Source organism: Azolla caroliniana, unplaced genomic scaffold (assembly GCF_043228905.1).
Source record: "Azolla caroliniana isolate FFs.n. ecotype wild unplaced genomic scaffold, voAzoCaro1.0.p SCAF_13, whole genome shotgun sequence".
NCBI classification, from domain to species: domain Eukaryota; kingdom Viridiplantae; phylum Streptophyta; class Polypodiopsida; order Salviniales; family Salviniaceae; genus Azolla; species Azolla caroliniana.
Window position 1 is genome coordinate 7,297,381 of NW_028230448.1, and position 72,089 is coordinate 7,369,469.

A 72,089-nucleotide genomic window follows, 5' to 3' on the forward strand; every position below is an offset into this window, starting at 1 on the left:
CACCGATTCTAGCTCATGTGGATACAAGCAAACCATTCATCATGGAGGCCGACGCATCAGATTTCTCCCTCGGTAGCATCCTTTCTCAACAAGGTGATAAAGAAGAGTTGCATCCGGTGGCTTTCCATTCGCGCAAATTCGATGTCGCAGAAATCAACTACGAAATACATGACAAGGAGTTATTAGCCATCGTGGATTCATTTGTACAATGGCGGCATTTCTTAGAGGGCTCTCCACATCAGGTCATTGTCTTCAGCGATCATAAAAATCTTGCTTATTTTCAGAACGCTCGCGTACTAAATCGACGGCAAGCTCGGTGGGCGCAATTCCTCACGCGTTTCGACTTCAAAATCACATATCGACCGGGGAAGCAGCAAGGAAAAGCAGATGCACTATCACGACGTTCATATCTTGCACCTCGTCCTGGTGAAGCAACATTTGATAATCAAAAGCAAGTAATCTTGGGACCAACACGATTGCACACGACGCGGATTTTTCACACCCCGATGGATTCACGGATTACCGATGACATACGTGCAACCTTGAAGACGGATAGTTTTGCTCAAGACATCCTGGCGCACATTGATACTTCTCGGGCATCCTGTTCTCAGTCTCAACAACCAGGTATTGACTACCGACAATTCGAATATCATGATGGTTTGTTATTCTTTAAAAAGCGTGTATATGTCCCCGATTGCTCCTGTCGCCTTCAAATTGTCCAACATTGTCACGACACCCATACGGCGGGACATTTCGGTAGTACTAAGACGTTGGAGCTAGTGCAGCGATCTTTTTGGTGGCCCCACATGCGCCGTTTTGTCGACGACTACGTTCGGACCTGTGATGCTTGCTGCCGAGCAAAGATGCCACGACACCATCCATATGGCTTGTTGGAACCTTTACCAATTCCAAGTAAGCCATGGCAGTCTATTTGTCTTGATTTTATCACAGATCTGCCGGTCTCGAAAGGGTTCGATGCTATCCTAACCGTCGTCGATCGATATACGAAGATGGCACATTTTGTGCCATGTACTAAAGCCATCACTAGCGAGGAAACCGCCGCTCTTGTTATGCGTGAGGTTTTTCGGCATCATGGCCTCCCAGACAGTATTATCAGTGACCGAGGCCCACAATTTGTCTCCAAATTTTGGCAGCATCTCTTCAAGATGCTCAAGGTCTCCTGCAACCTCTCCTCCGGCTACCATCCTCAGACCGACGGACAGGCGGAACGAACAAACCAAACGCTGGAGCAATATCTCCGGTGTTTCCTGAGTTATCAACAGGACGATTGGGCCGAGATTCTCCACTTTGCGGAGTTTGCGTATAATAATGCTATTCACTCCTCGACTCGGGTCTCCCCATTTTTCGCTTATACCGGTTTCCATCCTCGCTGGTCGGTGATCGACACTCCGGAGCTACCTACCAACCCTCGTGCCGAGGATCATTTGGAGAGGCTACGCAAGATCCAGATGGATCTCTCTACTCACCTTCGTCATGCTCAACACACACAGAAGACTTATGCGGATCGTCATCGGATTCCCTCCTCTTTTGCCATCGGAGATCGAGTATGGCTCTTACGTCGTCACATCAAGACTACTCGACCGTGCGACAAGTTGGATTATCGACGACTCGGTCCTTTCCGTATTACGGGGAAGATTAATGATGTCACCTTCCGCCTTGATCTCCCTCCGCAGCTTCAGATACATCCGGTTTTCCATTGTTCTCTTCTTGAACCTTATCAAGCAAACACCATTCCCGATCGTGTGACACCACCGCCGCCCCCACTGGAGTTGGACGTCGGCCCGGAGTATGAAGTTGCTGCCATCCTCGATTCCAAACTTGTTCGCAACAAACTCTATTACTTGGTCGATTGGCTCGGTTATAGTCCGAGCGAACGTACTTGGGAACCCGTCGAGAATGTTGCCAATGCACAAGATCTTCTTGCTGATTTCCACCGAAAGTATCCGGACAAACCCGGTCCGCAAGTAGTGCTGACTCGTTCCACTCGTCGTCTTTAAGGGGGAGATAGTGTCATGAGATGGCAAGACTCGAACCCATGACCTTATGGTATATGGGTCGAGCTCTTAACCATCTCACCATCTATTGTAATTCATAGAATATTATTTTCATTTATGTTTTATTATAAGAAAGTAATGTATATTCCAGATTTCTCTGGAACATTCTAGAAGCTTCAGGATTATTCCTGAGAACACTATAAAAGAAGGCACTAAGCATTATGTTGAACCAAATTGGTTCAACACCAGTCTTAAGCCTCTTAGTCGATTTGTACTTATCTTTCATATAATATAAGAGCTGCTGTCATCATCCTATTTCCCTCTCTCTCTCCTCTTCTCACTTCCTCTCTCTCGGGAATCTTACGCAGTCCCGTCCTCTTAGTACTAATAGTACTACTCTTCTTAGTACTAATTCCATCTCTGTTTTAGTACTATTCCTGACAAAACCGTTGCAAATTACGCGCCCAGTAATACGCTTTAGGAAGAGGCGTACGAGCCGGATCGAGAATCATTACTAGAGCTAAGCAGGGCACAAGCAGCATTTGACCGGGAAATGGAAATCTCACGGCGAGTCTCCGCCTCAGCATTAGAAGACGTCAACGTCGAAACGACAACGGATCCATGAATACTCTCGATTGCAAAGGATTTACCCCCAAGTCAGAAGGAAGCAATGATAGCGCTACTCAAGGAATATAAAGATGTGTTCGCTTGGTCCCACGAAGTTATGAAGGGGTTGGACCCAAAGTTTTACCAGCATAAGATCAACTTAGCTACCGATGCAAAACCCGTACAACAACGTCGGTATCGAATGAATCCGATTTACGCGGCTCGCATAAAAGAGGAAATTGACAAACTTCTCAAGGCAAGGTTTATTCGACCAGTTAAGCAAGCTACGTGGTTAAGCCCAATAGTCATAGTACCAAAGAAAAATGGCAAAATCCGTGTTTGCGTAGACTATCGGAAATTGAACGCTGTAACAATTACAGATGCATTCCCCTTACCTTTCACCAACAGCGTACTAGATGCAGTCATGGGGCATGACATGTACAGTTTTCTGGACGGCTTCATCGGATATAATCAAGTACGCATGCATCCTGACGACCAAGAGAAGACGGCGTTTGTCACCGACTGGGGGGTTTATGTCACGGTAGTCATGATGTTTGGGTTAAAGACGGCGCCTGCCACATTCCAGCGGACAATTATGGAATTTTTTGGGGAATACATACCCGCCTTTATGCAAGTCTTTCTGGACGATTTCGTGGTGTATGGGACAATAGCCGAACATCTGAGTCATTTATGGCTTTGTTTGGAGCGCTGCCATACTTCACGCTTAAGCCTGAATCCGACTAAATGTGCATTCGGCATCACCAGTGGAGCCCTCCTCTGCCACATCGTAAGCAAGGAGTGGATAGCAGTGGACCCGAATAAAATTTCCGTGATCATTCAAGCGAAAACGCCGATGACTGCCGTTTCCTGGGACAAATACGTTGGCATAGTCATATGTTACGGTATTTGGCAGATTTTGCTACGCCACTACACGCCGCCGTACACCGCACACCTTTCAAATGGACGGCAATCGAAGAAAAAGCGTACAACGCACTTAAGATAATGTTCACGCAAGCACTGGTCGTACAACCACGAGATTGGGTGAAACCGTTCCATGTCTTTTTGGATGCTTCAGATATAGCAATAGGCAGCGCGTTGATGCAGCTCACATAGCTGAATTGGTACAGACCAGTCTATTACGCCAGTCGAAAGCTATCAACGGCCGAACGTAACTACTCCACAACAGAACGAGAGGCGTTGGGAATGATATACGACATCAATAAATTCCGCCATTATCTGTTGGGTCGAAAATTTACGTTTCACATAGATCATGCGGCGTTGCTCTACCTTGTGGAGAAACATGCGCTGACATGAAAACTGGCTAGATGGATGGTATTGCTCCAAGAATTCGACTTCATAATTCAGCATCACCCAGGTACGCAACACGCCGTAGTAGATTTCTTGAGTAGGGTGGATAACGGGGAAACTACAAGGAAAGATGACGATGACTTTCCCGATGTGGACGTTCTGCGGGTCGTGATGATAGCGTCACGGGAAGAGAAAAATTTTCCGGATCGATGGCTAATGGAAATGACGTACTTTCTTACTACAAGAATGCCACCGCCACAAGTAAGGACAGGCGAAAAGAAGCGATTGGTTGTCCATAGCCGTAACTTTTGCCTGGTCGAAGGAATACTGTATCACAAGGGCAACGATGGAATCTGGCGACACGGGATACGTCAAGATGAGAAGGAAGTTGTTTTGCGCGAAGCTCACTGTGGTACAGAAGGGGGGCACTATGCGGGAGATGTTACGGCCAGAAGTCAGCCCACAAAGGGCACGAGAATGCCACATCAACCCGTTCTTATGCTAGATCCATTCCAGAAGTGGGGCCTTGATTTTGTGGGACCCTTTACACTGGCAGTAGCGCGAACAGGTAATAGATATATTCTGGTAGCCACAGACTATTGCTCTAAGTGGGTGGAAGCAAAGGCGTTACAGGACAACACAACGGCATCTACAGCAAAATTTCTGTATGAATACATCCGGTGCCGTTTTGGTTGCCCCATCGAGCTTATCAATGATCAGGGAGTCACTTTCTGAATTCAATCATCCACGAGCTCATGCACCGTTACGTCGTCGTCCATAAGAAAAGCACGTCATACTATCCATAGGCGAATGGACTAGCAAAGTCCATGAACAAAATCTTGCAGACAATACCGCAGAAGATGCACTTCTCATAAATCCCTACCCCCTGAAAGATTATATACGTATATATATATATATATATATATATATATATATATACCTTTTTTTTGTAACATCTAGTCTAGCCCGAAGCGGGGTAATCCGTCGGAGAGGGAAAACTAGCAAAACGAATGTCTAACTAAAAAAAAATGAAAATAGAATGGATTGGGTCACTAAATTGCACAGCGCTTTATGGGTGTATCGGACCAGCTATAAGACTAGCATACAGTCTACGCCATTCTGGCTGGCATTTAGGTTAGAAGCTGTAATGCCCGTCGAATTCCAGGTGCCAAGTCTGCGGATTCAAGTGCGAGACTGACTAGCGGAAGGCCAGTCCGAGCAGCTACGGTTACAACAACTCCTCAAATTAGGAGAGGCTCGGGTACGTAGTATGGCCATACTGGAGCAAGAACAGAGACGGCGTAAAGTATTCGTCGATCGACATCAAGTCACACGGGGTAAGGACTTCGCAGTCGGAAAGGCCATATTGGTCTTTCAAACACGCATGGGTCAAATGCCCGGAAAATTAAGTTTCCGCTGGACGGGGCCGTACTGGATAGTCTGAGTGGAAAACAACACTTTTTAATTAGGCACCTTGGCCGGAGAGGCACTTCGACAAAAAGTAAATGGGTTTCGATTGAAACCCTATCTGGGACCTACGCCTCCAAACCCGTTCCACGTCGTGACTGCCACAACAGAGGGGCCCGTACATTAATTAATAAGTTGGGGGCCACTTGTAAAATACTGTAAATAGTAATCATGTATTTAACCGTTAAAAAAAAAAAAAAAGAAGGTAGTGATGATTATTAAAAGGGACTTTGTGCATGCACAAACTTCTAGGGCAAGAACACACGGCACTACGATGTCACACAGACCGATGCACCCTAGGCCACAAAAAGAGGAAAGCATAAGGTTTTTTGCGCATTACAGACAACCAACTTCAGTCTCCAGCCCTCCTTGCTCTCTTCGCTCTTCTCGCTCACCTCGCTCTCCACCATACCACAGAGCTCGCGCTCACCATAATTTGCAATCTTCGACTAGCCGTCATGAGCCCCATCCACCCACGATGCCGATCACTATCTTTGCAGCTCTACGCATATGGCTCCTGGAAAAGGGGTTTGAGGGCTATATCAGGGTCGTCGAAGCTCTACCACACCTTGAGGCTCTTGACATAGCCAAGAAGTTGAATGTGTACACAGTGACGAACGCCACCATTCGGAAGAAACTCGGTTTATCAGTGATTAGGGAAAAGCACTTCGAGATTCCTCCTGCAAAAACGCTCGGGAAATACTTTGGGGAATATTCAACGTCGGCTAAGGCATACAGAACAAAGGACATTCCAAATCCATTTTTTCGGGAAGTCGCCAAGTTCCTACTGGAAGTCGGGTGCGTACACGTGAATGCATATGGGATGCCTAAACAAAAAGCAAGTGTCATCATCGAAACCTTTGAAGGACGTGTCGTAGATTGGGGTGTAATCACAGGGCCAACACTTAGGGAAGGACTATACACGTATCAAGACGGGAAGAAACTCTGGCCGATCATTCAACAACACCTTATTGTACTATTTCCTCCTCGCAGACTTCCCGCCCCCCACACCAAGCGAGCCGACGCCTCTGCCACGATCCGCGAAACGACAGCTAGTAGAGTTAGCTACCACCGAATGGGAGGAGGAAAAACAACCTTCTCCTACCACCCAGTGGACGACACAGACGGAACCACCAGCCAAAGACACTAAGACACAACCCTCCACGACAACAGAGGAACAAGAGCCCACCGATGACAGTCCCAGGCCCAAACGGCGACGATTAGACCAGAAGGACAGTCGCAGATTGCTAAAAGATACGGTCGTCACCACCAAAACGTCCACTCCCACAAAGCCCACTACGACACTGGAGATATTTCACGAACTTTGACCCATCATTATGGCACAATCTTAGTGGGGCAAAGGAGTGCTTATGGTAGAAAGTGAAGTCCTGAAATATCCGGACATTCCGGACACGGCACATGAGTTCAATGCGTTATTGCAGTATGGCACCACATATGAGCTCATGGAATTTTTGGCGACTCAGCAAATCAAGGTGTCACAGCGAATGGCTGAAGAACACGCGGAGCAGCATATGGTGGAGCGCGCGCTAACGCGAACAACGGAAAGTGAGGATGAGGGGCCTCTAGCCAAGATAGGCAGGCAGCAGAACACGGGGATTCAGCGTATGGGCATTGAACTACCCCCATTGAATACGGCCCTTGTTGAGGCACATCAGGAATTGGCTAGAGTTAGTATGGGCGCCAAGGATACGGCTATCAAGAATAAAGATGTTTGGAAAACAGTCAAGCTGACTCAAGCCAAATTATAGAAGACCCAAGAGCGCATTGTGGAGTTAGAACACAACGTCACTATGGCACCGCAAAACCCCGAACCAACATCCGGTGAAGACGCATCGATAACCCTACAAGAGGAGATTGCAGCGCAGAAGGCCATCGCCGCTAAAGCAAAAAGGGCTACGCAGTTTGCGGAGTCCGAGATTGATCGCCTCCGCGCCGAACTCCGCCAATCCTCCGACAGAGAAACAGACATACAGGCCAAAGGCCGAAGGGCAATAAAGGCACTAGAAGATAAACTCAAAGCGAAGACAATAGCACACACCAACACGAAAGAAGAAAACAACAAGCTACGGGAGGAAGCCCAAAAGTCGGAAGCGGTGATCACAGGACTCCAAGAGTTATTGGAAAAGAAGAAAGTGTGGTACGACGAGCAGCTCGTACGAGAACGGGAGGTGACGCATCAGGTAGAAGTCCGCCTGAACAATGAAATGGGTCGGTTAGAGGAACTATACTTGAAAGAATCCCAAATATGGGCAAAGATGAAAAGCCATTATGAGGAAGCGGCTACGGTTAATAAGCAAGAAATCGAAAACCTCAAAAAAACCCTGGAAGAAGTGCAAAACTGCTCCTAAGCGATAACAGATAATGTACACATACTTCTTCAAACAAATCGGGAGAGGTTTACGACGCAATTAAAAACAGTGCTAGATAAAGGCTGGATGGTGTGGGCAACACAAGCGGTGGAGTTGCATACCTATCGGGCAGACTAGGAGAGCCGAAGGAAAGAAGGCCAAGGTTTCTACAAACTCAATGAGGAAGGCATTGTGGCAGTATGTGAGGACCTAGCACAGGATTATCGCACGCTAGCGAACCAACACTTTGAGGAACTCACACAACTATTAGACGACTTCGGGGAATGTCAAGAAGATATTTTTCATCGACTAATGGAGATCAAGAGAGAACAACTTACGGAGCCAATTTTGGTACCCGATACCGATTCCACCGAGCACAGGGAGCCTCAACCTAATTCATTGGAGATGACAACTACGCCATGCAACATTGCGGACGATACGAACAGGATAGAGCCTCAGCCAACCACTTGCCCACAGACGGAAGAGCCAGCCCCAGCAGAAAGGAATGAGCCAACAAAGCCGGGTCTGACCACGCAGGGAGAAGTTGACAACATAGAAACCCCCCCGACGGCCGAGCAGGGACAAGACGCTCAACAAAGCAACGAAGCACCTACGGACATTACATCGTCTCCGAACCAGAACGTATGAGCGGAGTCGAACATCCTAGACATCTTGGAGGATGAATAGAGGGATGGATCCGACGTGCCATGGCACTATCCCACAGGCGTGCCAGGTGTTGTCCGCCAGAATTGTAACCGCCGGACATAATGCGTAAAATATGAAAAATGTATTAGAAGCGTTAAGGAAAGAGATGTAACGGTTCACGCGAGAAGCATGACTGGCTGAACGGCCTGTGTACATAAAGGGCAAAAATCCTCTGTAAGAGGTAGCGTATAATTTTTGAGCATGAGGTTTTTTTAATAGGATCTTATCTTCTCTGATTTTCTATGTTTGTGCAACCCGTGCTGTCTTGTGTAATCTTTGTGCTATTCATAAGTGCGTCTCTGTAAGCATAGGGTAAGAGTCAGCATAGTAGCACACTCAAGTTCTCGGTCATAGTTGTGAACCTTCACCCATAGATACGCATTATTACGTAACTAACGGATTACGACTCATGCCTCGTGTGGCATCATACCTTGCCATGAAATCACCTTGAGGTCTATCTCGAAGGACTGAACATAGATAGTGTTCCATATCGGTAACATCAAGCATGAAGGCCGAATATCGAGGGGTGACTATTGCTACGTGCGAAGTCATCTGGCTGAAATGGTTATTACGAGATCTACATGTGGAGGTGTCTGATCCAACGATGATCTATTGCGACATCCTCAACAACATCCACCTTGCAAAGAACCCTGTGTTCCACGCCAGGACCAAGCACATTGAGGTGCATTATCATTTCGTCCGTGAGCATGTCGTTTCTGGTGAAGTCGAACTAGTGTATGTTCTGACAGGTCGGCAGATTGCCGACATCTTCACCAAGCCCCTTGGTCTCGACAAGTTACGGCATTTCTCGGGTGATCTAGGTTTGCATCACCTCGACATGTTGATCTTGAGGGGGAGACAGGAACAGGAACAAGAGCATGTAAGGAGCGGTAGTGATTGCTATGTTGAAACGGATGAAGAATTCGATTTCAGGCCAATTGAAGAAGCCGAAGAAGAAGGAAACAAGGGTCGTAATCGCAAGGAAGAGCAGAAGACAGCCGAACAAAGTACAACAAAGAAGGGCGTAAAGGCCAAGACCAAAACGTGGTCTGATATTGTCAAGGGCCTAAAGATAGAAGACGAATTGGAGATAGCCAATTCGAGCGAAAGTGGAATTAAATCGGAAGTGTCCGATTTAATCGAAATGCTCGATTTGGACATTACGAATCGACTAAGGGCCAAGTGGAGGAAAGGGTAGCGAAAGAAGCACCAACACCGTGATAGCAAGGGAGCTAAAAAGGGCCGAATGAGCAAACAAGCCGACCGGAAGGGTCGAAGCGTGCAAAATCAAACGGGTTGAGGAGCGCGAGCGAGGCGTGAAGCCAGAAGAAGCCTGAGTGAAGATCCGGAGGATCACACGAAATCTCAAGTTGAGCTTGAAGGGGAGTGTTGAGAGACAAGCTCAACACTGGGTGCGTAAATGAGTGCGTAACCTAGTACGTAGACTGGGTGCGTAAAACCGTACGCAAAATATGGTCGTGGCGGTATTTAAACCGAAAGGCCGTTAGAATGATATTCCTCGTAAGGAATAGTTTTGGGAGTTAGTTTAGGAGGCTCATTTATGAGCGGTCAAGTACAGTCAGTACTTGTGTCAGCCCAATAATCGGGGCTTGTATAAAAGGTGCTCATTGAGCACGAAATATGTAACAGAGAACATACAGAGAATTATTTTGAATATAGTTTTGTATTTTTGCTCTCTCTGTCTCTCCCTCTCTTTCTCTGTGATTTCTGTGCTTTACCGAACTATTGTACTACCAAACCGTGTACTCTGTGTTCTTACGCATACGCTTCCACACACGTATTCTTTTACATTGGGATTGAGAGTGAATCAATATATAATATAGACCATGGTCAATCCAATCCAACTTTGAGATTATTTACCATACATGTTTGATTGAATCATTCTCGAATACAAATGCATGTATGATACATATGGTTCATTCTATGCTTCCGCGCATATATCCGAACACACAACCACAAAAGATACCTTCTTTTCGGCATTACGAGAGCCACTTCGAATGACGTTTAGTTGTGTTCGATTTTAAAGATCAATCACTCGAGCAAGTGATTGAAAAAGCACTCATCATGGATAAAACACAGACTAGTAATAATATGCCGATGGCATTGTTACAAAGGTCCTTACCAATGGCGGAAGAAGTATGGTTCCACCAAGCAATTCAATGCACAACATGTCTACATCCAAGGCATTCTACAGTGGAATGCACATTACGTACACATTGTCCGATCTGTCATTTAAAGGCATATACAATCGACCAGTGCGAAAACGTGATTAATAAAACCACTTGTGATTGCCTAGGTATCACAAAATGGGAGGCATGTCCATTCTGGTTACGAATGACTGATACATGTATTGTCCGACCAATAGGGCTCATTCGACAATTGGATATTGTCATTGGCGGGCATACATTTCAGATATTGGCAGTCATCTTACACTTAGATGTAGCAAGTGCTTATCCTTTGTTGTTGGGCCAACCATGGCTTTGAACTACCAATATCAAACAGAATTGACAGAAGAATCTTCTAGCATTCCAGAAGGGCCAAACCAAGATCAGAGTTTTGACTCAGGAGAAGGTAGCAACAACACAAGAATGTGTCCCTTTATATGTCGAATCTATCAATATGATGGAAGGCTTAGATGATGGGGAAGAAAACCAATATTTTGAGGAAAATCCGAAAATCATTCCCTTATTTGAAATTGACGTAGTCGAAATAATCACATCATATCTTGGTAATGATGAAAAGGAGGTCGATGTTCTCGTCGATGATAAAACTTTAATGGAGTTATGTCATCAATAGGAAGCTATGGAGAAAGAAATGCAAGTATCACAAAGAGTGCAACCTTCTTCACTCGAGGAATTAAATATGGTGGACAATGATGGAGATCCAAAAACAATGTTAATAGCGAAGGAGATGCAGTCGAACGAAAAGACCAAGCTCACAGAATTATTGCGACAATACAGAGATGTCTTTGCTTGGTTGTTTGAGGATATGAAGGGACTGGATCCAGCCTTTTGTCGGCATCAAATCAACCTGCATAAAGATGTGAAGCCAGTACAACATCGACGTTACAAATTAAATCCTAATTATGCGGTCAAAGTGAAAGAAGAAATTGACAAACTGTTACGGGTCGACTTCATTTGACCAGTCAAGAAAGCCACTTGGCTTAGTCCGATTGTTGTCGTTCCTATATTTGATTTATATCTATTGTTGGTTTTGAGTGTAAGTTAAAGAATAAAGAGCCAATCAAACATATTTAATAAGTAACCTATTTAGTTATCAATTTCCTAGTGTAAATTCCATCCCTCTAATCACAACCTTTGGTCAAGGGTACGTAGGGATTAAGTATCCGACTACGTGTTTTTAGAGAGGAGTACCACACCTTTTTCGACTTTGCGGTGCCCACTCCTCTGATTGGCCTTCTGGTTCATCACAAATGTAGGGCCTATTCTAGCATGCCCTAAACCCCGAGCATAGTTCTCTGCTGCCTTTCAGATTCGGCTTTGTCCTAATCAACCTTCTTTATCTAACACTCGCTTTCTTTGTGGGCTTTCTTTCCACAGTACCAACATTCCATGGCTTTTCCTTGCCAACATCTGGCACCACGCTGACTCTCCCTACTTATGGAGGGTTCATAACTGTTGTTAGCACTCATGTTGTGCCTTTGATTCTGCTCATATCGGCCACTATTTGTGCGCACCGATCCACCACTCCCACCATGACCAGGGGTTGTTCTGCTTCCATGTACATCATCTCACTGTCGGCGTGCATGCTCCTTGACGCATCCATGTGGTTCTCCTCAACTAGGAGTCATATGGTGCGACGCGCCCAAATCAAGAAGCTAAGTAGTACATTCTTCGGTCCTAAGCAGAACTTCTAATTTGACCGAATTCTCGATAAACAAAATATTCAGGTTGTTGGACAAGAGTTCGGCTGAAGAGCCGATGAAATTGACCTCCTATCGGCTGCCCCTTTTGCTCCGATCTCTGAGCTTTTCCGTTTTTGGCCTTGAGGACGCAACAATCGGCCTTAATGTGTCCAAGTTTCTTGCAATAATTGTGCACTTTTCTATCCCTGGACTTCCTCCGACTTTGAGCATATTTCGGCTACTGGGAAGAACTTCTTCCTTGACTATTCGATTGGTCGGTTGAACTCTGCACTACGTAGGCATCGCTGGCCGAATCGTGTATGAACGATTTTCTCTGAGCATCTTCTGTCATAATTGAGCTCATGACTTCAAAGTACTTCACGGCAACAACTGACGCATTGCACATGGTAGTAACGAAAGTTTCCCATGAAAGGGGGAGACTACTCATTATCCAAAGAGCTTTCACCTAATCTTCAATCATCATCCCCTGAGCCGAAATATGGGAATTTATGCTTTCATACTCATTGAGGTATGTCTGGATTGAATCAAACTCTTCCATCCAAAGGTTATAGAGGCACTGGATCAAATATATCTTAGTGGCAGCCACCTTCTCATAAGTGCCCGACAATGTTTTCCATAATTGGAAAGTTGTCGAACACAACTGCACCATGCAATAGATGGATTCGAATAGGTCGATCTCAATGGTGACGCGAACAATTTGGTCCACTCATTCAATTTGTATCCTTCAAGAGCTTGTTCATACTCAATCGGATATTTTTGCTCCTTCCAAAAGTTGAAGTTCAAGCCGTTGAACTTCTTGAGGATCATCTCTAATGAGCCGGATGTGGATATCATTTTGATGTGGATGAGCTTGTACGAAAGTCTTGTCCGGGTTGGCTACGATGTGTAGATGGGTTCACCCCGGACTTGCCTTGCCGTTGAACATCCTGAGGATCATCTCTAATGAGCCAGATGTGGATATCATTCTGATGTGGGCGGGCTTGTACGAAAGTCCTGTCCAGGGTGGTTACGATGTGTAGATGGGTTCGCCTCGGACTTGTCTTGCCTTGCAAATTTGAGAAGGAGATTAGAGAAGATAGGTATTCGCTTGAGGGAGAGTATTGCTTTGCAAATGTGAATCATCAACAAAATAAAAAACTAATGCGATTGAGATTTCAATATAACGAAGATTGACAAAGATGTTCAAAGACAACATGATGATAATTTGCAAAGAGGGTTAGAGAATTATTGGAAGAAAGGGAGGCAAAGGACAACTAGATTGAAGTAAAAGATCACTTGGGTGCTTGTACTCTCTCTTTGTCTCTCTCTCTCTCTCTCACACACACACACACACCACCACCACCACTTAATGAGGGATTCCCAATTATGCATCTCTCTCTCTATATGTGTGTGTGTGTGTGTGTGTGTGTATAAATGTACACACACCAATTTATTTGGGGCATTAGTATATATATGCATGTCAATGCCCTCAATTTGTTTAACAGGTCAGAAGTGGATGGCAACGATATTCCCTTCTCTCTACATAAGTCCTCCTTATATGATGGGTGAGAATGGTAGACCACATAGTGAAGGAGAATGCTATAGGATGGATGAACAACCATTTGGGAAATTGCTCCTTTGATCAAGAGGGATGGAGATGGGAAGGGGGACGACAAGATGTATGTATATAGGTAGTTAGCACCGACAGACATAAGATGAGAATGAGAGAATGTGGTAGGTAGTATGTATGGTCAGAGAGGAATCCCCCCCAGGCCAGGCCGAAGAAAGGTTGGGGGGGCACAACACATCAATCTCAATATGCATATATGTAAATATATATATATATATAGATAGATAGATAGACATGTATGTACATATATAAATAATGTATGCATAGAACTTAATATTCGTGTTCATGCAAGCATTCAAACGTTTGGAAACGAACATGTTTGAAATGGGAAAAATCCATGCTCCTTTTTTTTTTCCATTTATTGTTATTACAATTTAGCTCACCCTAGTGGTAAGGAGTCATGCTATTGTTGTTTATGTCTTGGGTTTGATTCCCAATTTTCTCATCTCTTTCTCTCTCTCTCTCTCATTAGTACCATGTCATAGCAAAATTTTATCTTAGTGTTATAATAGTTTTTTTCTTTTATTTTATTATTATTAGAACTAAGCACAATCTAGTGATAAGTTGATGTGCTTACTATTACTTGTGTCTTGGGTTCAATTCCCAACTTTCTCATGTCCTCTTGTTAGTGTCATGTTCCTTTTTCTTCTTTTTCTTTCTTTCTTTGTTATTAGAAATTAGCTCACCCAAGTGGTAAGTTGTTATGCTACTACTGCCTATGTCATGGCAAAATTTTATGTTAGTGTCATGTTCCTTTTTCTTTCTTTCTTTCTTTCTTTCTTATTAGAAATTAGGTCATCCTAGTGGTAAGTTGTTATGCTACTACTGCCTATGTAATGTTTTCTTCATATTCTCGAATATACGTTTTATGAGTTTTTGATCGTTTCTTTTTTTCTTTTTTTGTTATTAGAAATTAGGTCACCCTAGTGGTAAAGTTGTTATGCTACTACTGCATATGTCATGTTTTCTTCATATTCTCGAATATACGTTTTATGAGTTTTAAAACGTTTGATTATAATTTATAATGACATATTTTGATTCAATATCTATAGTTCATACTCATTTTTTTGTAAAGTTCTAAAGTGAGGATGATAGAGATGTCTTGATTCGCATCCCAAAAGTATGCATGTGATATAATGCAAATATTGCAACCATACTTATGTTGGTGGTTCAAAATGGATTAGAGTCCACTTATTGGGATTGAGAGTGAATCAATATATAATATAGAACTTGGTCAATCCAATCCAACTTTGAAATGATTTACCATACACGTTTGATTAATTCATTCTCGAATGCGAATGTACGTATGATACATATGGTTCATTCTATGAATGTATGTAAATAATGATGTGGTGGGGATATATGTATGTCATGTGTGTCCGGGTGGGTATGTTGGGGGGTGTGATGTCCGTTTGAACAAATTGTTTTTCTCTTTTGAAATTACATCTTCTTCTTCTTCTTCTCCCCCCCCCCCCCCACAAAAAAAAAAAAAACACAGCAGACAGAACGCAGAGAGAAAAACGATCGAGAGAACGTGAAGCTCTAATGAAAACACGCAAACTAGCGTGCTGTTGGACTCTTCACAGATGAACTTCCCATGGAGACCTTCCATCCACATAACATGGACGATTCTTCTTCCACGATCACCACTACCACAACTGGTGTCGAGCGTTATAAAAAAGGGAAAACACTCGGAGAAGGTACCTATGGCGTTGTTTACAAAGCCCATGATTCCCTGGTAAGAATCGTTTCCGGTGCCCTGTTTTCTCTCTCTCTGAAGTGATTTCGAAAATTAGGTCATTTTGTGTGATTTAGATCTATTTGTATGCATAAAAACCAGCGCATTCCGGGTTTTCCATAATCTCCCTCATATTTGGACCTTTCGGGAGAAATCCTTGTTTAGGTTATGATTGTCATATGGCCATTTTCTTTTAGTTTTGTCTGCAAAAGTTGTAAGTCTGAGATTTCGTAATATCTTTTCTCATAAAAACGTTCCTGTATATGGGCCGTAATGTAATCTGTTGGAGATTTTAACGCTCCTAGATTCACTTGTAACAACAGGGAAAGGACGGGTAATTTGAAGTGGAGAACTCGACTTGTAATGATAAAACTTGATTTGTTAATGAAGAGCTTGAATTTGGCATCATACTCTCCTAAATTTGGTTTTTAATATTTGTCTTGGAGGCATATATTCATTGTTTGTGTTTCTGTTTGGAGTTTCATATCTACAAGATGGAAGCATATTTCTTTAATCATGCTCACATCCTAGTTAGGGAGTTGGGTTCATCAAGAAAATATGGTTGATTATGCACCGAACGATACTAGTTCTATGGATAGAACCAAAAATTGCTACAAATTACTACATACAGGTTTTCACATCTGCAAGTCATTTATCTTTCTCTAAGGTTTTCGGGTTGACAAAGATTGGGATTAGTGGAGCTCTATATTCCATGCTTGAATAGAAAGAGAGAATATGGGAATGAAAGATGAGGAGAAGAGGGATATTGGAATGTCAAAATGGCATTGGCTTGTGATGGTATTTGAGTGCTGCTTGCAAAGTTCATGTGCAGTCATGGGCAAAAATGCATCATTTTTTGGTGCACTTTTAGTAATTAAAGATGAAGTTGTTGATGTGATGTGGGAAGAAATGACTGTGGCATGACTGAGTGTAAGACAACTGAATGCAGGATTACTGCTCAGAATGTGTCGAAAATTTGACAAGCAGCAACAAAGATGATGTTGATGTTTGTGTAGACAGGCAAGCAGATCCCAATAGCTACCTGTCCATACCATGGAGTTTGGAATTATGGTAGGGCTGCTCAATGTTTTTAGGGTGGGACTGACACTCTAGAGCTGGCAATCATCAACGGCATTGAGACACAGCGCAGATTGAGGAGAAAAGATTGAGATGTAAATAATGTAATGTGAGCAACCAAGAAATGTGAGGGAGACTAGGTTTGGTAGAAATGATTGGAGGAAGTGGACTAGGCTTACATCCTAAATTAATGCTGATGTATAACATTCTTGTTTATATGTTTTGGTGTTCTGAGTGAGTGTGCATGTTTTGGTGTGAAGCTGGGGGTTTCCGTTTTCCTCATGGATTAGTCAGTTTCTGAACCCTTTACTGTGTGTGTGTGTGTGGATTATGTGTTGTATCTATCGCAGATTGAGGAGAAAAGATTGAGATGTAAATAATGTAATGTGAGCAACCAAGAAATGTGAGGGAGACTAGGTTTGGTAGAAATGATTGGAGGAAGTGGACATACCATCATAAATTAATATGCCTTGCCATGGTTACAAACACATGGAAACCAAGTATTGCAGCCCACATTGAGGGAGAAAAGGCCTTGATTGCATGGTAGAAATTCTATGGAGAAGTAGGCTTACATCCTAAATTAATGCTGATGTATAACATTCTTGGTTATATGTTTTGGTGCTCTGAGTGAGTGTGCATGTTTTGGTGTGAAGCTGGGGGTTTCCGTTTTCCTCATGGATTAGTCGGTTTCTGAACCCTTTACTCTGTGTGTGTGTGTGGATTATGTGTTGTATCTATCAAATTATGTTGTAAACCATTTGGTTGTCTTATATTGGAATGTGTTAAGTGGAAGTGACGATGTCTAAGCACATTGTCAGTGGAAGTGTGGGGGTACCTACAACATATTCCCCGTGTTCGTTTTCTCTTTCACACAATTTGCAAAATCGTTTAGCTCTAGATATTTGAATTGCTTGTCTTGCTTCTATCTCTCAATGGTGGGAGGAGAATCTGAGTTGGCCAATTGCTTTGTGAGAACTGTGGAGCATGTAGACGTCCATGTACCTCATCTTTGGGGAAAATGGTTTCCTTGGTGTGATCCAAGGCTTTTGGATCATTGTATTAATCCATTCTCTAAAATGTTAATGAAATGATCCTTGTAATATATGCCATCTTTGGGGAAAATGGGCCCCTTGGCGTGATCCAAAGCTTTTGGGTATAGAGCTTCTGTAGAACTTGCCCCAGTACCTTGTTCCATACATAATTTTGGATCAGTACACAATATCAATAGGCTGGCAACTCGATGTTGAGGCTATTGTTGAACCGCTTCATTATTGTGAGTACCATGATCATTTTATGGGTTTTGTTGTTTCCCTTTGCTTCAATGCTTCAAAGCCATTTTCGGGGCAAAACCATTGAGGACATTGAGATGGTGTTGTAGACGTGCATGAAATGCCGAGACCAAGATTATGTTATCAGCATAAGGAGAATATGCGTACATGTTTTTGTAACCTCTTTGATTTACAGCCCGGAAAGGGCAGGGGAGATTGGGCATCCATGATTCACACCCATGACACTTGTAATTACCTCTGATAGCCCCCTTGGACATCTAACTCGTCCCAACACTTTCTCATATAGTGCATATATCGGCCATGTAATATTTAAAATAGAATTATGAGTGGGTGGAGACTTTCTAGATGTTGCTCCCTTGGTACAATATCAAATGCCATGTGCATTTTCTATGAAGAATTAATACAATCGCTTCTTTTGTGCCTTTGCTTTGTCCACCTAGTAATGTAATATGAGAATGTAGTTGGTTGTAGGGAAGCCTCTTTGAATCCTGCTTGGCATGGGGATGTATCTCTATGGCCTTGGCATAAGTGTTCCAGTATCAATCGATTTGTCCTTTGAAGGGGCAGCACGAGGATTAGGGTTTAGGTCAACCAGAGAGGGAGAGAGTCCGAATGAGAGACAAAGGGAGAGAGAGAGAGAGATGCACACTATCTTCGGTACAAAGAGTGTACCACTTTTTTGGTTTTTAGATATTATGTATATACAAGTTAAAAATGTGCTTGTTCACAGTCATGCACTAATAAAAGGCACGATGGCCCTTTATTCCCAACAACCTCCCACCTAAAGGCAATGTGCCGTGAGAAAAAAGAGAGGAAAGAAAGTCAGCTAAGTCCAAGTATGTACAAAGCTGAACTACATACATCTATCCAACCCCCATCATTTATCGGCAATGAGCAAATCGCTCAGCTGGAAGACCCTTCGTGAGAAGATCTGCAGGATTATTATTTGTATGTACTTTGACAAGCTCAATGTTCTTGCTGTCAAGTACATCTCTGATGAAGTGATACTTCACTTGTATGTGCTTCGTCTTTGCATGAAAGACGAGATTCCGAGCTAGCATGATAGAACTCTGGCTGTCACAATGAAGAATAGGTAACTCTGTAATGCCAAGATCTCTCACTAGATATGAAAGCCATAAAGCCTCCTTGCAGGCCTCAGTGGCAGCTACTAACCACTCCATCTGTAGTAGACAATGCAACACACTTTTGTAGTCTGGAGATCCAAGAGACTGCTCCTCTTGTGAAAGTAAACACATACCCAGAAGTAGACTTTCTGCAGTCCGCGTGACCAGCATAGTCCGCATCCGTAAAACCAACGATAGATGCCTTTTGCTTTCCAAAGCAAATGCACAAGTCCTTTGTGCCTTTGAGGTATCTCATAATGCCTTTCACCGCTTCCCAATGCTTTTTGCCGGGATTTGCCATGTACCTACTAACCACTCCCTCTGTAGTAGACAATGCAACACACTTTTGTAGTCTGGAGATCCAAGAGACTGCTCCTCCTGTGAAAGTAAACACATACCCAGAAGTAGACTTTCTTCAGTCCGCGTGACCAGCATAGTTCGCATCCGTAAAACCAACGATAGATGCCTTTTGCTTTCCAAAGCAAATGCACAAGTCCTTTGTGCCTTTGAGGTATCTCATAATGCCTTTCACCGCTTCCCAATGTTTTTTGCCGGGATTTGCCATGTACCTACTAACCACTCCCTCTGTAGTAGACAATGCAACACACTTTTGTAGTCTGGAGATCCAAGAGACTGCTCCTCCTGTGAAAGTAAACACATACCCAGAAGTAGACTTTCTTCAGTCCGCGTGACCAGCATAGTTCGCATCCGTAAAACCAACGATAGATGCCTTTTGCTTTCCAAAGCAAATGCACAAGTCCTTTGTGCCTTTGAGGTATCTCATAATGCCTTTCACCGCTTCCCAATGTTTTTTGCCGGGATTTGCCATGTACCTACTAACCACTCCCTCTGTAGTAGACAATGCAACACACTTTTGTAGTTTGGAGATCCAAGAGACTGCTCCTCCTGTGAAAGTAAACACATACCCAGAAGTAGACTTTCTTCAGTCCGCGTGACCAGCATAGTTCGCATCCGTAAAACCAACGATAGATGCCTTTTGCTTTCCAAAGCAAATGCACTAGTCCTTTGTGCCTTTGAGGTATCTCATAATGCCTTTCACCGCTTCCCAATGCTTTTTGCCGGGATTTTCCATGTACCTACTAACCACTCCCATTGCAAAAGCAATATCAGGGTGTGTAGCAACTATCGCATATATCAAACTGCCAATGGCTGAAGCATATGGAACCTTAGCCATTTCAGCCTTCTCATCATCAGATGTAGGGCTGTCTTCTGCACTGAGTTTCAAATATGGAGGCAATGGAACCCCATTTGTTCCCCCCCCCCCCCCCCCCTCCATATTGAAATGCTGCAAAACCTTAGAGATATACTCTTGCTGAGATAGAAAGAGTACCCCTTTCGACCGGTTTCGGAGTATTCTCATGCCAAGGATGTGATTTGCATCACCAAGTTCCTTCATATGAAAGCTGCCATGAAGGCTTTGCTTCAATGAATCCAAGGCATGAACATCCGTGCCAGCAATCAACATATCATCGACATACAAAATCAAGATAATCAGGCTGCCATCTCCTGCCTTCTTGGTGCACAAGCAGTGGTCCAGTAGACTTCTACGAAAACCTTGAGATTGCATAAATGCATCAAATTTATGATACCATTCTCTTGGTGCTTGTTTCAACCCATACAAACTCCTTTTGAGCTTACAAACCATCTCCTCTTTGCCTTTAGCCACAAAACCTTCAGGCTGCTGCATATATATGTCTTCATGCAGATCTGCCATGTAAAAAGGCAGTCTTCACATCCATCTGTATGAGCTCCATATCTTCAACTGCAACTAGGCCCAAAATGGTTCTTAATGTAGTCATCCTAACTACAGGAGAGAAGATCTCATCAAAATCAACTCCATATTCCTGCTTGTATCCTTTTGCAACCAATCTTACTTTGTACTTTGGTGATGAATCAGAGATGACCTTTATTTAATAAACCCATTTGCATGGAAGTGTTTTATGCCCTTTAGGCAACTGCACCAAATCCCAAGTGTCATTTTTCTCAAGAAATTCCATCTCTGAGAACATGGCTTTATACCATCTCAAGAAAAAGACCTGCTTTGCTCTATATCTGTAGGCTTTACCCCTTTGACTTTAATAGGCTTTGCATGCTTCTTCTGCAACAAGATGTTGTAGCACTGCTTTTTCCATATCGCAAAGTTATGTGCACCCTCAAGCTTCTTGATGTGCATAAGGTGGCTACCATCATTGCTGCTAGTCATCATTTCTTAGCCCAAATGGAGGACCAAACCTACTCTGCAGAAAAAAAAGACCTATACTGTAGAAAAAAATGTATGTGATTTGCTTTGCAAAAAAAAAAAGACCTGCTTTGCCCTGATACTAGTTTGAAGGGGAAGCACGAGGATTAGGGTTTAGGGCAACCAAAGAGGGAGAGAGTCTAAGTGAGAGACAAACGGAGGACCAAACCTACTCTGCAGAAAACGTGACCTGCTCTACAGAAAAAAAGATCTGTACTGTAGAAAAAAATGTATGTGATTTGCTTTGCAGAAAAAAAAGACCTGCTTTGCTCTGATACTAGTTTGAAGGGGAAGCACGAGGATTAGGGTTTAGGGCAACCAAAGAGGGAGAGAGTCAGAGTGAGAGACAAAGGGAGAAAGAAAGAAAGAAAGAAAGATATATTAACGTCTTTTAAGAGGCCAAAATGGCCAATAAGACCAAATAAGAGATTACATCTTAAGTGTTGTCTCGTCTTTGAGAACAAATCAAAATAAAATAAATATTACACAGTAAATATAAAAGTAAATAACATGAAAAGAAAAGAAATGAGGGAATCTGGTTTTTGGCACATGTGAGATCCTCAAGTTAGGTATATTGTAGCTTTTGTCTTCGAAAGATCTCTAGTATAGGTCGATCCAGAATGGAAATGTCTCTGAAGCGAGGGAAGCACCTACGATGATGGGAGATAATGGCTTTTAGTCGATGACAAGGGTGTCGAGGTCGTGGTCCATGGGGCCGAGGCCTACGTGCACGGCAAATTGCCATTGCCCGATCAATTGTAACCCCTTTGTTATGTCCTGGTTTGAAGCCCATTTGTGTATCCCGGGGTTGACTTCTAGCATTAGGAGTGATGGGGCTAAAGAAAGTTGTGATCGTTCTTTGTGGATGAGCTTGTGTGGCTGTATTCTTCACCAACTTTTCCCGATGTCTCTTGAGCTCTAGCAAGAAAAGTTCTAGGCATCGTTGGTCCTCATATTCCATTACCTTGCGTAGTGGGCCAAAGCCTTGTTTAAAGAGGCAATGGTATCTCCCTCTGATTTCATAAAATACAATACAATGACAAACATAGTGTTCTTCAGATTCCACTCCTTGATGACACAATTGGCAAATTCTCTCTTCTAGAGGTAGTCGTGTATAGCTGCCTACCTCTATCTGTAGCTGATGTGATTAAGTTCACAACTGCCCTATCACACTACGCAGCGCATAGGATAGATGTATGTCCATATTAGGTGGCCTGATGACAAATCCATCCTCCGATGTATGTAAGAAGTGTGTCTTATAGTGGGCCATCTTTGTACCAAGTGGTATTTTGGGGCTGATCCATGTTATCTTGTTTTCCAAGTTAATAATATCAGTCCCGATCATTCTGTTCTTTTCCACTTTGGTCATATTTAGATGGGGACAGTCCAAGATATATTGGAACGAGGGTAGTGCATTTATACTCATGCCATGTGACTCGAACCATTGCTGCATTTCAGCATACCAACAATGAGTGTCTCCATTTTCAGCCAGTTGTCTTGATGACATAAGGGCCAACCTTGGGTACCTTCGTTTAGGGAGCTCCCAAAGACGTTGGATAAATGTCACTAATCGGAACAACGCCTCGGTTATTATAGGTGCTGCTCCCATCTCTGCCCAGATTATATCGTGGGGCACCGATACTTTGCTCCTTATCATGCGAGCAATCATTGACACTAAAGGTCTCTCTAAATCTTTCCAATGATTTGCCTTGTTAAGACTCGGTCCCCATGTCTCTACTCCATAGAGAAGAGTTGGTGTGACAAGTGTATGAAATAACCATAGCTTAGTCCGTGGCTCTTGGAACTGCAAATGTGCACATTGTCTCTCGAGAGCACCAAGGGCTGCATATGCACGAGAAAGTCGGGCACAGGCGGCCTCTTGTAAGGAGAACCTAGGTCCTGTAAATGTTACTCCTAGGTATGTGTAGGAGCGTGTGTATTCCACCTTTTCCTCTCCCAAGAAGAATTCTGGTTCTGATCTTGTTACCCATGATTGGGTGGTGTTAAACACCATCACTTTAGTTTTATTCATGTTGATTGACAAACCTTTGTCCGTACAAAATAGTTTTAAGGCATTTAGATGTCTTTGTAGTCCCTCCGGAGAGTTAGAAATCAGCACAATATCATCAGCATATAGTAATATTTGTATAGCTATACCTGTTAGGTGTGCTCCGGAACCCCCAAATATCTCTATGTACTGTGATACCTCATCTATATAGAGACCGAAGAGTGTGGGGGACAGTGGGCATCCTCAGGCTGTTTCATGTAAAGCTCTTCATCAATGTCACCATGCTAAAAAGCTGTATGTACATCCATTTGGTCTAATTCCAAATCAAGTGCAGCCATTATAGCAAATAGCACTCGCAAAGGGTTTTTTTTACCACAGCAGAAAACACTTCCTGGAAATCAATGCCTTTAGTTTGACCATATCCTTTTGCAACCAGCCTTGCTTTATACTTGGGTTTGTTATCAACAGTCTTGATTTTATATACCCATTTGTTAGGAATAGCTTTCCTTCATTTGGGCAGTATATGTAAGAGGTTCTCCCTCATCAGTCAACATTATGTAGTGCAATGAGGGGTCAAATCTACTCACATTTCGTCTAATACGAGTAGAACGTCTCACCCCAATGATCCATATTGTCAGGCAATGGATCAACATCAGGTGGCATGTCTAAATCATCATTGTTAGGCTGCTGTCCATTTTTTTCAGCATTATTATTTGGCTGCATATTCTTCTTAGGATCCTCATCTTGCTGTCCAACATCTTCTGGCTCCAAAACCACTGGATGATCAATATTTTCAGTCCTTTGTGGTGGATCCTGATGGTCAAACCTGGGTCTAATAGGTGGTTGGTCGTGCTGAAATCTAACCCTTTTATGGTCATTTTTTGAGGCACAATTGTTTCAAAGCAGGCTTGCCTCATTGAAAACAGCATCTCGACTGTGTATAACCTTCTTGAGCTGGGGTATCCAAATCCTGTAGCCCATTTCGCCTTCTTCACCATATCCCAGGAAGAGGCCCTTAATGGACTTGGCACCAAGTTTGTTTCTCAGCTCAGGTCTTATATGTACAAAAGCCTTGCAACCAAAGACACGTAAGTGATCATATGAAGCAAGTTTGCCAGACCAAACTCTCCCACAGTGTCCTGTTATATCGTTCAGCCACACCATTAGAAGAGATCCCATGCATCTCACTCTCCCACAAAGTGTCCTGTTATATCGTTCACCCACATCATTAGAAGAGATCCCATACCCACCATAGCCCTTCTTAACCTGTCGAACCAGGCTCGAGGAGATTGCTTTAGTCCATAAAGCGACTTCCTTCGTTTGCAAACCTTACCTACTGTTTGAATTGTACCAAAACCTGGGTGGATATCCACGTACACTTCCTCCATCAACTCTCCATGAAGGAAAGCATTTTTTACATCTAATTTATGTAATTTCTAATCTTTATTCACTACTAAGGAAATAAGCGTTCTAACAGTGCTCATCTTTGCTACAGGTGCAAAAATCTCGTCGTAATCAATGCCATATGTCTGGCTATATCCCTTAGCCACTAATTGTGCCTTGTATCGATCTATTTTTCCCTTTGGGGTCTATTTTATTGTAAAGACTCATTTGCACCAACCGCCTTCTTTCTTGGTGGTAGTGACACAACCTCCCAACCCATTTGTTCTTCTCAAGAGCTCCGAGTTCTTCTTGCATGGCTGCTTTCTACTTTGGATCTTCTTTAGCAACCTGCCAACACTTGGGTAAAGTGACAGAGTCTAATGATGCAACAATTGTTTAGCTGATATGTTAGAATAAGAGATAAATTGAGCAATATCATGAGGGAAACCATAATGATCAGGAGGGACTCTTGCATCACTGCGAGAGGTCCTCCCAACCTCTATAGGAGAAGGAGAGGAAATCATATCACTTGTCACCACTATCTTCTTCCCTCATATTTTCAGTCTCAATTAAGTCATCAAAGGGTGAAGTTACCTCTTGTTTATAATATGGCTCCGACTCTCTGAAATGCACATCCATGCTCACAAATAATCTCTTCTCTATTGGACTCCAACAAACATAGCCTTTTTGTGTGGTAGAGTATCCCACAAATACACATTTCACAGCTCTAGGATCAAGTTTTCCTACAGATGGTCTACTGTCCTTTACAAAACACACACATCCAAATACCTTCAAAGGAAGGATTCCAGAGTTATTCCCTTGCAACAACTCACATGGAGACTTCCACCCCAATACTCTAGAGTGCATTCTATTGATCAATGCGGTAGCCGTCAAAACTGCCTGTCCCCACAACTGCTTTGGGGCATTCATAGAAATCATCATGCTTCTTGTTACTTCTAGAAGATGTTTGTTCTTCCTCTCTGCTGCTCCATTTTGTGCCGTTGTATATGGGCATGTAGTTTGGCGTTGTATTCCTTGATCTGACAGGTATGCCATAAACGTAACGTTAGCATACTCTGTTCCATTATCAGATCTCAACACCTTTATTATTGCACCATATTGAGTTTGAACAGCTCTATGAAATCTTTAAAGCAAGCAAATACTTCATTGTTAGTTTTCATCAAATATAACCAAGTAACACGAGAGAAGCAGTCAATGAAAGAGACAAAATATCTATATCCATTAATAGAACTTGTGGAACACGGTCCCCAAACATCGGAGTGTATCACATCAAATGCATGGGGACTCCTATGACGTGAACTAACATACAAGCTTTTAGTAAGCTTACCAAATTCACACGCATCAGAAACAAGTTTCGATTTATCAGCCTTTTCAAAAAGGTGTGGATACATCTGACTCAAAACCCCATAAGAGGTATGTCCCATACGTTGGTGGTAAAGCATCAACAAGTCCTCACAACTCATTTTATACCCCCTTACATCTGTTCCTTCTACCATAGATGCTAATGCTGAATCCAGCCCTTCGCAATCCAAATACCATAGTCCATTATGCCATGTGTCAGTCCCAAGTCTTTGACCTATCCCTTTCTCCTGGAATGTCACCTTGGGAATATCAAAAGAAACAACACATTTTAGTTGGAGTATGATAGAACTTATGGATAATAGGTTTATTGGGAAAGAAGGAGCATGCAACACATTAGATAATGTCGCGGAGTCAGTACATTTCACTGTACCTATACCAACTACAGGTTGTGTTGTACCGTCAGCAGTTTGAATGCTCTCTGGTATTGCTAAGTGAGTACACGAGGAGAACTTGCTAGCATTACCCGTCACATACCTAGATGCACCAGAATTAATTATCCATTCTGGTGTAGAGGCAAGAGTATGTGTGTTACCAATACCTTTGGCGGAATAAGCATAGGTAGCAACGTTACCCCTTTCCATGAATGTAGATCTTTGCTTCCTCCGAAGTTTTTGGAAGAGAGCTTGATCCTCTTTGGTGAACACCACCTTTGCTCCATCTTCTTCTACTACCATCAGGTTTGCTTGGTGACCTCCTCTTCCACCTCTTCGTCCCCCACGACCGCGACCTCTAGTTTGTCCATGTCCTCCATATTCTAGAAGGCGAGGTGGTGGTTGTGTTCCCAACACACCTCTAGATGCTACAATCTTAGCTTGCTTCATGTATTTCACCAATGTTTTCACCTGATCCTCATTCAATTTTGACAACACCTCATCCATCTTCTCTCCTCTTCTGACTTCTTTTTTGAAGTCACCCCTCATTCACATAGCACAGTCATCCTAGAAGGAGAAGCCTCCCTTTTGTCTCTTGGATACTAGGACAGTGCTCTTTTGTTCATTGTTACACCAGTAGAGGGTGGATCTAGGGTTTGGCAGAGGGGAAGAAAGTCTAGGGTTTTGCATAGGATCTAGGCTCTGATACCATATAGAAAAATGAGAAGAAAGGAAACACAGAGATCGCTTATCTTTATATGTGAAGAAAGCTCCTCTTTATAACGGCCAAGATCTGGCCGTTGGGCTAACTAGTTGTTGGAGCTAACTAGCCGTTGGGCTAGCAGTTATAACTAGTTGTTGTCCTTACACAAACATTTCAGTTTTCTGCCTGTTTGGGTGGTCACACATGCATGAAAATACTTAAATGCAGCTAAGGCTTCATCCTTAGATTTAAGCAATTGAACCCAAATTTTTCTAGAGAAATCATCAACAAATGAGATAAAATACATTGCACCCCCCATAGATAGATTTGGTGGGCATGCTACACACATAAGAATGAGCAAGATCAAGTACACAAGGCTTACGAGACACACCAGAGTAAAAGGAACGCTTCACTTGCTTTCCATATTGGCATTCATTACAAAATCGAGCTTTGTGTCTTTAGCATCAAGCTTATTTAGATTACAAAGGTCATATGGCCAAGTCTCTTATGCCACAACTCCATATGGGGGCAAACTTCAGCCAAAGCAATAAATTTGCCGATATAGCATTTCCATGTAAGTAGTAAAGAGTTCCCTTCTTTGTGCCGTTCACAATCAGCCTTGAAACTTTTGTCATTTTCCATGATCCTATCTCAAAGAGAATGCTATAACCATGCATATCCATTTGACCCACAGAAAGCAAGCTCTTCTTGATCCCTGGTACATAACACACATTATGCAAAACCAGCTCATTAGTGCCATTTGTAGAAAAATGTACAGTGCCAATACCCTCAATGGAACATGCACCATTGTTTCCAAGGTATACATGGCCATGGTTGCTTGCAGTAAAGGTAGAAAAACTCTCCTTGATAGGAGTCACATGAAATAAAGCACCAGAGTCACGTGAAATGAATCTTATCAGAAACAGCCATCTTAATATATATGACAGCCTTTTTGTTTAAAATCTACCTTTCATCTTCTGACATCTTCTGTGGTTTTTCTGCCTCCAATGCACTGTCACAATCCTTCAAAAAAAGAATTCCGTGCATTCTTGTGTTTCCTCAAATCGTCTAATCTCAAAAAGATTCTTCACATCTGAGGAGGATGACGCCATAGCTACACTATAAAGGGGTCTGAACACTTTTACTTTGCTGTACAGCACCTACACAGAAATTCTGAAACCCTAAACCTGCTCTGATACCAGTTGTAAGGGTTAGGAATGATATCAATAGGGCTGAGAAATACTCAGGATTCACCCTAGTATAGCTCTTTAGATGCAACAATGGAACTATGGTAGAAAAGATAGAGAGAGAGCAGTAGTTGGAGGATGTCACTTATGAAGTGAGATCCAAAAGTTTTTAACTTATGTTTTATATGACCCATTTAGGGTTGGCCAAGTTCACACTGAACTTGGCCCAAAAAATAAAGAAAAAGTGATTAGTGATTTTTGGCCTTTATAAATAGGCCTATACACAATTACACACTATAAGGGGTCATTTAGGGCCTTTACCCCAACAGTGAGGGCATCAAGGGCTGTAGTTGGGTCTAGATGGTAGAGTTCTTGTTGGAAATATTGACTAACTTTATACTAGTTCTTTGGTAAAGTGGATGATTGTGTAGAGAGAGAAGGAGAGTAAAAGGGGGAAAGTTATTGGATGTGAATCCCACATCTTTTCTTCCATGGTTTGCCTTTAGGCCATGAGGGTGATTGGTTTCCCAGTTATGTTATGCTGCTGGAGTGGAATCCATCACTACATAACGGTAAGAGCACAAGATATAGCATGTTACAAAATAGGAAAACATTAAAATAACAGGGAGTTGTCATGATATCAGAGTCATTATTGTAGAATAATTAGCATAGAATACATATGCGAAGTATTCTACTTTTTCTTAAGCACCTAGAATACCATTAAATACATTAAATATGTAGAATATGTGTAGAACACATTAAATACATGTAAAATATGTCAAATAGTTCTTAATAAAAAGTTTTTAAAAATATTTTACCTCTTTGGAAATATTAAATTACCTGTTAAATACTTAGAATATGTAGAGTACGTGAAATACTATAAAATGGCAGTTCTAAAATATAGAATAAGTGTACAATACTTCTGAGTATTATAAAACGTATTCTAAACATAGAATACGCGTTTTTTAACAGCTAGAGTGGAGTGCAACATAATGATATAGTAGAAAATAAATGGGAGAAGAGAAGCTTTCAAGGTGGTATAGATCCCATCAAAACACAATAAAACATGGTGGGATGTACGCTTTATTATAGACACTATGAAATGTTAAAGCCTCATTTGTAGCATGGCATGTCTATCACGGCTAGAAAATATAAAGAAATATACATGTCATTGAAGATACATCCGACATATATTAGATGGGTAAACTAAAGCTATATACTCATGAAATTTTATGATGATAATCATGATCATTCTCTCAATGGGGCTATAACTAAGACAATGTTAAAATATTATTTATGTTCATAATCATGTAAACATATATAAATTCTGTGAAAGTCATCTTAAATGTTAAATACTATATATCAAGGTGGTTCAACACAAAGATGACAAAAGCATGTTGACTTATGCCATGTGCCAGTAGCTCAGAATATATAGAAGACGTGCTAAATGATAAGTCTTCTGTAGAAATTAAATTCTATAGAAACTTGAAAATGAAGAGGAAAATGTCTGTGAGGCATAATTAATTGCCATTGTGTATAGCTAAGAATGAAAAAGACGATGAGCAGAAGGGCAATACTGTACTATGTTAACCCTTGGCAACCATCTCTGTCTTATTATCAATCACATAATGAGCGTGAGATAAAGATGACATCAACATACTTTCCATACTTTTGATTTGGTTGAGGTTTTTTCTCGTGTCATGCATCTATGTGCTTTCACTTTTTAGTGCTTATCCCCTTTGTTTTGCCGATGATTTGGATTAAATGCTTAATATTGTGTCTCATCCTCAGTTCCAAAGTGTATATTTATGCTAATAGTTGTTATTGACAATTATACTGGGTGATCTTTTTTGCTCAATGCTAGTTTTATATGCTTGGTAGTAAAGGAAGGATGGAGGAATGTGGGGATACTTGGGGGGGAGGAGAGAGAGTTTTGTGGTTACTGCCTGCAGACAAACCGCACTGTCGCTGTGAAGAAGATTCGCCTTGGCAAGTACAAAGAAGGTGTACACGTGACTGCATTAAGGGAGATTAAACTACTGAGAGAGTTGAAAGATCCTAACATCATTGAGATGATAGACGTTTATCCTCATAAACGCAACTTGCATCTTGTGTTTGAATTTATGGAGAGTGATTTGGAAGCAGTAATACGGGACCGTAACATTGTATTGTCTGCTGCTGATATCAAGTCATACATGCAAATGACCATGAAAGGGCTTGCTCATTGCCATAAAAAATGGGTTTTGCACAGGTAATGTATATAATCATCCTCGCTTAATGGTGATTACATATGTAACTCTAAACTTTTTATGCAGGGATTTGAAGCCCAACAACCTCTTGCTTGCTTCTGATGGACAGCTTAAGCTTGGAGATTTTGGTTTGGCACGAATTTTTGGTAGTCCTGATCGGCAATTTACTCATCAAGTATGCGTTTATCCACTCAAGTTCTGTCTTCATAGGCAAGATGTTTTGGTCATTATAATGATATTTGATATGAATATTATGCTTAAGATTGGGAAAATGCAATCAGGTTTTTGCGCGGTGGTATAGAGCCCCAGAACTACTCTTTGGAAGTAAACACTATGGGGCTGGTGTTGATGTCTGGGCAGCTGCATGCATTTTTGCTGAGCTTATGCTTCGTCGTCCATTTTTACAGGTTCAGTTGGAACCTTATATTTCAAATTTTGTTTTTGCTAGATTGGCCCCACAACATCACAATGTTGAACTGCTCAGGGTTCTAGCGATATTGATCAACTGGGAAAGATTTTTGCTGCTCTTGGAACTCCAAAGGAGTCACAATGGCCTGATATGACATCTCTACCAGATTATGTGGAGTTTCAGTTTTGTCCAGCGCCACCTATAAAATCACTCTTCCCCATGGCAACAGATGATGCACTTGATCTTCTGTCCAGGATGTTGGCCTTTGATCCAAGGGCACGAATTACAGCGCAGCAGACTTTGGAGCACAGGTATTGTTTTACATGCATGGCATATTCTGTTTACAAGATTATAGATTCAACACTGGTATTCTGATATGCTTGAGTAACAATATTCTCCATTTTTCTGATGTGATCATATCCTCTAGGTACTTTCATACTGAACCTGCACCAACAAGACCAGAATTATTATCGAGGCCTCCTCCTAGGCCCGAGAACCCACCTAATCACCAAGAAGCTCCCTCACCTGCTGGTCCTATCGTTCTTTCTCCACCAAACAAGTCAAGGCGTGTAACGCTCCTTCCAGGCATTATTAGTGCTGATGTTCATTCAGGGAAGATGGAAAAAAGTTTTATGAGCATGGGAGAAACTCCAAACGAACAATTTGGGATACCTATGTCTACTGATACACAGAAAGAAATGGGAATGCTTCCAAGGCCAAAGCTTAGCAGGTACACTCTACTGAACTAGGATAGCTGCAAATTACATCAGGGATCCATTAATATTGTCTCATTTTGATAAAGCCCATGTAGCCTAGCTAGCTAGCTAGCTATCTTTCACTTTCTCGCATGTTTGGGGAAAATAGTACTTACATTATGTTAACAAAAAATATCAGAATTGTAAGGTGGCCTAATTTTGAATCTCTTTCTCTGCAATCCAGCTGGATCCTGGAATAGGAAAAAGAGATTACATACAAAGGCTGACTCTTGGCTCACGGGATTCAAATTTAGCAATACTAATAATGACTATTAACCCTGAAACACGAGGAAGAGAAAGAACTATGTACAAATTGTTTGTTGCTTGTAGAGTGGTGCTAATTCACCAACTTTATGGAGCAGTATTTTGTAGGGGCAATTGACTGGAACTAGCATAGAAATGTGGGATGTACATGTACACTTATGCACGTATACACACAGGTACATGTTTATGCTATTAAAATCTTACCAATAGTGACGGCAGGGAATTGTGTAACATGAAAACACCTCAATAGCAACAGACTGTTAGTATAGTGTACTGTTTAGTGGGAGTAGGCACCAGTGTGGAACTAAAGGAAGGATGAGTGAAGTGTGATCTGGCTGCTAGAAAAGCCAGAAAGAAAGACTAAGAAAAGCAAAGCGGTACAGGAGACCCAAAATATTATAACCATAATGTTATCCGGTATCTCATCCATGCAAAAAGAAAAGCTCATGAGGCTGGATTTATATGTAAAACTGAAAAATAAAATGTAATCTAGGATCTAAATGAAAGGGCTACCCTAGTACTCAGCAAGAGTATCAAAGGATCCCTGTGATAGAATTTGTAAGCAGATACCATGCAAAAAGAAAAGCTCATGAGGCTGGATTTATATGTAAAACTGAAAAGTAAACTGTAATCTAGGGTCTAAATGAAAGAGCTATCCTAGTACTCAGCAAGAGTATCAAAGGATCCCTGTGCCCGAATTTGTAAGCAACAACAGGATTCACAGGCCTCTGTAACCTGGTAAATATCTCCAAGAAATAGCAGAATTAGGGATAGAAGTTAATAACTGATAACAAAATAGAGTGATAAGCTTCGAGCATGAAACTTTATTAGGTTTGGGTATAGATTCAAGGTGAGAGAAAGGACTATGTCTGATTTGTGTGTTAAAAAGCGAAAATACAAAATGATAGAGTAGGGACTCAGTAGAGCTGTAGGTAAACTTTGTACCATGTGAATTACATTTACATCTTCACTAGCTAGGTATGTTTGTTTGGTTTGCTGAAATTTGAGAATATTTTCTTCTCAAAAAGAGAAATCGTTTTAAGTTGCAGAAAAACGTCTTCTGCATTTATACTAGGGGTAGACGTTTCAGCCCCCTTGAAATATTATTTTTTTATTAAGTATTATCTCCTTCAAAACGTAAGGATGCATATGAACCTATTAAAAAAAGTAACATGTGGCAGATGTGTTATTTAAATGATCATTTAAATGAAAAGCAACCATTAACTTTCAGCAACCATATTCGTGTTACTAAAATTCATTGCCAAAGACATTTGTAATGTCTCCGTTTTCAAATGCCAATTGGTGTTTGAGAAAGATTTTTAACGTAGATCGTTGTGGTGGATATATTTTTTCTAGTTATTGTCAGGAGTGTAGAGCAAGGATTGAGGTACTGTGTGTTAATCTGGGCAATTCATTGCCAAAGACATTTGTAATGTCCCTTTTCAAATGCCAATTGGTGTTTGAGAAAGATTTTTAACGTAGATCGTTGTGGTGGATATATATTTTCTAGTTATGCTCAGGAGTGTAGAGCAAGGATTGAGATACTGTGTTAATCTGGGAATGACATTGTAATGTCATTCCCAGATTAAGATTAGAGCAAGGATTGATATACTGTGTGTTAATCTGGGAATGCCATTGTAATGTCTCCCTTTTCACATGCCACTTGGGGTTTAAGAAAGATGTTTTAGGTAGATCTTTGTGGTTGATATATTTTTTCTAGTTATGCTCATGAGTGTCGAGCTCCTCGGCACACATTGCATCAAGGATTCAGATACTACTTGTTAATCTGGGAATGACGAACAGTAGACACATTTGCAAGGGTGTGTTTGTAAATGTCTAGTTTATTCATCTTTTCATATCTGTTTTCGATTAATATAGATGTCTATTTTTTATTTTGGATTTTTCAGTACTGACAGGTCACACTTGAAGAGGAAGCTGGACATGGACTCTGCTTTCATGCAACCATTTCCTCCCTGACTTCATCATCAGATGGCCCTGTCAAAAGGAAATCTTAATCACACTAATTTTGTGTGGATGGAAGATCAACGCAGCCGTGTTTGATGTCATCTAACTTCCAAGTTCTATCAACAAGCATGCAAATATGTTATATGATAGAGAACGAAAATTCTTAAGACTATTTAAAGGAGAAGAAATATCAAGGGCTGTGGTCGGTTTGAAAATTCTTCATGTTAGAGCATTTTGCAGATCGATACATGTTCCAAGAGTTTGTCAATAATGTCTTTATTGACAATTTTTTATCTCTATCTTTATTGCAATTTCAGTGAGATCTAATTTTTCAGTTTGTTGTTTGTTTAGACTGCATATCTACAAGTTAAAAGAAATGATTGACCATATATCAGATATAATAGTCCAATCAGATCTTTACCTCGGGCCATTCTGCTATAAAATAATAATTTTTACTAAAGCAAAGCAACCTTTTGCATTATCTGATCATTTTGTGTGCATGAAAATCTCTTCAATGTCAATTAGATGCATATTCAATATTCTAAACCTTACTATAAAATATGAACAATAATTTTTAAAATTCTTTATTGAGCCAAGTTCAAAGAGTGGATGTAAGGCTGAACATAAACGAACTGTCCAAGGTAGGGGTTGATGAAGATGTGAACCATATGATAATTGGACCATTTAATGTCTCTTTATAAGCAATTCAAATGACATTGATTGTTTGCATACTACAAAACATATATGCTTCCACCACTTCAGTTGCATATGTTGTTTAATGTAATTTATTTGTTTTCGCTACAACTTTGTTCATAAAGCTTACACTCCCAAGGAATGAGGTAAAATTTGATCACCATTTTGATATAATTATTTTTCATCGCTTCAAAGTTTGCTACTAAGGTTATTACTTAGCTAATTAACCACTAGCTAAGCAATTGGAATCAGCAATACATTTGTCATTATAACAAATTAGTCAACTTGTCCTTCTATCTACCCTTGAAGGAGATTTGTGGAGCAATTCCTAGTGCACAGTTTTGTAGTGCAACAAATTGTAGCAAAACATATGAGGTAGATATGTATATTTCCACTAGAGGTGTATCATAACTCTTATATTCAATTGTTAGGCCACGTGGGTTGTACACTCAATGTACCCTTGGCTCAATTACTTGTTTCATTCATAACTTTTGTACAAACTATAGTTGCTCGTTTAGCCATTGCACTTTTCTTTCTTGTTCATTGTGTCGCTCTTAAACTGGTAGCTAAAAGTCAATTGATATATTTCAAACCTTTAATGAGCACAATGTCATTTAATATATGTAGATCTTGAATGTCATTACATGCAACATATTGGAGCCCTAGAAGATCTAAAGTTCATTGTGAAAACTTGGAATCTCAATCTCTAGCTGGATTCTATGCTTGGGATCCATTGGCTTGCTCGTCTTTAGTTTGGGCATTGGAAAATCCAATTTTCTCCTTATTTCTTTGACAAATGTGTTAACCTTACATTCTCTTGCAATGACCAATGTTGCTTTATCTAGCTCAAACATCAAGCTTCCAATATCTCTTAAGCATCATCAACATTTTTCTTTATAGTTTTAAACAAAGTCACATTGACTTTGTATGTTAAGAGTCGGCAGTTCCATCATCATGTCATGCTGAAAATTTTTCCTATTTTTTGTTGTGAAATTATTGCTAAGAATTAAGTGATTAACTATGTGTTAATTAGTACCTATTTATGTGATTAGTTGATAAGTGGAAGATTAAGTGATATGTGTTTGAGAGGAAGAGAGATGTTGAGTGAGCAAGCTCAGCTGGATCCGGATTGGTGTTTGGATGATATCCAGAACTAGTAGCCGGGATCCGATTGAAACCGGTAGGTTGTTAAAGGTGTACGGATCCAACCTAGTACGTGGGCATATTTTTGGGAGTCGCTCGTATGAGCATTGAAGTACCTGTGAGTACTTATGTCAGTCCTTTATGGAGTTGTATAAAAGTGCTCTCTGAGCACATTCTATGTTCTGTTGTCTCTTTGTCTCTCTCGTGTATGCTAAGTACTCTCAAGCTTCCATTGAACGTGTGTTTATGTTAGGAAATGGAGTCTGTGGTGATTGCAATGCAATGGAAGGTGAACGTAGGTGTGTGTATGTGTAACAGCAGAGAGAGAGAGATGGAGAGCTCAAGAGACAGAGATAGACAAAAGTGTATATAATATTAACGAAACGAAACATCCAACATTAATTGAGTTACAACGAGTTGGTTTATATACCAACTAAGCTAGGGCAAGTGCCCTTTCTACTATTTACAAAACTAGCCTGGAATGTCCATGAGCTAGTTTGAAACCTATCTATGGGAAGTTGAGTTCGATTCTCAACACGCCCCTTCGAACACAACTTCCATCTGTTGGAAAGTCGTTCGGTTTGTACTTCGACTTGTCTAGTTGGCTGTGTTGCGTATTGCGTAGCCTATCCGTGCTGCGTCTACGTACTCCCCCTCAAGCTCGGCAATGTGGACGACGTGAGACCAAGATCCGATGCAAATTGCCCGAGCTTGTCGATGTGTAAGGCATTTGTAAAGATATCAGCGACTTGTAGGTGTGTGCTGATGTGTTGGAGGTCAATTTCTCCAGCTTGAACGCGCTCGCGAATGAAGTGGTAGTGCACTTCGATGTGTTTAGTCCGCGCGTGAAATACGGGGTTACGCACGAGGTAGATACTACTAATGTTGTCGCAGTACAAGCCTATTGGATCTTTGATGGGTACGCCCAGATCTTTTAGTATAGGCTTAAGCCATACAACTTCGCATGCGGCGACTGCCGCGTCCCTGTATTCGGCTTCTGTGCTCGACAGTGCGAATGTCGGCTGTTTCTTTCTGCTCGAGGAGATCGCTCCACTGCCGAGGGAGAAGAAGAATCCGGATGTGGATCGTCTATCCGCTTTGTATCCTGCCCAGTCCGCATCTGTGTACCCTGCAAGTCGAATGGTCGTATTTGACTTATATACGATGCCATAATCCACTGGTGTGCCGACATACCGTAGTATCCTCTTAGCGCAAACGAGGTGAAGGTTTCTTGGATTCTGCACGAATTGGCTAAGTAGGCCGACCGAATAACTGAGGTCGGGTCGCATAATGGTTAGGTCGATTAGACTGCCAATCAGTTGACGATACTGAGTCGACTCGCTCGCAGCCGTGCCAGAGTTGGCATCGATCTTGAGATTACGTTCAAGAGGGGTAGGTCACAGGTTTGCACTCTGTCATTCCGAACTTGTAGAGTAAGTTGAGAATGTAGTGCCGTTGTGAGATCATGATCCCGACTGGTGTCCGAATTACTTCAATACCTAGAAAGTAATGAAGTTTGTGCAGGTCCTTCATTTTGAATCTGCCGAAAAGAAGTGATTTAACTTCGTTAATCTCAGTGAGATTCTTTCCTCCGATAACTAAGTCATCCACGTATAGAATGATGACTAGCGGGCTATCCGACTCATTTCGGATGTACAAGATGTATCGGATTTTGACATCCGAAATCCAACTTGGTGAAGATACTGCGTGATCTTCGAGTGCCAAGCACACGGTGCTTGTTTGAGGCCGTAGAGTGGCTTCTTGAGTTGGCATACGACGTGCGGATGATTACACGATTCGAATCTGGGTGGCTGTGTCATATACACCACTTCTTCTAGCTCTCCTTGGAGAAAAGCATTTTTCACGTCCATCTGATGGAGGTGCCACCCTTTTGCTGCTGCTAGCGCGATTACGGTCCGTACTGTTGTCATCTTTGCCACTGGGGCAAAGGTTTCTTCGTAGTCTACACCGTGTGTTTGTGTGTAGCCTTTTGCAATGAGCCGTGCTTTGAAGCGATTTACGGAACCATCGGCATTGTGCTTCACCTTGTAAATCCACTTGCAACCAATTGGTTTCTTGTTCGGGGGGTGAGGAATGAGATCCCATGTCTCGTTTTTGCATAACGCTTCCATCTCCTCATTCATTACATTGACCCATCGTGGATCCTTTGCGGCTTCGGAAAGCGTTTCCGGTTCTTGTACTGACGCTACCTTCATCATGAATGCGTAATGATACGCCATGTACTCGTCGTAGCCGTAGCGATTTACAGGGTTCTTCTCGCGCGTGGATCGGCGTGGCTTGTCATTTGCGGATTCTAGGGGTTTCTTCATGCCGTTCGCGTGGATATCAAGGCCATCAAACTCACTGTCGAGATCGAAATGATCTTCATACTCCTGCATTTTTGCCTTGCCTTTGTCTAGTAGTGGACTTGGCCAAGATGTGCTTTGATCACTTGGGTGCTCTTGTGGTCCGCTTAGCCATGTCGAAATTGGACTTTCTTCGTGCATATGCGTGAGACGATCTTCAGCTTCTATTCTTATTTCGGTGTCATCCATGTTGATGTTGAAAAACCAGTGCTCGGCCACAACCGAGGAATAGGATTAACTCACAGAAAACAGGAAATACAAAATGCACAAAGATAATAGAGAGAAGAGTACACAGGATGTTTTACGTGGAAAACCCTAAATGGGAAAAAAACCACGGGAGTCCTCAAACTCCAACTATCACTATAAACAGAGATGTACAATGGTGAAGCTACAAGGCAACAACCTTGGGCTCACTGTCTTCGCCACAGGCGGCGGTAATACACAGAGGCAACGACCTCTTCGTATCTCTCTCTCTCTCTCTCTCGGCTGCTCTCACTTCGCATAAAATGAGCAACAAAAAACTGACTGTTTGCCCTAAGTCATATTTATACATATATGACTTTCGGGCTATTTACAAATATAGCCACAAGGGCCCTTGGCAAACATATTCACAAATATGTCCCCGCATCCGGATCTCTCTCTCCGGGTACATACGTCATCCGGCTCCGTAACCGGGGTCTTCAGCATCCGGCTCCGTAACCGGGTCTTCATCATCCGGCTCCGTAACCGGGTACTCTTCATCCGGCCTCATGCCGGGTACTCTTCATCATACGGTTCCGTAACAGCCTCCGGGCTTGCCGTCATTCATCTCCGGACATCCCATCCGGAGGGACCGTAAATCCCAACAAACTCCCCCTTCACTTCGGCATGGGATGTCTCTCCAACCCGATCCTCTTCCGGCATGCTTCCAGCTTGTCGGGTGTGAGCACCTTGGTCAGCATATCCGACCCGTTCTCGTCCGTGTGGATCTTCGTCAACACGAACTCCTTGTCTTCTATCCTTTCCCGGATCCAGTGGTATCTACGCTGGATGTGCTTCGTCCGGGAGTGATAGGCCGCGTTCTTCGCAAGGTGGATGGCACTATGACTGTCGCAGTAGAGTCAGTACTCCACCTGCCGGATACCGAGCTCTCTAATGAAGTCCTTCATCCATATTATTTCCTTGCCGGCTTCAACAGCCGCCATGTACTCCGCCTCCGTGGTTGACAGTGCAACCGTCTTCTGCAGCCTCGACTGCCATGAAACAGCTCCTCCTGCATACGTCATCACATAACCTGATGTGGACCGGCTGGTATCTGCATCAGCCGACATATCCGAATCGGTAAAGCCGTCGAGTTCGGGCTTTCCGGAGCTGAATCGGAGGCACACGTTTGCCGTGCCCTTCAGATATCGGAGTATCCACTTGGCCGCGTTCCAATGCTCTTTGCCGGGATTGCTCATGTACCGGCTCACTACTCCGATTGCATATCCGATGTCCGGTCTCGTACACACCATGGCGTACATCAAGCTCCCGACGGCTGAGGCATACGGCACTTTCATCATATCCTCCTTTTCAGCCTTTGTCTTGGGACTTTGCTTGCTGGACAGCTTGCAGTTTGTCGGGAGGGTCGATCCGACCGGTCTTGCTTCCGACATGTTGAACCGTTTAAGCACCTTTGTCACGTACTTCTCTTGTGACAGCCACAACTGCTTCTTGCTCCGGTCCCGGATGATGTGCATCCCTAGTATTTGTCTCGCCGGACCCAGGTCCTTCATTGAGAAGGTTCGGTGAAGAGCCTTCTTCAGCATCCGGATCTTGACCTGGTCCCGTCCGACGATCAACATGTCGTCCACGTACAGGAGGAGTATTAGAAAGTCTCCTCCTTCGAACTTCTTCACAAACACGCAGTGGTCGGACTGCGTTTTGAGGTACCCTTCGTCGGTCATGAAGGAGTCGAACTTCCGGTACCATTGCCGGGGAGCCTGCTTCAGTCCGTAAAGACTCTTCTTCAACCGGCATACCAGGTGCTCCTTCCCTTTCTTCTCGAATCCTTCCGGTTGCTGCATGTAGATCTCTTCATCGAGGTCGCCGTGAAGGAATGCCGTCTTCACGTCCATCTGTTCTACCTCGAGGTCCATGCTCGCCGCTATGCTCAGCACCGTCCGGATGGAGGTCATCTTCACTACCGGGGCAAATATCTCGTCGAAGTCGACGCCCTTCTTCTGCTGAAACCCCTTCACCACGATCCTGGCTTTGTATCTCGGGGGGTTTCCGGCATCTCCCGGTTTCAGCTTGAACACCCACTTGTTTCGAAGTGCCCGCTTTCCTTTCGGCAACTCCACAAGTTCATATGTGTGGTTCTCATGCAGGGAATCCATCTCGTCCTGCATGGCACTCAACCACCTGCGGCTCTGGGTGTCGTGCTTTGCTTCTTCAAAGCTCTCCGGCTCCCCCTCGTCGGTTAGCAGCACGTGCTCTGGTTCCGGAAATCTCCGGGGGCCCCTTCTCTCTCTTAGAGGATATCTCCGTTCCGGAGCTTCGGTAACCGGCTCCTCCGTTTCCTCTTCATCCGAATCCATTTCGGGATCGGGGCCGGTTCCGGTATCAGTTTCATCTTCCTCGGCCGGTTCTGTTTCTTCAGCGTCTTCGGCCGGATCCTCGAGTGCTAACCGGTCCCTTGCCAGTCGGGACTGCTCCTCGTAGAGTTGATTCTCACCGGTCGACTTGGAGCTCTTCATCTTCTTCTCCGACTCCCAGTCGGCGAGTGTCTTGTCCTCCATGAAGATGATATCTCGACTCCTGAATATCTTCTTGTCGACCGGGTCCCATACTCGGTAGCCGAACTCGTCGTTGCCGTAACCGAGGAATATGCATGGCCGGGTCTTTGGATCTAACTTTCCTCTCCGGTCCTTTGCCACATGCATGTATGCGAGACACCCGAACACCTTCAGATGCCGGTAGGATACTTCCCTACCGGTCCACACTCTCTGCGGCGTGTCTCCGTCCAAAGGTACTGAGGGTGATCTGTTTATCACGTATGTCGCCGTCGACATTGCCTCAGCCCAAAACCCCTTGGGTAATTTCGCATGCGCCAGCATACTCCGGACCCGCTCCATTATGGTCCGGTTCATCCTCTCGGCCAGCCCGTTTAGTTCCGGCGTCTTCGGCACAGTAAACTCGAGCCGGATTCCCTTCGAGCGACAGTACTCCTGGAACTGCTCCCGGTATTCCCCTCCGTTATCCGCTCGTATCGCTTTCAACTTCTTGCCGGATTCCCTTTCCACTCTCGCGTGGAGTTCTTTGAAGACGCACAACACTTGGTCCTTTGTCTTCAGCGGTGCCGTCCACAGCTTCCGGCTGTGATCATCAATGAATGTTACGAAGTACTGGTCTCCGCCATGTGACTTCGTTTCTACTTGACACACGTCAGTGTGCACCAGCTCCAATGGTGCGCTACGTCTCGTCGGTGGCCTTGAGTGGAAGGGGGTCCGGTTTTGCTTACCGGCCAGGCAGTCGGTGCACTTCTCCAGGTGCACATGCTTCACTGGAATAAGGTTGTCTTCTGCAAGCCTCTTCATCCCCTTCTCACTCATGTGGCACAGTCTTTTGTGCCACAGCTCACCGGCAGTGTCGGCTGCCACGTTCAGCTCCTCCGGACATAGCCGGGAATTCATCAGGTACAGTGTGTTGACCTTCCGGGCCCGAGCCACTATCAGGCTCCCTTTGCTGAACTTCATGACACCGTTCCGGATGCTACCCGTGTAGCCTTCATCGTCTAGCCTCCCGGCCGAAATCAGGTTCAATCAGACCTCCGGAACGTGTCGTACATCCCTCAGCAGCAGCTTGCATCCGGTTGATGTCATCAGCCATACGTCTCCTATGCCGGCAATCCGGCATGTATCTTCATTTCCCATCCGGACACAGCCATGCTCACCGGCTGTGTAGGATGAGAAGTATTTCTTCTCCGGGGTCAGGTGGAACGACGCTCCGGAATCGACCACCCAGGTCATCTCTTCACCGGCAAGGTTCAGCTCCCTCTCTTCGGTAATGAGCATTATCTCTTCTTCACTTGCCGCGAGTGCCGTCGTTCCTTTCCGGTCCTGCCCTCGCCGATCCGGACCTCTCCGGTCCGTGGCTCCCCGGTATGCACCGTTTCTCTCCGGTGACTTCTTCGAATCGGTGTCGTCGGCTCCGTTGTCCTTTCGGTAATGCCGACAATTTTTCCGGAAGTGCCCCGGCTTCCCACAGTGGAAGCACGTGGGCCTTCCTCTTGACTGCGACCGGGTCCCCGACTTCTCCCGTCTTTGCGGACTCCGGTTCCATTGTCTTCCCCGTTCCGATTCGGTAAGCAGCGCCTTCGAGTCGGAGGCCGGTTCTTTATCTCTCCGACGCGCTTCTTCATTTAGAATACTTGTCTTTACCGTTTGTAGAGACAAGTTATCTTCGGTGCAGGAGGTGCTGAGAGTCACCACCAAGTTCTCCCAGCTTTCCGGCAATGTACACATCAGAATGATGGCTTGCATTGCATCCTCCAACGGGAACTTGATCGCCGCAAGCTGGTTCACGAATCCCATGAACGTGCTCACGTGTTCCACCATATTCTCGCCGTCCCGGTACTTGAGGTTCACTATCTTCCTCATCAGGGAGGTCCGGTTCAACGCATTCTTCCTCTCGTAGAGGCCCGACAGCTTCTTCCACATCTCATATGCGTTGGTGTCGTTCGCCACATGTTGTAGGACGCTTACATCGACATATTGCCGGATCGTCGCTACGGCTTTCCGGTTCAGGAGCTTCCACTCCGACTCTATTACCCCCTTGGGTATCTCGGCATTGTCGATCGGTTCATACAGGTCTCGGATGATGAGAAGGTCTTCCATCTTTATCTTCCAATCGGCGTAGTTCTGTGAGTTCAACACCATCATGCCCGGAGGCCCACTACCGCCGCCTTCCATTTTCTGTGTTACCGTGCTCTGATACCACTTTGTTGAAAAACCAGTGCTCAGCCACAACCGAGGAATAGGATTAACTCACAGAAAACAGGAAATACAAAATGCACAAAGATAATAGAGAGAAGAGTACACAGGATGTTTTACGTGGAAAACCCTAAATGGGAAAAAAACCACGGGAGTCCTCAAACTCCAACTATCACTATAAACAGAGATGTACAATGGTGAAGCTACAAGGCAACAACCTTGGGCTCACTGTCTTCGCCACAGGCGGCGGTAATACACAGAGGCAACGACCTCTTCGTATCTCTCTCTCTCTCTCTCTCGGCTGCTCTCACTTCGCATAAAATGAGCAAAAAAAATCTGACTGTTTGCCCTAAGTCATATTTATACATATATGACTTTCGGGCTATTTACAAATATAGCCACAAGGGCCCTTGGCAAACATATTCACAAATATGTCCCCGCATCCGGATCTCTCTCTCCGGGTACATACGTCATCCGGCTCCGTAACCGGGGTCTTCAGCATCCGGCTCCGTAACCGGGTCTTCATCATCCGGCTCCGTAACCGGGTACTCTTCATCCGGCCTCATGCCGGGTACTCTTCATCATACGGTTCCGTAACAGCCTCCGGGCTTGCCGTCATTCATCTCCGGACATCCCATCCGGAGGGACCGTAAATCCCAACAGTTGAGCAGAGTTGAAGTATTCTCTGGTGCGTACTAAGATGGAGACTCGTCGAAGACTACATCTCGACTGATGCAAACTTTTCGGGTAGATGGGTTGTAGCATTTGTACCCCTTTTGTTCGAGTGAGTATCCTACGAGGATACATTTCTCCCACTTCGGATCGAGCTTTTGTCGTGTATCGTCGGTATTGTGTACGTAGGCGATAGAACCAAAAATGAGGACATGCGATAAGTTCGGCTTCTTTCCAAAGAACTTCTCATGAGGAGTTATGTCGTGTACTCCTGAGGTTGTGCACTTAATCATGAGATATACGGCCGTGTTCACCGCTTCTGCCCAATACGATTTTGACAGGTTTTTCTCATTCATCATGGCTCGTGCGACTTCTACTATGTGGCGGTTTTTATGCTCAGCTACGCTATTTTTCTGAGGTGTATGTCGACACGAGAACGCTCGTCGGATTCCTTCCTTGTGGAGATACGCCGAGAACTCATCCGAAAAATATTCTTTACCTCCATCTGATCGAAGGCAGCATACATGCCGGCCCGTGCCTTTTTCCACTTCGGCTTTGAATTTCTGGAAGTGGCCGAACACTTCACTCTTTGGCTTCATCGGATAAATCCAGGTATTTATGGAGAAGTTGTCAATGAACGTGACATAGTAACGACATCCACCGAAAGTAGCTGTTTGGGCTGGTCCCCACACATCTGAATGTATGACATCTAGGATCCCTTTGCTTACATTCCACTCTTTTGGGAATGGATGGCGGCGCTGTTTTCCGAATTGGCATGCTTCGCACACGCCCGTGGTCTCCTTTGCCGTAAAGTTTGGGAGTCCGATTACGACTCCTTTTGTCTGCATGTTCTGAAGCTTCTGGAGATTGATGTGGCTGATTCTCTTGTACCACAATTTTAAGTCGGTTCGACTTTCTGGCCTTTTGCGTACATAGCTGACTTTACTTCGCTCGACTCGAGGATAAACATACGGCCTTCTCATCTACCGTGAGCTACGATTTGATCACCTTTTTCAATGAAGCACCATTCGTTGTTTAAGGGTACCTGCATTCCTTGTTCTACAATCTGGCCGACCGAGACCAGATTTTTCGTGATGGTGGGAACATGTAGTACGTTCTTGAGGTAGGTCTGTTCGCCGTCGTTTCCGAATGGGACATTCCCGATATGCTGTATTGGATGAGTCGTATCATCACCTGTTTCGACATATCCGGGACGTTCGTGCTTTCGTAATTCCTGGAAGTCATGTGATTGGAAGCTCCAGAATTGACAAACCATACACTATTAGGAGTGAAGGCACTAGTTATCGCAAATGCAGACATCGATTGTGCTTCGTGCTTCATTATGAACATTCCGCCACGGTCGCCGTAGTCGGAGTTCGTGGTGTAGTTCGTGAGTTGTCGACCTGCCTCACGTTTCTTCTTCCGGCACTCTTCTTCATAGTGGCCGGGTTTTCCACAATACTCGCACTCGACTAGGTTTCGGCGATTGCTTGGTCCGGCGTTATGTCTCCCCCTTCCGCCAAGCTCTCTGGGCCCATTCCTATCCGCTTGCCACAGGTGGGAGTTACGCCCTTGATTCCGCCGATCATTATGGCCTTGTCCGAAACGACCTCTGTTTCCAGGAACGAAATCTCTTCTATTATACGACTGGGAGTAGAGCAGATGACCATCTGATGCGTTGCTCCTCTGTCGGGCGTGATTCTCTTCGACCAATAATATCGATTGAAGGTCGAAGGAGGGAGGGTTCTCCCTTGCAAGAATGGCTTATCTAATCGCGCCGAAACGCGGTGCTAAGCCTTCGAGGCATATTTGCACCAGTTCTTCATCATCAATGACGACGTTGATCGATCCAAGGGCATCACATAGCTCCTTGATCTTCAAGGCATAGCTTGAGTTTGACATGTCCCTTTGTTCGATGCTATTCAGCTCCTAACGAAGCTGGAGCTTGCGTGCGGTCGTGTTGGCTGCAAAAATCATTTTGAGATTTTCCCAACGCTTGCTTCGGCGTTTTTGCCTCTCGAATGTAGCCAAGCATATGATCATGAACGCATGATGCTAGAGAATACAACACACGGCTTGCGGCCTGCTCCCAAGCGGGATAGTCGGCGTGTGTTGGGTTGGGGTGTGATTCGTGAGCTCCTTCGATGTAGCTCCAGTAGCCTTGTCCGACAAGATATTGATGCATCTTGTATTCCCAAGATGCGAAGTTCGTTCTGTCAAGCTTCTCGGTAGGAAGAGCGCTTCCCATTTCAGTATTCATGGTGATTTCTTCTCTGTCGATGGGCCGGTTCTGTTGATCGTCAGCGTGCAACACAACACAGTCGAAAATGCTTGATCAGGCAACCACACGCTCTGATACCATGTTAGGAAATGGAGTTTGTGGTGATTGCAATGCAACAGAAGGTGAACGTAGGTGTGTGTATGTGTAACAACAGAGAGAGAGAGATGGAGAGCTCAAGAGACAGAGATAGAAAAAAGTGTATATAATATTAACGAAACGAAATACATCCAACATTAATTGAGTTACAATGAGTTCGTTTATATACCAACTAAGCTAGGGCAAGCGCCCTTTCTACTATAATTTACATAACTAGCCTGGAATGTCCATGAGCTAGTGTGAAACCTATCTATGGGAGGTTGAGTTCGATTCTCAACAGTTTATTCTCTGTCGTTTCCCAGCTAAACCAGTTTTGTCAAAGCTTCCGCACGCTAACTTTCACATGGTATTAGAGCACGAGGGTTGAGATTCCTTTGCAGCTGACAGACACTTTCAAAGACAAACCCTAACACCCGGTGAAAAACAGAAGAGGATCGAGATGGACAAAGTGTAAAAACAAATAGCGTGCAGAAGCAATAAAAACAGAAAACAGAGAACAGGTTTAATGGAGAGCTTAACAGTACGCGGGAGAGACAGAGAGAGAGAACAAGAATCTCTATTCAAAACTTATATCAATGCTCTGTACATTGTATGTGTTCAACGAACACTTTTATACAGGTCCATACGGACTGACAAAAGTACGGTGTACTTCAATGCTCACTCGAGCATCTGACACTAACTACGAGAGTAATAACTCCCTAGTAGTCTAGCTGCTACTAGGCTTCCGGTTACTGATGGATCCGGCTAACCGGCTCCCCAGCTCACCGGCTCTTTTGCTCACCGGGTGCTCACCGGCTCAGGCTTATCCAACCGATCTGGCTGCAATTGAGCTTGCTGCTCAACACTCCCCCTCAAGCTCAACTTGAGGTCCGGTTGTAGTGTCAACGTCAGTGGCAATAGGTCCTTTTGCCCGGCTCCTTCTGGCGTCACTCCGCCTTGCTCGCGCTCCTCGTCCGGTCTGGTTCTGTTTGCCGCGACCCCTCTTGTTTTGCGCACCTCGACCTCCTCGGTCGGCTTGTCTGCTCAACAGGCCCAATTCAGCTCCCTCGCTGTTGTGACTTCGGCGCGTGCCTTCTGACCTTGAATTGAGTTGAACTGAATCTATTGTCTCTGATTCGTTCCAGCTCTTGTCCGAATCGACTTCTGGTTCCAGGCCCTTCACCACATCGGACCATGTCCGGGTCTTGGCCTTCTTCTTCCGGTCGGCTCTGTCCTTCTTGACTCTGGCGCCGCTGCCGCTTGTTCCGACTTGTTTGGATGTGTCGACTTCCTTTGTCGACTCGGCTCCTTTCTTCTTCTTGACTCTCCCTTCGTCGGTTCTTCCCTCACCGGCGCAGTCGACAGTCTCTTTGCCTTTGCCCGTTCCGGTGTCAATGCCCGTTCTACCCCTCAAGTGTGGCACGTCGAGATGCTGAACACCAAGCATTTCGGGGAAGTGCTGCAACTTATCCGATCCGAGTGGTTTGGTGAAGATGTTTAGAACTTGCCAATCTGTGTGAACATACCGAAGTTCAATCCGTGTGAACATCCATGTGAACATACCGAAGTGATAGTGCACTTCTATGTGCTTTGTGCGAGCATGGAATATGGGGTTCTTGGCAAGTTGCATGCTGCTTATGTTGTCGCAGTAGATCAGAATCGGGGTCGGTACCTCGATCCGTAGGTCTTGCAGTAATCGCCGAAGCCAAATGGCTTCACAGGTGGCAATGGTAGCGCCCCGATAATACTCAGCCTCAGTGCTCGACAGAGCAACTGTTGGCTGCTTTTTGTTGCTCCACGCAACAACCGCGCTACCTAGGGAAAACATGTAACCGGAGGTTGATCGGCGATCTGATGCATCGTCGGCCCAGTCGACATCTGTGTAACCGACCAACTCTTCAGTTATACCTCGCTGGTATAACAGTCCCCGGTCCTTCGTGCCGCTCACATACCGCAGTATTCGGTGCGCTCACTGAAGATGCTCCACGGTCGGCTTCTGCATGAATTGGCTAATCACACTGATCGGATAGCTGATGTCGGGTCGGGTGATGGTCAAATATATAAGGCTTCCGACAATTTGTTGGAACCATTTCTCATCGCAGGCCGGTCCAGAGTCGGAACGGAGCTTTTGGTACCGGTCTAGGGGAGTAGAGATAGGTCGGTATTCTGTCATGCCGAACTTGTGCAACATATTCAACACATAGTGCCTTTGTGAGAGCAATATGCCGTCGGGGGTTCGGATCACCTCGATCCAAAGAAAATAATGAAGGTCCCCCAGGTCCTTCATCTCAAACGCATCCGACAACTAGGACTTGACTTGGCTGATTTCATCGAGTCTGGGTCTGGTGATGACCAGATCATCAATGTACAAGAAGATGCAAACCGGACCGTCCGAACCTTGCCGGATGAACAACGAAGAGTCGGACTTGGAGGCCGCAAACCCCATCTTATGCAACGGGTGCGTGATCTTCGCATTCCAAGCTCGGGGGGCTTGCTTCAGGCCATACAGTGACTTCTTTAGTCGGCATACCGCCGTCTTGTTCATCTCCGTCTGGAAACTGAGGCGTTGTATCATAAAGACCTCTTCTTCATCTCCTTGAAGAAATGCATTCTTTCACATCCATCTGGTGAAGATGCCACCCCCTTGCCGCTGCAACCGTCAACACCACACGAACCGTCGTCATCTTTGCTACTAGAGTGAAGGTCTCGTCGTAGTCGATTTCGTGGGTATGTGCGTATCCCTTCGCCACTAACCGGGCCTTGTACCAGTTAACTGAACCGTCGGCATTGTACTTTACCTTGTACACCCACTTGCATCCGATCAATTTATTGTGACGAGGAGGGTCAACCAGGTCCCATGTATCGTTGGCATCAAGTGCTTGCATCTCTTCTTCCATAGCGGCACACCAATGTGCGTCCTTTGCCGCTTCTGCGTAGCTCTCCGGCTCACGCACTTCCGCCACCTTGGTCATGTATGCATAGTGATGCGCCATGTACTCATTGTACCCATACCGCTTAATAGGTTCCTTCTGGCGGGTTGACCGACGTAACCCATCGTTACCCGGTTTGAGGCCCTTCTTGGCCGGTTCGGTCTTTGGTGCCGAAGAACCGTCATTTTCCTTTCCGGAGTCGGATCGGCTCCGATCCAACTCATCAATACCGGTTCCATAATCTGGCATCTTCTTCTTCCCCTTCTGTTTGCGCGTGAACCGTCTCCTCAGTTTCTTGCGCGGGGAGAGCACAATAGAGTCTTCACTACTCGTTGGTTCTTCTTCTGACTGGTCGGATTGACCCAGTCTCTCATTCGTCCCACTCAACCGAAATGATTCCAGACTCTCTTCTATCTGGATTGGTTCAGGCTCACTAGCCTCATCCTCGAGTATCGGGTCGGGGTCAGAAGTCGGAGCTGGTAAGGCATACCATGATGCCGTCTCATCAAACTCAACATCGCGACTAACTCGGACTTGTACCCCTTATAACACTTATACCCCTTTTGCTCATGTGAGTAGCCGACGAGGATGCACTTCTCCGATTTTGCATCCAGCTTCCTCCGCTTCTCATCCGGCACATATGCTATGCTGCCAAAAATCCGAAGGTGTCTCAAATTCGGCTTGTGCCCGAAATACTGCTCATGCACGGACACCTTGTCACCGATCCGGTTTTGGATGTAGATGGTCATCTGGATCGCCTCCGCCCAGTAGAAATGGGGCATGCTCTTCTCTTCCAGCATTGCCCTTGCCGCGTCAATAAGAGACCGGTTCTTCCTTTCGGCCACACCGTTTTGCTCCGGTGTGTATCTACAGCTGAACTCTCTCCGAATTCCTGTTTGCTGCAGATAATTGTTGATTTGGTCGGAAAAATATTCTTTTCCGCCATCTAACCACATGCACTGGATCTTCCTCTCCGATTCCCGTTCCACCATGCTTTGGAGGTTCCGAAAACAGTCGAAGAATTCACTCTTTCGCTCAATGAGGTAGATCCATGTGTGCCGGCTATAGTCGTCGATGAAGGAGATGAAGTATCGACTCTCGCCAAGACTCACATTCTGTGCCAGTCCCCATACATCCGAATGAATAAGGTCGACCTTGTTACAGCTACAGTTTTGTTCGGTGGGGAATGGAAGCTGGTGTTGCTTCCCGAGTTGGCGGGCTTCACATACTCGGGTCCTCCGGCTACTAAAACTTCGGCAAACCAAAAACAACTTATTTTGTTTGCAAGTTTTGAAGCCCCCGATAATTGACGTGGCCGATCCGCTTGTGCCACAGGCCGATGTCCGATTCGACTTTCTGTCCTTTGGCGAACAAGGCGGTGCCAACGTCATTGGTGTCGAGGATGAACATCCTCCCATCTCTGCGCCCTTGCGTGATAATCTGGCCCTCCTCGTTGAAGCACCCGAGGTGCGTAAACCGCACCTGCATTCCCTGGTCGACGATCTGTCTGACCGACACCAGGTTCTTCATGATAGTCGGAACGTTCATCAGCTTCCCCCTCTGTCGGACGTGGCTCAGGGGAACTTCTCCGACATGCGCGATTGGGTGAGGAGTGTCGTCTCCTGTTTCGACAACTCCCGGTTGTTTCGGTTTCTCCAAGAAGGAGAACCACTCTTTGTGGCTCATCATGTGATTTGACGCACCGGAATCAACGTACCACACTTCCTCCGATTTGGAAGTGGTCTTCTTCATCGAGTTTGCCTTGTGCTTCATCACCAAGGCTCGCCCCTTACCGGTCTTCCCGGTTCCGGATCCTCTCGATCCTTGTGCGTAGTGCGAGCTTTGCCGGTTCTCCCGACCGGTTTTGCCGGATCCAGATCTGTCTGAATCGGCACGCTTCTTCCAGCACTCGCTTTCTCTATGGCCCTGTTTGCCACAATACCAGCATTCCGTGGCGGATTTGTCTTGCCGGCCTTCGGCGCCACCTTGACTCCCCTTGCTTCTGGAAGTCCCGGAATTGCTGTCGACATGGTCTCTGTGCCGTCGGTCTTGCCCTTGTTGGACGCCTCCATTGTGTGTCGACCTGCCTCGTCCACCACGCCCATGAGGCCGATCCGCCTCCGTGTACAACATCCGGCTATTGATGGGTGCACTTGTTGATGCACCGGCGTGGTTCTCCTCTACAAGGAGCATCGACGTATTCTCCCTCGTACATACTGCTGTCTAGAAAGCTCGGAACTTAGATGCCAGGCCCCCAAGATAGACCTGTACCATCTCGTCTTCCTCTACAGTGACGTTGATAGAGGCAAGGAGTCACAAATCTCTTTGATTTAGGTCGTGTAATCAGCCACCGACATGTCCTTTTGTCGGACATTGCTCAACTCCTGTTGGAGTTGCAGCTTCCAGGCTGTGGTGCCGCATCAGGTGCTGTGTCGTTAGCTCCGTCGACATAGCTCCAATAACCATACTCAAGCAGGTACTGGTGCATCTTGTATGACCAAGATGCGTAGTTGGATCTGTTGAGCTTCTCCACCGGAAGCGAGTTAGCCATTCCTCTATCCATTGTTTTTTTTTTCTTCTTCTGTTCTTTACAAAGGTTAGGTTTTCTTCTTGCGAAAGCGAATGTCGGCTGCAGAGGTTCTCAAACCTTGCGATCTGATACCATGTAAAAACAAATAGCGTGTGGAAGCAATAAAAACAGAAAACAGAGAACAAGTTTAATGGAGAGCTTAACAGTACGCGGGAGAGACAGAGAGAGAGAACAAGAATCTCTATTCAAAAATTATATCAATGCTCTGTACGTCGTATGTGTTCAACGAACACTTTTATACAGGTCCATACGGACTGACAGAAGTACGGTGTACTTCAATGCTCACTCGAGCGTCTGAGACTAACTACGAGAGTAATAACTCCCTAATAGTCTAGCTGCTACTAGGCTTCCGGTTACGGATGGATCCGGCTAACCGGCTCCCCAGCTCACCCGCTCTTTTGCTCACCGGGTGCTCACCGGCTCACCGATCTGTCTCACTCACTGGCTCACCGATCTGTCTTGCTCACCGGCTCAAGCTTATCCAGCCGATCCGGCTCCAATTGAGCTTGCCGCTCAACACAAAGGTATGGCAAGTTCACTTCGCACAAAAAAGCTTGACCGGAGCAACTATGCGTCCTAGTCATATAAAATGCACCAATAACTGATGGGGCATGGATATTAGAGCTATGTGGAAGGAACTAACGAGGTAGCACCGGAGCCGACACGCAAGGACTTCCGAGCATGGGAACAAGGAGCGAGTAGAGTGCTTTACTGCATCGTGTCTTGTGTGCATGATCAAATGCTTGACTACATCAAGGATGCAAAAATGCCAAAGGAGGCCTGGGAAAATCTACGGAAGATTTTCACCGCGTGTACCACAACCCATAAGTTGCAGCTCTAACAAGAGCTGAACAACATCCGACAAAGAGATATGTCAGTTACGGACTACACCACTAAGATTACGGCGATCTGCGATGCAGTCGGATCCATCAATGTAATGGTGAGAGAAGACGAGATGGTCCAGATCTGTCTTTGTGGTCTTGCACAACGGTACGGGCCAATCCGGACGACAATTTGCACTTGGGAGAAGCCACTATCCTTCGACTTACAATCAATGTTGTTGGTGGAAGAAAACCACGTGAGTGGGTTGAGGACCACTCAATCGGACAACCAGATGTTATTCACGGAGGTGGATTGGCCCCGTGGGTGTGGAGGACGAGGTGAGTCGGCACGCAATGGAGGCGGCTGACAAGAGCAGAACCGAAGGCACAGAGACGGTGCCGAGAACAGTTCCAGATCCTCCACAAGCAGAGGGAGTCAAGTCGGAGCCGGAAACCAGCAATCGAAAACCGATGTGGAATGCTGGTATTGTGGCAAGAAAGGTCACAGAGAGAGTGAGTGTTGGAAGAAGCGTGCCGATTCAGATAAATCCGGATCCGGCAAGGCCAGACAAGGGAACCGGTAAAGCTCACAATACGCTGAAGGATTGGAAGGATCCGGAACTGGGAAAACCGGAAAGGGGCCGGTCTTCGTGGTGAAGCACAAGACAAACTCGATGAAGAAGACCACTTCCGGATCGGAGGAAGTGTGGTATGTTGATTCTAGAGTGTCAAACCACATGAAGAGCCACGAAGAGTGATTCAATTTTCCGGAGAAACCGGAACAACTAGGAGTTGTCGAAACCGGAAACGACACTCCTCACCCGATTGTGCATGTCGGAGAAGTCCCTTTAAGACATGTTGGACAAAGGGGGAAGCTGATGATTGTTCTACATGTCCCAAAAATCACAAAGAACCTAGTGTTGGTCGGACAAATCGTTGACTAGGAAATGCAAGTGCGGTTTACGCACCTCAAGTGCTTCATCGAGGAAGAATGCCGGATAATCGCGCAAGGGCACAGAGAAGGGAGGATGTTCATCCTCAACACAAATGACGTTGGCACCGCCATGTTTGCTAAAGGACAGAATATTGAATTAGACATCAATCTCTGGCATAAGCGGATCGACCACGTCAACTACTAGGGGCTTCAAGATCTGCAATCGAAACAAGTTGTGTTCAGTTTGCCAAAGTTTAGTGGCTGGAAGGCCCAAATATGTGAAGCTTGCTAACGCGGGAAGCAACAACAGCTTTCATCCCCACCGAATGAAACCGGAGCCGTAACAAGCTCGATCTAATCCATTCGGATGTATGGGGACCGGCATAGAACGTTAGTATTGGCGGGAATTGGTATTTTGTCTCCTTCATCGACGACTACAACGGGCACACGTGGATCTACCTCATCGAGAAGAAAAACGAAGTCTTCGATTGTTTTCGGAACCTTCAAAGCTGAGTCGAAAGGGAAACAGAGATGAAGATAAAGAGCCTGCGGTCGGATGGTAGAGAAGAATACTTTTCCGGCCAATTCAACAGTTATCTGCAACAGAAAGGAATTCAGAGAGAATTCAACTATCAATATACACCAGAACAAAACTCTGTGGCCGAAAGAAAGAACCGGTTGATTATTGACGTGGCAAGGGCAATGCTGGAGGAGAAGAGCATGCCCAGATTCTACTGGGTTGAGGCGGTCTGGATGACCGTCTACATCCAAAACTGGATCGGAGACAAGGTGTCAACACGTGAGCTATATTTCAGGCGGAAGCCGAATTTGAGACACCTTCAGATATTCGGTAGCATAGCATATGTGCATGTCCCGGATAAGAAGCGGATGAAGTTGGATCCGAAGTCAGAGAAGTGCATAATCGTCGGCTACTCACATGAACAGAAGGGGTAAAAGTGTTATAACCCCCGGACTAAAGAAGTTTGAGTAAGTTGAGATGTCGAGTTTGATGAGTTGGCATCATGGTACTCTCTATTGACTCCAACTCTTGACGAAGACCCGATTCCGGAGGATGACGCTAGTGAACCTAGAGAGGTTCAGGTAGAAGATGAAGAAGGATTTGGTACTCTAGATGAGAGTCTGATCTCATTCTGGCTAAGTGGGCCAAATGGGCGGCTGGGTCGGAATGACCAATTAGATGAAGAACCGGCGAATAGTGGAGACTCTACCGTGCTATCCCTGCGCAAGAAACCGAGGAGACTGTTCACACACAAAGAGAAGGGGAAGAAAACGATGCCGGAATACGACAACGACAACGAAGAGTCAGATCGAAGTGATTCTGACTCTGGATAGAACGAAGTCGGATCTTCAAAAATGAAATCCGAACTGGCCAAGAAAGGCCTCAAACCGGCTAACAAAAAGCTGCGCCCATCAACCTACCAAAAGAGCCCCCTAAAACGGTACGGATACAATGAGTACATGGCGCATCACTATGTGTACATGACCAAGGTGGCGGAAGTGCGTGAGCCGGAGAGCTACGCAGAAGCAGCGAAAGACGCAAATTGGTGTGCCGCTATGGAAGAAGAAATGGGGGCAGTCGATGCCAACGACACTTGGGACCTGGTTGACCCTCCCCGACAATGTAAATCGATCGGTTGTAAGTGGGTATATAAGGTGAAGTACAATGCTAACGGCTCGGTCAACCGGTACAAGGCCCGATTAGTGGCGATGGGATACACACAGACCCATGGAATCAACTACGACGAGACCTTCGCTCTGGTAGCGAAGATGACGACGGTTCAATATGATCCAACCCCCCGCTGTCGTAGTGTATTTCATACACTACCTGAAAAACGTATAAAGTACTCGATTTAATAAATATGAAGAAAACGAAGAAAATATGAGAATACATGTTACATGCATAGGGCAAGATTCGATCCTTGCACCTCCATGTTTTGACACCTTACCATTACACTAACAAATCATGAGTGTTGAAAAAGCAGATATCCCACATAGAAAGCTTATTTCACGCATATTTTTTAGGAAAAAGCTTTAGTTAGAAGAAAAACGCATGATAGAAAAAAAAGTTACACATGCACATCTAGCGTGCATGAACACTATAGTCGATAAAAAACACATGAGGTTAGAAAAATCATGATCACTTTTAGAAAAAGCATGTTAGAGAAAGCATATAGTCTATAGATAGAGAAAGCATGGAGTCCATAGTTAGTAAAAAAAAAAGCATGGATTTCTAAGACTCTCTCATCACTATATAAGCATGGGAGCACAATGTAAGGTGTGTGAAAACTTTGGAAATTGGATATATTTCTAAAAACACCAATTAATAAATTATATTCGTGGAATTCACGAAATAAAATATAGTCGTGGGATTCACGAGGTTTCTATATCCTTGTCTTTCAATCTAAATTCATATTTTTAATTAAATATTGATTAATAAAATACATTATACTCGTGGGATTCACGAGGTTTTTATATCTCTTTCTTAAAATCCATTCATAACTAGATTCGTCTCAAATTCTTCCTCCTCCTAGTCCAAAACCCCAACAGTTCCCACCCGACTCACGCAAATGATGCAACACCGAAAGGCATGACACCGGTTTCTGATCGGAGATGAACAAGTTGGCAGTGTGGTGACTCAAGAAGTCTCTTTACGGTCTAAAGCAAGCCCCCCGAGCTTGGATTGCAAAGATCACGCACTGGTTGCGTAAGATGGGGTTTGCGACCTCAAAGCCCGACTCTTCACTGTTCATCCGTAAAAGTCCGGATGGTCCGGTTTGTATCCTGTTATATGTAGATGATTTAGTCATCACCGGACCTAGACTCGATGAAATCAACAGAGTGACGTCCTAGTTGTCGGATGCATTTGAAATGAAGAACCAAGGGTCCTTCATTATTTTCTTGAGATCGAGGTCATTTGGACCCTCGATGACATATTGCTCTCACAAAGACACTATGTGCTGAATATGTTGTACAAGTTCGGCATGACGGAATGCCAACCGAACCCCACACCCTTGGACCAGAATTTGAAGCTATGTCGGGACAAGCTATAGCTCGCCAAGAACCTTGTATCCATGCTCGGACAAAGCACATAGAAGTGCATTATCACTTTGTCCTTGAGCGGGTCCTGAGCGGTGAAGTTGAACTTCGGTATGTTCACACAGATCGGCAGGTTGCCGACATCTTCACCAAGCCGCTTGGATCAGACAAGAAGCACTTTTTGGAGATGCTCGACATTCAACATCTTGATGTGCCACACTTGAGGGGGAGAACGGGTAATGGCAACGGACAAGGAGCCGGAGAGAAAGAGGAACGAACCAAGAAAGGGGGAGATAAGAAGAAAAAGGAAGCCGAGTCGATTGGAAAAGTCGACACATCCGAACAAGTTGGAACAAATGGCAGCAACGATAGACTCAAGAAGGACAATGCCGACCGGAAGAAGGCCAATACTCGGACGTGGTCTGATACGCTGAAGGGTCTAAAAACGGAAGACGAATCGGAGGCAACCGATTAGGAGAAGAGCTGGAACGAATCGGAGGAAGCCAATTCGGTTCAACAATTTGATTCAGAGGAGCCAGATCAACTGTCGAATTCCCAGCTCACCGATAAACTCCATCCATATGATTTCCTTGCCGGCTTCCGATGCGGCCATATATTCGGCTTCTGTGGTTGATAACACCACGACTACCACAAAATGGCTCCCCCTACATAAGTCATTATGTACCCGGACGTGGATCGGTTGGTATCCACATCATCCGACATGTCTGAGTCAGTATAACCTTTCGGTGTGGGGTTACTTGAACCGAAATGGAGACACACGTTCGAGGTGCCTTTTAGGTATTGAAGTATCCACTTCACGGCAACCCAATGCTCTCTTCTGGGGTTGCTCATATATTGGCTAACCACGCCGATTGCATATCCTATGTCCGACCTAGTACATGCCATCACGTACATCAGGCTTCCAACTGTCGAGGCATAAGGAACCTTTGACATCTCAGCCTTCTCGGTTTTCGATTTCGGACATTGTTCTTTGGTTAGCTTGCAATTCATCGGCAGTGTTGAGCTGACCGGTTTCATGCTTTCCATGCCGAATCTCTGGAGCATCTTTGTCATGTATTTGTCTTGTGACAGCCACAACAATTTCTTTGTTCGATCCCGAACAATGTGCATCCCCAGGATTTTCTTTGCCGGACCCATATCCTTCATTGAAAACGATTTGATCAAGGCTGTCTTCAGCACTTGGATCTTTGTATGGTCCCGTCCACCAATTAGCATGTCTTCCACATACAACAGAAGGATCAGGAAATCTCCTCCGTCGAATTTCTTCACAAATACGTAGTGATCAGCCTGCATTTTGTGGTACCCGTTGTTAGTCATGAAGGATTCGAATTTTTGATACCATTGCCAAGGTTTTTGCTTCAACCCGTACAAGCTCTTCCTTAATCGGCATACAGGGTTCTCTTTGCCTTTCTCTACAAATCCTTTTGGTTAGTGCATATAGGTCTCCTCTTTGAGATCACCGTGCAGAAACACCATCTTGTGCTGTTGTAGTGTATTCCACACACTACGTGAAAACCATAAAATAATATATCCGATTTTAGATACATATAAATAAATAAATAATATATCAAAACATTTATCACGTGCATAGGGCAGGATTTGAACCCTGCACCTCCACGTAGATAAACCCCAACTTTACCATTGTAATAACTTATCTTTAGTGTTATATATATACATTTAATACGTATAACACCTTTATTTAATAAAGGTAAAAATCATGTATTCTTTAGGGTGTGAATATTTTATTTACACGTGACATTAAAAGTGACTCATGCACATCTAGCGTGCATGAGCCCTATACTTAGGAAATGACAAAGCATCACATGCACATTTAGTGTGCATGGACACTTTTGGTGAAAAAGCATGAAGCCATGCTTAGCCTCTTCCATCTTTATATAAGGAGGAGAGAAATATGTATAAGGTTGTTGATTAATATACAAGGATTGATCAATCTAATAAACTCGTGGGATTCACGAGATTGCTATCTTACTTCTCTTTCCACTATTGATAACTAGCCTTAAGTTGTATTCCTCTTCCTCCTAGTCAAAAACCTCGGCGGTTCCCACCCGACTCACGCAACGATCCGGAGCCGAAAGGCACGACACAAGTTAGTGAACCCGACGTGAAAACCAGGTGGCAAGGAGATGGAAAATCAACCGGAGGCTAGCAACATGATGATGATGTTCAAGCGCATGCTACAAGAACAACGCGCGATGTCGGAGATAGTGGCATTAGTGGAGCGGCTCGTGCAACGACACGGGCAATTCAACGGGAAAGACGTGTCGCGGTATCTTCAGGACTACAAGGCGGAGATGCTACGGTGCGGAATATCGGAAGGACTGCAAGTGACGTCCTTCAACCGGGTGGCGACCGACGGGCTTCAAGCAAGCATTCATGGGCTACGACAACAAAATCCGACATGGGAGGCATTTGAAGAAGAGCTAAAGAGGACGTTCGCCATCGAGGATTCCTCCAAGGCGACACGAAGGGGATTCGAAGATTGGGTGGAGACGCCGGACAAGGGATTGAAGGTCGTTGATGTGTTTTCGGCATTCGAAAGCCGGTTCGGGAGGTTGTCCGCGAGAGATCAAGCTATCCTCGTACCGGACAAGGTGATCATATTCTTGTGAGCTGTGGACGTCCGGGACCGGAAAGATCTCGGAGTGCTCTTGGAGGACACGACCACGGAGAGTGGCCTCACCGAAACATGGGAAAGCGTGCGGGATATCGTCGTGTGATACACGAAGAGGGGGCAATGGTTTGCCAATGAGGAAAAGAGGGTTTCGGAACCGATTCCGAAACCGAGAACCGGATTGTAAGACCATCAACCAAGGGCTCGGGAGACTACAACCGAGAAGGGGATTGATGCATCTACGGTGGAGCAACTATTGAAGGAGATGGAGAATCTGAAGATCGTGATGGTGAAGAAGTCGGATGACCGCCCCACAAGCTCCAAGTATACGAACCGACGGTGCATATGGTGCGATAGCGCCGAACACGATCGGAGGGATTGCGACGAGCATAAGGAGGCGCTACGGTGGGATCTCATCTACTACGAGGGAAACCGGATTCATTCAATGGACTCTCGGAAGCCACTCCGACCGAACTTCCGGAAAGGCGGCATGAAGAAGGTGCTCGAGGAGGAATTGGCAGCAAGAAGCAACTATGCGACAACCGCGGGAATATGTGTCGGGGAGTCATCGAGAGCAAAGACGTCTTTTTGGCCGGAAGTTCTAGAAAACACCGAGAAAACCGACTCCAACGAGATCCGAAGCACCACGGAAGGCGTCCGAGAAGCTATGGGATGGGAGTGCCCTGTCGACAAGAATAGCGTATACGCCCTATGTCAATTGCATAAGGTGTATGTGGACGAGAAACGATGACGCACGGAGGATGCGGCCGGGCCATCGAAGATACTGGAAAGCTGGAACTCCGGAGGTAAGGGGAAAGAAAAGGCGACTCCGGCATTCAAGCTCGCCTCGGACATAGAACAACAAACCGACTTGAAAAGAGTGTTCGAGGAAAGAATCTTGGATAGCCGAGTAGATTTCTCGCTTCGGGAGCTACTCGGAATAGCAAAGAAGGAGTTCCACGATCTTCTCGTGGATCTCGTGAAGCGAAAAAGACAAAGTACGGAGGAAAATGCTCGAAGGGTGAATGCGAACACTGTTTTAATGAACGACACCGAAGTGGAGGACGAAATTCCGAACTCCCACTATACAAGGCCACATTGGGCACGCGCGACTACGGAGACTCCGGTCCGAATCGGCAACATCAAAGCACCCGTGCTAGCATTGATTGATCACGGATCGGAGATCAACTTGATGTCCAAGGAGTTCTACCGGAAGGGGAAGTGGCCTATTAACACCAACCATGGATGGAAGATTCGGGCGGCCACCAAAGCAACGGAAGATCTATTTGCGGCTTGTCCGGATGTGACGGTGAAGATCGGGGATGTCGAGATCGACCAAAATTTATTCGTGCAAGATGAGGTTTCACATTCCGTCATCCTCGGCCAACCCTTTATGACGGCATCACGGATGGAGACAAAGGTGCTCGATAGCGGTGCGGCTTTTGCGCGAATTCGGAGCCAAAACGGTGGGAAATCCGTCCAATTCCTAACGGTGCCGGCAAATCACGAAAGGAACAAGAGGGAACTCTTGTCCCAAGTGAGAATGGATTTTTAAAGCGGACTGTTGCGGAGTGGGGAAGTGATAGTCCGAGAAGCCCTGATACCCCACACAGGAAGAAAACTCTCGGAGCAAAACATGTACGAATCGGTCCGGATGGGGCATCTACGTACACGACCGTAACCGGAGGATTGAAGAAAGGATACCGACAAGTGGAGGAGAAGTTGCGGTCGGCATCAATAATAAAAGAAGATGAAGAAATCATGGGGATAGTCGAAGAAGTGTTCTATGGGAGCACGCTACAACGACTTGAAGAGCTTGCGGAAGATAAAAGCCAAGGGAACCGGGTAGTCCCGGTGGAATCGGTCGAGATGTACGAGATCATTGCGAAAATGGAGCCGGATACGCTCCGCAAAGAAGAAGCAATGGTAAGTACGAAATACAAGACCGTGGAGAAGAAGGTGAAACCGGCCGCGGGACCACTACCCACCGATAGCGAACAAAAGAGGAAAGAAGTCTCGGGAAATCCGACACTTCGGAAGTCCGTGGATATTGGACATGCCTTCACGGATGAGACCCGGAAGAAACTTCGGATCGGTGGAGGTGGGTTCCTATTACAAAATGAAGAAGAACGGTTTTGCGAGATGTTGGAGCAACACGGCAAAGCGTTTGCATTTACATCAAGGGAGATAGGGTGCGTCGATCCGAGAATAGTGGAGCCGATGATTATCTTCACGATTGACCATGTACCGTGGAACCTGAAGCCGATTCCGGTGCCACGAGCGCATATTCCTAAAGTCGTTGACTTGCTCAAGGAGAAGGTGGCGATGGGGATTCTAGAGCCATCAACTGCTCCGTACTCAAATCGATGGTTTACGGTTCCGAAGAAGAATGGGTCACTCCGATTTATCCAAGACTTGCAACCGGTGAATAAGGTCACGATCCGGAACTCGGGAGTCGGTCCGATAGTGGACGAATTTGCGGAAGCTTTTGCCGGTCGTGCGATATACTCCATCGGAGACCTATACTCACAACGATGCGAACACCGATAGGATTAGTCTGAATGTGCACACTACCACAAGGAGAGACAAACTCGGTTGCTCATATGATGAACGCGATGAACAAGGTGCTTCGAGACTGCATTCCGGAGATAACGATGCCGTTCCTCGACGACATTCCGATGAAAGGATGCGCGGTAGAAGAAAAAGATGAGACTATGGATGATCGGGGATGCCGAAAGTTCGTGGTCGACCATATTCATGATTGTGAGAAAGTGTTGCGAAAGCTAGAAGATGTGCACCTAACACTTTCCGGGGAGAAATCAGCATTCGGGCAAGAAGAAATATTGGTGGTCGGACATCTATGTGGGCCCTACGGCCGAAGACCGTCACCAACAAAGATCGATGCGATTCAAGCTATGGAGGAAGTATGCGAGTCAACATCCGAAGTCCGAAGGTTTCTCGGTGCATGTGCATTCTATCACATATGGATTCTGCACTATGCACATATAGCGGACCCGCTCTACCACTTGTTGCGGAAAGGTAAGAAATTCGAATGGAAACCGGAACACACCAAAGCCATGAAGAAATTGAAGAAGACACTTCGGAGGGCAGAAGCACTTAAGAAGTCGAGCTACGACCGACCGATCATAGTAACGGTTGATACAAGTCCAACCGGTATCGGGTGGGTCATCAATCAAGCCGACTCGGATGGTTCACGGTATCCGATCCGATTCGGAGCAAAGGTTCTCAACGAAAGGCAACGTGGATATGCACAAGTCAAAAGAGAACTGTGGGGAGTCGTGTCGGCGATAAAATCGGATCGGGATTATTTGATCGGAACCGAAGTGGTGATCGAGACGCATTGTCTTCCGATACTCGGGATGATGCGGTGTTGTACGATACCGGATGTAGCTATGCTAAGGTGGGTTGCATATGTCAAGTCGCTTAATCCGGAGGTTCGACACATCTCGGGGAAGGACAACGCGGTAGCGGATATGTTATCAAGGGCTCGGTTCGGAGACGACATAACCAAATCGGATAATGAAGAAGTTTTCGAAGACTACTTCGCGTCGGAGCACATATGCCGAGTGAACGTAATCCGAGAATTCCGGGAAGAAGAATACGAGGGAGAAAGCTTGATGATCGGAAAGATGTTACAAGAGGCCGAGGATTCAACAAATGATAAAGGAAGAAGAGCCAAGATCCGAAGGAAGAAGAGGCAAGTCCAAAAGTTCTTCTTGGAAAACGGATTAATATGGAGGGCGCCGAAAAGACCGGATGGTATACCACTTCGAGTAGTCGGGACAAAAGAGCAACAAAACCGGATAATGTCCGAGTTTCACGAATCCGATTGGGCTAGACACCGAGGAACATGGGCAACATTTGTGAAGATCAAGCAAAAATATTGGTGGAAGAAAATGTACAAAGATGTCGCGGAGTTCACGGGAAGCTGCGAGAAATGTCAAGTCTACTCCGGGGTTCGACATCGAGATGAGCTACATCCGACATTCTCACCGACAATCAACTTCAAGTGGATGGTCGACATAGTGGCCATGCTGACCGGGATCAGACAAAAGAAATACTTGGTATTAGCTCGGGAAGATCTCACGAATCAAGTAGAAGGTCGAGCGCTTCAGAGGAAAACGTGTTCCGCGGTATGCCAATTTCTTTTGGAGGAAGTATTTTGCAGGTACGGGTGCGTAGGACAAGTGATTGCGGACCGGGGAGAACTCGACTTGGACAAAGCTAAGGGATTCTTTGCCAAACACGGAGTTCGGTTATCGCTGACAACGGCATACAATCTGGAGGCCAACGGGAAAATCGAACGAGGACATAGTCCGATCGTGAAAGCACTTGCGAAGGCATGCGATGGCAAGGTGAAGGACTGGCCGCAGATGCTTCCATATGCACTATGGGCGGATCGGACGACGCATAGCTCCATAACTGGTTACATGCCGGCAGAACTCATGACCGGACAAGCACCGGTAATGCCGACGGAAACCGCGATCGCAACATGGACAGTGCTACCGTGGAAGGAAGAGATGAGCCGGGAAGAACTACTAGTGGTCCGGATACGACAACTAGAGGGAAGATCGGCAGACATAGCGGAAGCAATACGCCGACAACAAGAAGCACGATTCCGGAACAAAAGCCGGTTCGACACAAAGCACCGATTACGACCGAGGAGGATTGAAGAAGGAGATTGGGTGATCGTCTATGACAGTAGTTTGGACCATCAACATACAACGATGCGGAAATTCGTGAAAAGGTGGTTCAGGCCATACGAGGTTCGCAAAATCTTCGACATCGGAACGTACCGACTGTCCGAGTTGGATGGAACAATACTACGAGTGCCTATAGCCGGGAAGCGGGTGAAGATTTTCAAGAAGCGGACCGACGACAAACCCTATGTGATCCAAGCCAAGGCCGACAACGAGGAGCAATCGGACGAAGACCACGGTGATGCGGGAAGCGAAGAAAGCGAATTACAACTCATAGTCGACATAAGGGGAGAATCGGAGGAAGCTTTGGGTGAAGACGGATATGAGGAATCGAGAACTTCGGCACATACCGAAGGATGTGCGGGTTCGGAGGGGGCGAGTGTCGTAGTGTATTCCACACACTACGTGAAAACAATAAAATAATATATCCGATTTTAGATACATATAAATAAATAAATAATATATCAAAACATTTATCACGTGCATAGGGCAGGATTCAAACCCTGCACCTCCACGTAGATAAACCCCAACTTTACCATTGTAATAACTTATCTTTAGTGTTATATATACATTTAATACGTATAACACCTTTATTTAATAAAGGTAAAAATCATGTATTCTTTAGGGTGTGAATATTTTATTTACACGTGACATTAAAAGTGACTCATGCACATCTAGCGTGCATGAGCCCTATACTTAGGAAATGACAAAGCATCACATGCACATTTAGTGTGCATGGACACTTTTGGTGAAAAAGCATGAAGCCATGCTTAGCCTCTTCCATCTTTATATAAGGAGGAGAGAAATATGTATAAGGTTGTTGATTAATATACAAGGATTGATCAATCTAATAAACTCGTGGGATTCACGAGATTGCTATCTTACTTCTCTTTCCACTATTGATAACTAGCCTTAAGTTGTATTCCTCTTCCTCCTAGTCAAAAACCTCGGCGGTTCCCACCCGACCCACGCAACGATCCGGAGCCGAAAGGCACGACAGCGTGACTTCGAGATCCATGCTGGCCGCGATGCTCAGCACAGTTCGGATTGACGTCATCTTTAGGACCGGGGCAAATATTTCGTCGAAATCGACACCCGTCTTCTGTTGGAAACCTTTCACAACTATTCGTGCTTTGTAGCTGGGTGGATTCTCGCCATCTCCCAGTTTCAACTTGTATACCCATTTATTCCGAAGTGCCTTCTTTTCTCTCAGCAATTCGGTCAGTTCATATGTGTGGTTCTCATGCAAAGAATTCATCTCCTCTTGCATCACACTCAACCACTTTCGGTTGTGGGTATCTTCCTTGGCTTCTTCAAAACTTTCCGGCTCCCCTCATTGGTTAGTATTACACGCTCTTCATCCAGAAATCTTAGGGGGGGCCTCCTTTCTCTTAGGGGATATCTTCGGCCTCCATTCGGCATGGTCGGTTCTTCTTCGACTTCTTCGGCCGATTCAAATTCGGTTTGTTGTTCTGTTCGGTTGTTTCCCCTTGCTCTTCAGTCGGTTCTCGATTATGCCGAGTATTAACTTGGCCGACTGGCTCAGATTCAATTTTGATCCAATCGGCTTCTACTCGATTCGACCGAACATCGACTCAGTTCGATTCGGTAGTTGGAGACTTATTCTCAATCTCCCAGTCAACTATTGTCTTTTCCTCCATGAAGACAATGTCGTGGCTCCTAATTACTTTCTTCCCGGCGAAGTTCCATAGCCGATAGCCATATTTATTATTGTCGTAGTCGAGAAATATGCATGGCCGAGATTTTGGGTCCAACTTCCCCCTCTGGTCCTTTGCCACATGCACATCAGCAGGATAGCTGAACACCCTCAAATGTCGGTACAATACGTCTTTGCCACTCCACACCCTTTGTGGAATACACCGTCCAAGGGTATTGAGGGTGATCGGTTTATCACGTATGTTGCTGTCATCAACGCCTTAGCCGAGAACATCTTCGGTAACTTAGCATGTGCAAGCATACTTTGAACCCTTTCCATTACAGTCTAGTTCATTCTCTCAGCCAACCCATTAAGCTCTGGTGTCTTCTGCATGGTATACTTGAGCCGGGTTCCTTGATTTCAGTAATATTTGTCGAACGGTCCATGGTACTCTCTGCCATTGTCCGCTCAGACTGCCTTCTATTTTCGGCCGGTTTCTCTCTCGAACATCTCTTGGAACTCTTTGAAGACGGATAACACTTAATCCTTCGTCTTTAGCACGGAAGCCCACAACTTCTTGCTACAGTCATCAATGAAGTTTATGAAATACTGTGAACCACCATGCGACTTCGTGTCCACATAGCATACGTTCGTATGTACTTGTTTCAACGGTATTTTCTTCTTCATCGGGGGCCTCGTTCGGAAGGATGTTCGATTCTACTTACTGGGCAAGCAATCCGTGCACTTCTCAAGTTGCATGTTCTTCACCTTAGGAACAAGGTTGTCCTCGGAAAGCTTTTGCATCCCCTTCTCGCTCATATGGCACAACCTCCTCTACTACAGTTCACCGACCATGTCGGTTGCCACGTTTGCTTCCCCTCGGCATATTCGTGCATTCATTATGTACAATGTGTTGGTCTTCCGAGGTCGAGCTACGATCAGACTTCCTCGGTAGAACTTCATGACACCGTTTCGGATGCTACCCGTGTAGCCTTCATCATCTAGCCAACCGACTGATATTAGGTTCTATCGAACCTTCGGAACGTGTCGTACATCTCGCAACACGAGTCTGAACCTGGTTGAGGTTTCCAAACACACATCTCCAATGCCGACGATTCGGTATGCTACTTCATTTCCCATCTTTACAGATCCGAGATCTCCGGCTCTGTAGGATGAGAAGCACTTTCGGTCAAGGGTTAGGTGGAATGTCGCACCCGAATTGACCACCCATGTCGATTCTTCGCCGGCGACATAAGCAACAACTCCTCACTCGTGATGATTGTTGAGGTGTTGTTTCTGTCTGGGATTTTCTCCAGCTCTATACCATCTGCATCGAACTTGTCTGGTCTTTTATCTCCGAACTGCACCGGCAACCAGAGGTCTTTGTACACGAGCATGTCTCTCATCTTTGATTTCCACAGTGAGTAGTTGGAGCGGGTTAGCTTAAACATGCCACCGAATGAGTATTCCATCGCTCTGATACCACTTTGTTAGGAATTGACCGGCCACAACCGGTTTCACGTTCGTATTCGTGTGCAGTAACCAAGAACTAGTACACATACAAGAAAAATGTGAAGACACAGAGACCTGAAATGGGAAAAACACGGGGGTCCACAAACCTTGTGAAAATAGATCACTATAGTAGGGAGGAAGTATAAATACGGAACTCGGAGGCAGCGAGCTCGAGTTCTCCTTCGTCTAACAGACAGCTACAAAGTTACACTCTCACTCTCTCACTCACGATTATAGAGGCAACTGCCTCGTTCTGACTTATTCAATAATGATCACTAACTTTTTCTATAAGGTTTCCCCTAGTTGGTCATAAACCAAAGCAACTTTTTGGCTATTTACAAGTATAGCCCCTAGGAGGCATTTTTGACTATTTACAATTATAGTCTTCCGAAACGATTTCGGTTTCGGTTTCGGTTTCGATTTCGATTTCGGTTTCAGATTTCGGTTTCAGTTTCGCCTGAGATACTCACCAACATAGTCCTTATCTTCCCATCCAGAGGGACTTGTTTCCCAACAATTCCTTCTGTAACCGATTCCTGCGGAACCGTTGTCACTATTTCTGGTCTTGTTACCAACTCGGCCTCCGTCCTAGGTGCCACCACCGTTGAGCGGGGAATCGGTGTGTTGTCCTTTTCCGGACTCGATCCTTCCACATGCTGCTCACTGTTGCGGTTCCTTGGGTGACGCTGGAGGGTTTCAACAAGTTCTTCCTGAGCCTCCTCTTCCGCGGTTTCCTGGTGTACCCTTCGTACCAAGTCTTCCTGGTCCCTGTCATGCGGGCACAACTTTATCTTGATCGGTTTTGCTGTCTTCTCCGGAACTTCCTCCATCGGTTTCTGTCTTCGGTTTGCCGATGCTTCCCGCTCTCCATTTGGGGGTGTGGTTTGGTAGGAGTTGATGCTATTTGGATGACTTATTCAGAGTTGTGCTTCTTTGGCCTAATGGCGCGTGTTGGGGGTACCAATAATGTTAGCCACTGTGCTAATCCGCCCCATGCCTTCTTCCCATCCATTACGGACGTTATTCCTGCCCGTAACGAGTCTCCCACAATCACCAGCCAATCCACCTTGAGGCCTTCGAATATTGCGATTATGAATCCAGCCCTGTTTTTCGGCATGGCAGGTGGTTGAGGGTGCACAAATCCATATTCCAACAAGACACGAGCTACTTCCTAGAGCAGGGAATCCTCGCCACCCTGTGTCCGGTAAGCCTTGCTAGCTATGGAGTATTCACCAAAGTACTCGGTCAAAATTTCTATGGAAGGATTTTTGATGGAGCACATGCCTCCAGCAAGTAACTTGATGAGGGCCTAAACTATGCCTTTGGAGATTTAATCGAGTTTGATCATTGCTGCGACCTTCTCCGGTTCCTCATGTGGTGGTGCATCTGCTACCTGGATGAATCCTTCCAGGCCGTTCTTCGTGAGCCAATCTCTGGTAGCGTTCAAGAGTGTGATTGGGTCTGTGTCTTCTTCGTCGACTTCGCTGCTGCAGTTGTGTGCTTGGGCTTGGTTGGTTGCCTATGCTCGTCCGGAAGCTTGTGTGCTCTGTTCTGCTCTCAAAAACCTGTGTTCGTGAAATGACAATCCTTCGTTCGTCTAGAAGCTTTGTACTCCCATTTCACTTAGCTGCCTCTTCTTGATTCCCGCGCATGCACGTCGTGTACAATAATAACATCATGACACCGCGTGGTGTGCTTTAAATGGGCTGATGTCACACCTTTTCATTGTGACCATTCAAAATCTCGAATAATATCTTTTTCTTTTCATTTTTTTTTCTTTTCCTGCATGCAACTTTTGCATGATCTCTTTCTTTCTTTTTTTTCCTTAAATCCTACGTACGGCCTAAGTACCTCGCCGTACCGAGTGTCGTTAGGTCATTCATTGGTATCCGGCTGGACTAGCTCCGTTGTCAACGGAAGTTCACTAATCACTACGTCCTCTCCAGCTTTCGGGTTCTGCCGATCCTACGTGTCTTGGAACGGTGTTGTGGTGTGGCGTGTGAAGTGTGAGAAAAAGGGAGGTTCCATGCACATCTCATGAAATAATATATAAAAAAAATAAAAAAATAAAAATCATGATAAGTAACTTGTAGTAGCTTAGTGGGTAAGACTTATAAGTATATGTAGAGAGGTGTAGAGTTTGAGTTTCTCTTGCTATAAATTAAGGAGCATTTTGCTCCCCTTCCATTTTTGTGATAAAGGAAAAAAGAAGAAGAGAGTATGTAATGTTAAAATAAGCTCCTCTTTCCTCTATAAGAAAGGAGGGATAGGGGGGCTTATTTGGGGGTCGCCCATTTTGCCGTAGGCGTGTACCACTAGGGTTTCATCTTCTTCTCCTCTTCTTCTTGGGTTAGGGTTTTGTAGCCTCCCTTTCTCCTTATCCCTTTTTCCCACTTCTCCTCTTCTTCTAGGGTTAGGGTTTGAGAGCTTCTTCTTTCTCCTCAACATACTAGAGGACTTAGGTTTTTAGGGTTTGTGAGTTTAGATTCTATTCTACTTCTTACTAAAGAGATTTTAAGACTTGGCTACCTTCCACAATGGCTTCTTTAGCATCTCGGTGGTAATCAACTCGGTAGCTGGTGGCGTAAGGGAGATTGTAGTGGCATGAGAGCTACTCCGAATTGAGGCAACATAGTCATCGGAAGTAGTGAGACTTCAAGCCCACTAGACTCGCCTTTGCTGGTTTATTTTAGCCCCTTTGGTTGATTTATAACCGATTATTGTAATAACCACCAAAATCGTGGTGTCAAGCCTAACAATTGTAAAAAATTAATCTTCCACTTCCTCACTACTTTTATCTTCCCGGTTTAAGGCCCCGACGGTCCCATTAAAGAGACACACGCACGTGAAATTTTCACGACAACGGGTTCTCCGGCATCGGGCCTTTGTACAGTTTTAGCCGGAACCCATTCACCCATTTGTTCAGTATCTCGCCGGCCATCCTGCCAAGTTAGTAAGACCCATTGAACTCCCTTATAATCCAAACTGGTCCGGTCCGCTGGAACCGCAGCTTCCCCGACATGCTGCCCATCCGGGTTTGGAATACCAATACTGGCCTTCCGATGCCAAAATCCTTCTCATTGCTATGCCTATGCCAATCCACGAAAGCTTTATGTCGGCATTGTTCGAGATCCAACTACAAAAGACTAGTTATCCGGTGTTCCTCTAACTCGCAAAGTGTCACCAACCGCATCTTTTGAGATTCCTTGTCACTCAATCGCTCCCGGACCTGGATTCGTAAGCTGCGAATTTGATACTCCACAACATGAATGCCAATAAGAACAGTATCGTCCTCGTTTTATACGCCGTCCGATAAGCCCATAACGCGTTGTGTAACTTGGTGTGTCAGTCCGTCCGGTTCTCATTTACGATTTTCCAGAGAATGTTTAGAAGCGTCTTGTTTGTTGACTCCGTCAATTCGTTCGCCTGCGGGTTGTATGGTGTACCGCGTTTATGAACTACTGCATAGAATGTCGTGACGCTTTTCACAACGTGACCGAGGAAATGTCCTCCCTGGTCGCTGATGAGCTCGATCGGACACCCATACCACCACCACCATATATACTCATACAAAAATTTTGTTGTCGATGTCGCGGTGTTATTCCCGAGCGCTTTTGCTTCCCCCCATTTTGTGCAGTAGTCTGTGGCTACAATGATGTACTAGTTCCCTGTGCGCATAGCCCCGTGGCTTAACTGGTCCCACGAAGTGTAACCCCCACTTTTCGAACGGTTCTAATGGCAACACCGGTTGATGCAGCATCTGGGCCTTTTCTGTTCGTTGGCCCAACCATTGGTATCTTTACAATACCGGATCGCATCCTTGAGGGTTGTCGACCTTCATTACCCACTTTTCCAAATTTTCCGGGCAATGGCGTCACCGGCATAATGCCCACCGGCTACTCTACAATGGGCCTCTCGTAAGATCGCTTCCTTGTGGTACAATGTGTCCTATATCAAACCAAAATGGCGACTTTGGACCTCCAGGCGTTTCAGTTCGTCCTGGCTCAACTCTTCTGGAGGTAGTCCATGAGAAGAATAGCGAAATATTGCTCGGCCAGAACTCGAGTCTTCTATCACTTTAATGATAATCAATCACAAAAATGGGAAGTAGGGAGTGAGCGCACGTACACACATTGAAAATAGAGAGTACAGAGGATGTTTACGTGGAAAACCCTAATAGGGAAAAACCAGGGGAGCCCACAGACTCCACGGTACCCTAAGGTACAAACAAAGACTCGGAGGCAATGACGTCGAGCTCTGTATCTTCGCCAACCGGCGGTTACAATAGAGTATAGCTTTATATCTCACACACACTCTCTCTATACAACATTTACCACAATAGGACAACTCACAATTCACTCTCTATACAAAGTGATTGCCCTAAGTCATATTTATACTTATATGAACTTAGGGCTATTTACAGATATAGCCTCAATAGGCTTACTGAAAACATATTTACAAATATGTCCTCTCTTCCGGTTCTCACTAGGTCCATCCTATCCGGTTTCCGGATTGCTTTCGGTTCTCATCGGTTCTCTTCTGGTTCTTACCGGGTCCTCTTCATTCATCACCGGATCCCATCCGGAGGGTTTCCCAACAATCTCCCGCTTCACTCCGGCATGGGATGGTTTGTCAGCCGGATCCGCTTTTGGCACGCGTCTAGTCTGTCGGCTGTCAACACCTTAGTGAGCATATCCGACCCGTTCTCCTCCATGTGGATCTTCGTCAGCACGAACTCTTGTTCTTTTACTCTCTGTTGGATCCAGTGGTACCTCCGCTGGATATGTTTCGTCCGCGAATGGTAGGCCGTGTTCTTTGCAAGATGGATGCACTTTGATGTACAATTTTAGCCGGAACCCATTCACCCATTTGTTCAGTATC

General features: G+C 45.0%; 1 protein-coding gene across 2 annotated transcripts; it reads left to right on the top strand.

Moving 5' to 3' along the window:
- The first annotated feature begins 15,473 nt into the window (after positions 1–15,473).
- LOC147856032 (cyclin-dependent kinase D-2-like) lies at positions 15,474–34,494 on the top strand. 2 transcript variants are annotated; one of them, XM_087329616.1, is made up of 7 exons: positions 15,474–15,724; positions 30,462–30,760; positions 30,825–30,933; positions 31,040–31,165; positions 31,243–31,478; positions 31,595–31,897; positions 34,094–34,494. In XM_087329616.1, exons 1-7 carry the CDS (start codon positions 15,584–15,586, stop codon positions 34,161–34,163), a joined length of 1,284 nt encoding a protein of 427 aa, XP_087185742.1. In that variant the 5' UTR covers positions 15,474–15,583; the 3' UTR covers positions 34,164–34,494. The 2 variants fall into 2 exon arrangements, with proteins under 2 accessions (XP_087185742.1, XP_087185743.1); XM_087329617.1 differs by having other exon boundaries at positions 34,103–34,494.
- Positions 34,495–72,089: the final 37,595 nt, after the last annotated feature.

What these genes read in the sequence shown, in the direction of transcription:
- LOC147856032 (XM_087329616.1), top strand. Translation starts at nt 15,584, where the DNA reads ATGGAGACCTTCCATCCACATAACATGGACGATTCTTCTTCCACGATC. An exon ending in AAAAAATGGGTTTTGCACAG is followed by an intron (nt 30,761 to 30,824) that starts GTAATGTATATA and finishes CTTTTTATGCAG; the next exon opens with GGATTTGAAGCCCAACAACC. An exon ending in CCAAGGCCAAAGCTTAGCAG is followed by an intron (nt 31,898 to 34,093) that starts GTACACTCTACT and finishes TGGATTTTTCAG; the next exon opens with TACTGACAGGTCACACTTGA.